Source organism: Morus notabilis, unplaced genomic scaffold, assembly GCF_000414095.1.
Source record: "Morus notabilis unplaced genomic scaffold, ASM41409v2 Scaffold1049, whole genome shotgun sequence".
NCBI lineage: Eukaryota > Viridiplantae > Streptophyta > Magnoliopsida > Rosales > Moraceae > Morus > Morus notabilis.
In genome coordinates, this window is record NW_010357589.1 from 132689 (window position 1) to 203723 (window position 71035).

A 71035-nucleotide genomic window follows, 5' to 3' on the forward strand; every position below is an offset into this window, starting at 1 on the left:
AAATTATTCATCTATTAAATTTTTTATTTATTGTTGTTATTTTTATACATTATGATAATTATTAAAAAAAAATTGAATAAAATTCCGCATAGCATATTTATCAAAGATATTTAATTTTAAAGTAACTATGTTAAAAAATATATATTTTTTAATTTGCATGGAAAAAGTCAAATAAGTAGAATGAGAATTAAGTTTTGTTATTGAGGCTGTCTTAATAAATTTGGACAATAACATCACAAGCTGCTATGTAAAAGTAATCCTTGATATATTTCTCAGATTCTGCTGCTTGACAACATATTTTAGAAGTTGCTAAATAAAAACAGAGAATTTACCAAAGACTCTAAGAGCATCTCCAATGCAATGCCATAATTAATGCGCTAATTGCAAATTTAGCATTTGAGTGTAAAAAATATTCTCTAATACAATGCTATTTGTTGTGTCAAATTTCTCATATGTTATACTTAATAGAAATATGATAAATTTGACATTTGATTATTATTGATTGAAATGTTTACTTTTCGTATAATCATTGTAATTTTTACATTTTCTAATTATTTTAAAAATAAAAGTTTACTTCTGCAACTTTCAAAACTTAAGTGCTTAATATTATGTATTATAGCAAAAATAAAAATAACACACCAGGCCATATCATACTTTTTAATGCTAAATACGCAATTGATATTAACATTCACATTGGAAATGGTCTAACTTATTATTAACTTCTTAAAAAAGGTAAGAAATAGAAGTAGCCTCTGAAGGCAGAAACGGGCAATCTTTGCACGTAAACTAATGAATCAATACCATAACAATGAGAGCAGTACTACAGAAAAGAATTCTCAGTTGACTTTCTTTCACACATATGCCTTATTCCATGTTTATTTATTTTTGAGAAATCGTGAAGAAGTAAAAGAGAGGAGTTTTGATTTAAATTTGCATGCCAACCAATTAGAAGACCCAGTAATATTAATACTAGTACGGCGCACGACTACGCGTATCGATCGAAGACAAAATCATAACATCCATGCTCCGCTATAAATTGATCAGCTCTAACTTTGTTTCTTCATTATCAATCCACATTTTTATCCTTAATTCTCATTTGATCAATTCGTTCCTCAATATTGACGACCGATTTTAAAACTCCCTCTACGAGTACGAAAACTTACTATTTTCACTAGTAATTCTGATAAATATGGCTTTGCCCATCAAAGGCTGTTCTCTAACATGCGCTGTTGCATTATTCTTGATGCTTTTGAGTACAACTACTCATTGCACAACTTCGATTCGAAGAGCTATTTCGGCGGAACGTCGAATGGCGGCTTCTCTCATTCGCCTTCATTTCCATGATTGCTTTGTCCAGGTATTTTAATTTACTTAAACAAAAAAGTCTAAAAAAAAAATGTTGCTGCATGCCGGTTTTATTCTTTAATATATTTGTTTTCACTTTTTTTTTTTTCTTATTTTATCTATGAAACTATATTTGTGTCGTGTACGTTTTTAATTTTTTATTTTTTTTCCCTGTAGGGCTGTGATGCGTCAATTTTACTTGAGGATTCAGCTTCTATCAAAAGCGAAGTGAACGCAGGTCAAAATAAGGATTCCGTCAGAGGTTTTGACGTCATAGAAAATGCAAAGAAAGAGGTGGAGAGCATATGTCCTGGGATTGTATCTTGTGCTGATATTCTTGCAGTAGCATCTCGTGATGCATCAGTCGCTGTAAGTATAACAATATACACACACAATACATGCATGCGCAAACATTTTACGTAAAAATATGTCAACACAACATGACTTGAAACATTAAAGTTAATAAAACAATCTCTAAAGAAAGAGAAGAGAGAGAGAGAGAGAGAGATTTGTTATAAAGTATGAAAAGGATTATTAATGGGATTCAATTTTTAACAGCCAAAATCATTGAATATAAAGTACGATAATTGATGGAATATAATGAAGATCTAATGGAACAGTAACTGGAAAGTACTTTTCATATCCTCCTAAATATTACGAAAGAATGTAATCAAGGATTTAGGCACAGACACACATAAACTAGGAAAAAAAAAATCATACCAAATTACAGTACTGGACACCCGACTCAAAATTCAATGAGTTCCCTCTCTTCTTTATCGTCGAACAGGATGCATCAACTCAACTCTACACAAATTGGTCAAGCTGACATCATTTTAAAGACATGGTAGCCTTATCAGGTTTGTAGCAACTACCTTTGTTACTTGTTACTACCTCATTGTATATTGTAAATTAATTAAAGTAATAGATACTCATGATCATAATACATACTCATGATCATAATAACTGGAATTAAAATAAAATTCATCATGAGCAATAAAACTCGATATAAAGTAGCAAGTTTGATCAGATGGATGAACTATATACACATTGTTGCATGGGGCATATGCCCTCACTTGAATTTTAACAATATTTATTTTTTTAGTCCTAATCTTTTTTTTTTTAAAAGTTTTAGTTATATGTCCAATTCAATTAAGAAAAATTTTAATAGTAATAGAAATATATAACTATGTTGTTGGGTTAAAACTTTCATCTAATACGTAGCATGGCTCTGTTAAATATATTGTAGGTTCACATACAATTGGACAAGCTCGATGTGTGACATTTCGTGGTAGAGTAAACAACAACACAAGTGACATCGATGCTGGTTTTGCCAGCACTCGTAGACGTCGCTGCCCCGCCGATGTTGGCACCACTTGATCTGGTGACACCTAACCAATTGGACAACAACTACTTCAAGAATTTGATTCAGAAAAAAAGTCTTCTTCAATCAGATCAAATCCTCTATAGTGGAGCACCAACAAAGGATATTGTGACCGAGTATAGCAAGAGCCGTTCAACCTTTAGCTCCGATTTTGCATCAGCCATGGTTAAAATGGGGGATATTGAACCTCTGAATGGTTCTGCTGGGGGGATAAGAAAGATTTGTAAAGTTGTGAACTAAAATTTAATTCAATGGTTAAGTTGATTCGTTGATTCAAAATGTACGTATAACTATTTATGATTTTAGTATCTATCGAAGTTCAGTGTGTTTGTAACAAAATTCATGACGCTTAATGTATGTACTCGCTTTAGCAAACAGTGATATATAGCAATTGTAAACATGTTAAAATAATTCATATTTTGAAGTCGGTTAATTCTTTTGATATCATCTTTACTAATTGGGAGAAAATGTGAAAAGGATATGAACATGAAAACCTCCAACATGCAAAAATGAAAAATAAATTAAAAAAAAAGATTAGTGGTACAGAAACAAACTGAAATCATGGAAAATATTTTTTTTTTTTCAAAAAACGAAAAATAAATAGCACTTAAAAATACTTGAAATAACATATTTTGTGCATAAATAATTTATTTACTTTAATAAATAAGTCATTTACTTTTCGTAAAGAAACTATTTACACAGTAAATCTGTGATTTACTTTAAACATTAAAAAACGCTCTATTTACTTGAGAAAATTCAAAAGAAAAATATTGTTTATCTCTTTCTTCTGGAAATAAGTACGTATTTTATATTGACCAAGCTTAAGACTAAATTCCCGTAAAAGAAAAGCTTAAACTAATTTTAATGTAATTAGCTACCATTTGACGTAATAATTTGGTTCTTGACCATTTACTCTTTTTAATTAATTAGTGGCATCTAAGTTGGACCCATCAATCAACGTTTCTCTCATTTAAGGAAAAAAAAAATGACTTTTTGACGTTCATAATGATGTTTTTTTTTTTTCTCCCTTTTGTCTGATTAAACTGTAATTTCATAAAGAATTGTCTCGGTTAATAAAGTTACAACTTTAGTATTTCTGTTAATAAAAAGTCAAGTTTCCTAATGGTTTTAAAAATGTGAGTTACATGACTCATATGCACAAAACAATATGAGGGGACCATGATAATGCGGGGGTTATAAGCTATGGCGATACTTAGGGATAAAACGATGAAATATTTGTGATTTTTTGGATTGAAGTTTTTCGAACTTTTAAAGTCTACTTCATTTAAATTTATTTAATTTCACTTTATTAAGCAATCATGTGAACGGTGCGTGTTTTAAACAATTAAAAACCAACTTTTAATTGAGGGAAGTACCAAAGTAAGAACTAAGAATTTTTGATAAGTTCAGAGCTAGTTTTGTGCCATTTTGAGTCGTAGGAAAAAATAAGACCACTCTAATTATTTTCGGGGTTAAAGTTGAAATTAGTCCGATATTATAAGTACATATCTTATAAAAATATCAAGATCATAAGTAACTAGATGAGCTATCTATTGAATTTCCTAAAAGAGTACTAATTTAATTAATATTTTAAATTAGCCCCGTTTTTTGCCATTTTTATTTGGAGTGTTAAATAATTTCAAAAAGTTAAAGCAGCAAAATAGTGAGTGGGAACGGGCATTTAAAGAAAAGGCCTAATTATGATCTCATTCGTTGATTCAAGAAGAATAATGAGTGATGTTTAACTCGATCTAAAGAGAACAATTCACCAAGCTTTATTAAATTTCCTAAGAGAATAGTTTAATTAATAATTATTGTTAGCGATTGACCTACCCTCCAGCGACAATTTCTAATAATGGTTGTTAATATATGAAACTTTAGCTATACACTCAACATGGACTAATCAATATCGATCAAACCCATACCAAACCTAGTGAAATAATAAGTTTTTGTAGAGATCAATTTCCAAATCTCTGTGTTCAATGAGAAACAAGTTGAAATAGAAGGTGTTGATGATGAAGAAATAAAGTTAGAGCTCGTCAATTCATAGCAGAGTATGGTGATTTTTCTGAGTCTTCGTTAATCGACGCAGCGACCCATACGTAGTACTAATATTACTGGCATGCAAAACAAAACTCTTTTATACGTTCTTGCTTTGAGATTTCTCAAAGAAGAATTTTTGTCTGTAGTGCTGTTGATGGTAATGGAATTATATTTTGATTTTAAGTTCACGGGCTAAGATTTTGTAGTATGATCAAACTCTTATAAAAATAATGTGAAACCTGTAGATCCATTATTGCCTTAATTATCAACTCCTAAGATGGAAAAACAAAAGTCAATTATTCTAGAAATCATTGAGTTAGCTAATTTGACCTGTGACCCAAACCATAACATGTTCATGAATGTTCAGTTTCTTGGTGAAATTTTCGCACACATGTATGTCAATTAACTCCAATGCCCTCCATTTGGTGAAAAATTTTGCATCATAATTTCAATGCTATATTTACTTTTATAATTATCTGGCTTTAAAATTTTATTTGATAACAACATTGACCATGCTGTAACTATTAAATGAAAATGTTAAACACATCGAGCAATAGCTAACACATATCAAAATTTTGGAATATGCTATATATGATAATTGATGTAATATATATATATATATATGTATGTATATATATATATATATCATCGCTAGAGGTCAATCGGAATAATAAATGTCTCTTATTTTAAGAAAAATAGTAAAGCTTGATGAATCGTTCTCCTTAAGGACTTAAACATCAACCATTGCTCTTCTTGAATCTTTTTTAGAAAACGGTATTTTACACATTTGCCCTCTAAACTTGTATAATTGTAACAACTTACCTTCTGCATTTTTAAATTTAACAAATTGTATTCTCAACTCGTGACATTATTATAATATATATATATATATTATATCTCATTTTGATGATAATTGTATTAAAATAGTGTAAAAATAGCACGTAAAAATTCCAACATTCTAATTCAAATGTAGCAGAAATATTTCAATTCCTTAACTCTTAATCCCTTAAATCCAATAAAAACTCATACAGATTTAGTAAAATGGGGCACATTGCAATAATTTTGCAAATTTGGAGGATTTTTTGAAAAAATTAAAAGTTTAGGAGACAATTTGCTAAACCGAAACAAATTTGAGAGGCAATTGTGCTAAAAATCATATAAAAAATTTAATAGATATCTCATCTGGTTACATATGATCTTGATATTTTTACAGGATCTATATTTGTATTATTGGGCTAATTCTTGATATTTTTACAGGATCTTTACTTGTATTATTGGGCTAATTTCAAATTTAACCCTAAAGAGAACAATTAGGCGGTTGTCTTATTTTGTAGTATGACCAAACTCTTATAAAAATAATGTGAAACCTGTAGATCCATTATTGCGGTAATTATCAACTCCTAAAATGGAAAAACCAAGGTCAATTATTCTACAAATCATTGAGTTAGCTAATTGGACCTTTGACCCTAATCATAACATGTTCATGAATGTCCAGTTTCTTGGCGAAATTTGCGCACACACGTATGTCAATTAACTCCAATGCCGTTCATTTGGTGAAAAATTGTGCATCATAATTTCAATGCTATATTTACTTTAATAATTATTGGGCTTTAAAATTTTATTTGATAACAACATTTGCAATGCTGTAACTATTAAATGAAAATGTTAAACACATCGAGTAATAGCTAACACATATCAAAATTTTGGAATATGCTATATATGATACTTGATGTGTGAGTGTGTGTGTGTGTGTGTGTGTGTGTGTGTGTGTATTATATCATAATATATCATCGCTAGAGGGTAGGTCAATTGGAATAATATTTGTCTCTTTTAGGAAATTTAGTAAAGCTTGATCAATCGTTCTCCTTAAGGAGTTAAACATCAATCATTGATCTTCTTGAATCTCTTTTAGAAAACTGTACACATTTACTCTCTAAACTTGTATAATTGAAGCAACTTACCTCCTGAATTTTTAAATTTGACAAATTACGTTCTCAATTGTGACATTATTATAATACATATACCTCATTTTGATCATAATTGTATTAAAATAGTGCCAAATTAACATGTTCAACTAGAAATTCTAACATTCCAATTCAAATGTAGCATAAATATTTCAATTCCTTAACTTTTAATCCCTTAAATCTAATAAAAAATTCATACAGATTTAGTAAAATGGGGCACATTGTAACAATTTTACAAGTTCGGAGGATTGCTTGATAAAATTAAAAGTTTGGGGGACAATTTGCTAAACCGCAACAAGTTCGAGAGACAATTGTGCTAAAAAGCATTTAAAAAATGTAATAGATATCTCATCTAGTTACATATGATGTTGATATTTTTACAGGATCTATACTTGTATTATTGGGCTAATTTCAAATTTAACCCCAAAGAGAACAATTAGATTTAGGGTTGTCCTATTTTCTCTTATAACTCAAAATGGCACAAAACTAACTCTCAATTTATGTTAATTTTTTCAACTGTTTTAAACAGGTCCGGGTTTTTTCAACTGTTTTAAACAGGTCCGGGTCACATAATTGCTTAATTAATACAAGTGAAAGTCAATATATTTAAATGAGGTAGACTTTAAAAGTTTGATTTTTTTTTTTAAAAAAAAAAATCACAAATACGTTATCACTTTAACCCTAGGAATCGTTACCTCATTTGCGCATAATAACCCCCACGTCAGTCCTCCTGTATTGTTTTTGTACGAGTCATGTGACTCATATATTTAAAACCATTAGAAAAGTTGAGTTTTTATTTACGAAACCACTAAATGCAACTAGTACTAAGCTCGAGGTCAGTTTTGTGTCAATGAAATGTATGTGATTAAGTGAGACAACTCCAAAGTCTTCATGAAATTACAGTTTACTCAAAATTAGTTTAATCAAACAAAAAGCAAAAAAAAAAAAAAAAAAAAAAAAAAAGGAAAAAAAAATAAATGAGTGAAATAACATAATTAGTAGAGTGATTAGTAAATTATAGTATATTTTTAAAAAATAATAGATTATAGTATAATTTGATATTTTAAGTCTTAAACAATATTAAAAATCTAAAAATAACCCTAAGCTTCCTTTTAACCTCTTTCTACTTCTCCCTATACTAAAGTCCATCATGGCCGGCTCTGACGATCAGGCGTCGGCTTCAGCGACCGGCTCCAACGACAAGCTCCGGTGGTCAACAACTATTTTCCGGCGGCTGTTGCTGATGATCATTTTTCGGCGACTATTTAACATTGTATTTTCTAGTAAATAATGTATTTACTAGTAAATATTCCATTTATCAGAAAGTCTGACCATCGATTCCGGTGATCATTTAACACTGTATTTACTTGTAAATATCATATTTATTTGAAAATCCGGCCGCTGACTCCAATGACTGTTTAATAATGTATTTACCGGTAAATATTGTATTTACCACATTTAATCAAAAATCCCAGAGCCGCCTTCGGCGACTTGTAAATAAAATATTTACGGTAAATATCATATTTATTGGTAAACACCATATTTATTTGAAAATCCAGCGACTCGTAAATACAGTATTTATTAGCTTGTAGGGAGAGGGTGCCCAAGTGGTTATAAACTCACATGCTAAGTCCATACTTAGCAATGTGGGACTCAACCAAGATCCTAACATACCACCACGCTTCCGACACCGACGTCCACGGCGGCCCACTTTGGATGGCCCACTCTGGCCTTTCAAGGTCGCTCCTCCCCAGGTCGCCCCTTCCGCAATGTGGGCCTGAGGAGGAGCATGCTCTGATACCAATTGTTATAACCCTTGGGTAGAACTCATCTCCAAAAGCTAGCTTGTAAGGAGAGGGTGCCCAAGTGGTTATAAACCCACATGCTAAGCCCATACTTTAGTAATGTGAGACTCAATTAGGATCCTAACATACCACCACGCTTCCGACACCGACGTCCACGGCGGCCCCTCTGGATGGTCCACTCTGGCCTTTCCAAGTCGCCCCTCTCCAGGTACCATATTTATGTAAAAATTCGGCGCTCGGCTCTAGCTATCGGCAAATATTTTATTTACCGGTCAATATAATATTTACTAAATTATCTGAAAATTAGACGAATGGCTCCGGCTACCATTAAATACTGATAAATACAGTATTATCATATTTATATGCAAATTCGGTGACGTGATAAATACTATTTATTGGTAAATACATATTTACTAGATTCCAAACACAAACACAAAGCAAGTACAAAACTAAATGCAAACAAATACTAATCTCAAATTTTTTTTTTTTTCCCTTTAATCTCATATATGAACATCTTTCATGAAAAAACTAACAGAACTCGAAGAACCAAAGAATTACAGTTTTCAGGAAAGGCCAAGGTATGACGTCGAGATTCACTTACGGACTTGGACTGGTTCGTGACAGCGCGATCTCGCCAGATCTGGCTCGCTTTGGACGGTGAGAATTGGTTGGCTACCGCAGGATCTCGTTGTCGCCGTCCGCCGTACGTCTCCTGTCACCACCGTCGTCGTTCAACTCAGTAGCGGCCGCGCATCAAAACCTTGAAATGCCGACTAGGTCGTATTCTCTCGCCGTCCATCACAAATCTCAGAGTGCGAGTTTCGGAGATTGCGACGAGAGAGAGAGAGTCGCGCAATCGGAGTCGCTGAGATCAGAGGCGCGGGTCAGTGATGGCGACGACGGAGAGAGAGAGTTGTGAGATCGGAGGCTCCCTGGAGTCGCAACAGTGGAGAGAGAGAGATGGTTTGTTAATGGCGGTTGAGACTTTGAGAGGTCGAAGATAATGAAACCCTAAAAGAAGGGGCAAAGTTGGAATTAAAGAATTTATTTCAGATTAAAAATTCAAAAGATGCTATATATAATTTATCACCATGTTAAAAATAAACTATTGCCTTCAAATATAGGTGTCAAATATGCTATATGTTACCATTTCTCAAAAACGAACTTCGTTATGAAAGTCAGAAGTCCGTTATATATAGATAAGACAAACGTATTGCTCAGCCCAACTTAGTTGTCATAATTAATAGGACGGTCAAGCACCAATATTAGGTCAAAAGGTAGATAATTATATTAAAACTAGTTAAAGCTTTTCTTTTTTTTTTTTAAAGGAAATTTCGTCAAAGCTTATTCAATATAAATTACGTACTTGTTTCCAGAAGAAAGAGATAAACAATCTTTTTCTTTAGATTCTTTTCAGTAAATATAACGTTTTTTTAATGTTTAACAATTTTTTAGGTAGGAAGTATGTTAAGTATTTTTAAGCGCTATTTATAATTTAAAGTTCTTTAAAAAATGTTATTTACTAAGATTTTAATTTGTTTTATCTCTAATCCTTTTTTATTTCTTTTCCAATTTTACATGTTGGTTGTTTTCATTTTCATATCCTTTTCATATATTTTTTCCCAACTAGTAAAGACGGGATCAAAAGGCTTAAACGGCATTAAAATATGATTAATTTTAACATGTTTACAATTGCTAAACATCACTATTTGCACTACAAACTTTCGATTTTTAGCTACCAAAGAAATGGTAGTAAAAACCCTTAATTTTAATAACAAAAGGTTTTCTTCACTCAAAATTCGGTAGCAAAAAGTTTCTGTTATTAAAAGGATTTAAGTAGCAGAACGAGTCCAGACATTAAGCGTCAGGAATTTTATTACAAACACACTCAACTTTGACAGACTAAAAGCATAAAGAGGTATACACACATTTTGAATCAACGAATCAACTTAACCATTGGATTAAACTTTAGTTCACAGCTTTGCAAATCTTTCTTATCTCCCCAGCAGAACCCGTAAGAGGCTCAATATCCCCCATTTTAATCATGGCTGATGCGAAATCGGAGCTAAAGATTGAAGGGCTCTTGCTATACTCGGTAACAATATCCTTTGTTGGTGCTCCACTATAGAGGATTTGGTCTGACTGAAGAAGACCTTTTTTCTGAATCAAATTCTTGAAGTAGTTGTTGTCCAATTGGTTAGGTGTCACCAGATCAAGAGGTGCCAAAGTTGAGTTCTCCTTGGTCACATCGGCGGGGCAGCGACGTCTCCGAGTGCTGGCAAAACCAGCATCGATGTCACTTGTGTTGCTGTTCACTCTACCACGAAATGTCAGGCATCGAGCTTGTCCAATTGTATGTGAACCTACAATATATTAAACAGAGCCATGCTACGTATCAGATGAAAGTTTTAACCCTAGAACATAGTTATATATTTCTATTACTATTAAAATTTTTCTTCTAAGAATCGGACATAACTAAAACATTTTCTAAAAAAATTAGGCGTAAAAACCCGGGGCAACAATGTGTATATAGTTGATCCATCTGATCAAACTTGCTACTTTATATCAGGTTTTATTGCTCACGATGAATTTTATCTTAATTCCAACTATTATGATATCATGAGTATGTATTACTTTTGCTCGGTTAGTTTTATTTTTACTTTACTATATACAATGACCTAGTAACAAGTAACAATGGTAATTGCTACAAACCTGATAAGGCTACCATGTCTCTGGTGCTGAGACCCTTGCGATTAAATAGATTGATCAGAGTTTGAAGGTCATCTGTAAAATTCGGAAGATCACTCTGGGCTTGAGAGAGGCTTGCTGTAGTAGAATCTCTTCTCCCAAGTTTCACAGTCCAAGATGGACCACCCACCTGATGATCATATAACAATTTTTGAAACTTAGCGCTTTGAGAATCCGGTTGGTATTTGACTGAAAAACAATTGAAAAATAAGAAGAAGAACAAGAAGAAGAAGCTGAAAGTGTGTTTCCGGTGTGGGAGTGTTTATTGAATATTGAATGTTATATAAAAAAATTAACATATAGTAAACATCAGATGATGTCATCTAATTCTGAAAAAAAAAATATGATCCTTTGAAAATGATGTCAGCTTGACCAATTTTTGTAAAATTGAGTTATAAAGTGGTTGATGCATTCGGTTCGGCAAAAAAGAAAATAGGGAACTCGTTGAATTTTGAGTGGGGTATCCAGTACTGTAATTTTGTATGATTTTTTTTTTTTTTCTGGTTTATGTGTGTCATTACATTTTTTAGTAATATTTATATTCCATCAATTTTCGTCCTTTATATTCAATGATTTTGGCGGTTAAAATTTGAACCCCATTAATAGTTCCTTTCCATACTCTATAACAAATCTCTCTCTCTCTCTCTTTTCTTAGAGATTGTTTTACTAACTTTAATGTTTCAAGTCATGTTGTATATATAAAGTTTTACGTAAAATATTTGTTTGCATGTGTTATGTATATATACTACTCACAACAACTGATGCATCACGAGCTGCTACTGCAAGAATATCTGCACAAGAGACAACCCCAGGACATATGCTCTCCACTGCCGATTTCGCTTCTTCTACGACTTCGTAACCTCTTGCAGAATTCCTATTCTGACCTGCGCTCTGTTCGCTAACGATAGAGGCTGAATCCTCTAGTAAAATTGAAGCATCACAACCCTACAGCAAAAAATATACACACATACATAAAATAAATAAATAAATAGATAAAGCAAAAACAAGTAAAAAAAAAAAAAAAAAAAGTAAAAAAAAAAAAAAAAAAAAAAAAAAAAAAAAAAAAAAAAAAAGTAAAACCGGCAGCTTTAACATTTTTGTTTAAGCTGTAAAAATACCTGGACAAAGCAATCATGGAAATGAAGACGGATGAGTGAAGCTGCCATTCGACGTTCCGCCGAAATTGCCGATCGAATCGAAGTACGAATGGTGGAAAGAGCGTTTGGACAAGTGCTATTGTAAAAACTAGAAGAGAGCTGGGCTGAGCATATTCTTGTGCTGAAAAGCAACAATAATATAGCAACAGCACACGTCAAGTTTAAACCCAATAAACCCATTTATAAAACAGTTTCGTTTTTTGTTTTATAACTATGGAATACTATGTATCTTCTACACTTAATGCAAGAACTACTATGAGCACCAAGGAAACGAAATAACCAAATCAATGAGAAGGAATACTTGGAATATTTTGTCGTGAAGAAAATGAGATTAAAACACGGCCATTTATAGTAACATAATGACCCATACAAAATCATGATTTGCATATAGTTTAGTATCGACGCGGAGCTACTATGTTTACCAAGTCTGCTACAGTTGGCATGCACTAAGATTCATAAACGTCAATATTCTATTTATTATATTTTGGGATTGGTAAACCGTGTGTGTGTATATATATATATATATATATAGATATAAAGATATGATTTTTTATGGGTCATTAACGCGTACGTAGCCGCTATGTTTACGAAGTCTGCTTTTGATTGGCATGCATGAACTGACATACGTACTTCTTTTTTCTGTGGGGGGCTAAAAGTAAACAGTTGACAGATTTTTTAAAGCAAAAATTACACCGATGATGGCCCGACGATATAGGGAAGGCATAAAAGTCGTTTTCACTATTGCTTGCTTTGAACTTCTTTTGAATAGATAATTAAATTGAAGAAATGCATAAAAGTCAAAGAAAGGAACTTTCATGATATATATGCATAATAATATTCTAAAGCAGTCAAATAAACTAGACCAGCTGGCTCTCCTGATCATTAGAGGTAATAAAATTATAATTTATAATTACTTGTATGAATTGTTACACGTTGGACTAGTATAGTGTCATGCTATGTTTTGGTAGGAGGATAGAAAAGATAGAAAGGAAATAGAAATAAAATATCGGGAGAATGTAATAAATAATAGATTTATTAAATAGTAAATTTTAAAATTATTTAAAATAAATAATAGTTTACTTAGTAATTGAATCATTTATCGCGTAAAGGGTTCATCTTTTACTATTAAAAATATTTTTTTTAACGTAAGTTTTTTTTTACAACTAGTAAATAGATTTTTTCTTGTAAATAAAGATTTTTAAGATTTTTTAACACGTAAGTTATTTATTACCGGTTGTAAATGAATAATTTACACAGTACCACGTCAATTGCTATTTAACTTCAAATAGTTTTAAAATATGCTATTTACTTATTTTAGTTTTAAAAATCTACTTTTTACTACAATTTCTCCAAAATATGTAGGTTAAGGAAGTAAAGTGGTACAAGAGGGGTTTCCCTTGCTGTTGTTTGGTAAAAGAGAAAGAGAAGTGAAATATAAAAAATGTTGAATCTAGTATAGTTTACAATAATACCCAGATAAAAAATTAATGATGAGTGATTAGGGTAAAAAAAAAAAAAATAGTTATTTTTCATCCCACTTATTTGTTACATTTTTTTTGCCTCATTTTTTCTTTTTAAAGTTTGAAAGATTGGAAAATGTTGGACCAATTTACATTTTCCTTTCTTGCTATTTCTTCTCTATTAATTAACAATCTAAGATTCTCTTTCTCTCTCTAAATTTCTTCCTCTAATTTCTTTCCTCTCTTCTTTTTTTTTTTCCCCCCAATCTGCCAAATATTGGCTTTAGTCTTTTACTTTTGAGATTATTTCGTTCTTTTCCTCCATATTGGTATTTAGAGCGCAGCCCACGTTTTGTAACTATTCTCCTATCCAGCAATACTATGTCTATAATGCACAATTCGATTGCATGTCGCACATAAATTCTGGCGCTTTATACTGGGGTTGAGAAATTTGAACCTTGATTCTCAACATCGATGGTTATAAGTTTTGTTATCAATAGACGAATCTAGCATTGCAAATCTCAATTAAGTTAATACCTTCAGAAAAAATTGCACATCTTAATTAAGTTAATACCTTCAGAAAAAATTGCACATCTCAATTAGGTTAACACTGATCATTAAGTATCTAGATAAAACAATTCTCTAAATAACACATTATCTCATTACTAAAAGTTAATATTTGATGATGTCTATTTAACGCTGTTTTATAGAAAGATCTTCTAATGTACCCAAAAACAAAAGAAAATGCAGTAGAGAAATTTCCGTATTTCAAAAATCTATCTTTTAATGTCAAAAATTTTGAAAATAAAATCTTTTGTTTCAAATTTTCTTTTTCTTTTTATAATTTCGAGCATTCCTTTTCATTTTCCATCTCTCTAATTTACAACCTCGCTCTAACTCCTTCCCCTCCCAAACATAAAAATTTTTCTCCTAAATTCCACTTTCATCTCTTCCAGACTCCCCACTCCCTTAACCCGCTACTGGTGCTGCCTGTATGACAATGCCCACCGTTGCCGCCATGGCCTTGTCACCTGGTAGGATAATGTGCTTTTTAAAACAACTTTTATTTTGACATTAAGACATTATTTTGTAAAGTATTTATATGCAGGTATTTTATTTTAATAAAAGCATGTTTTTATTTATGATTTATTGTGTAGTGATACATCATGTTCCAATGCTTATAAAATAATCCTTTGTTTATGCATTATATTAAGAACAATACACGAGAAGATATAATCTTAAGTATAAAAGCATAAAATTGAGCAGTTCATCAACCGGTAAATAAAGTTAGACACTTTATTCTAATAAGGTTGGCATGTTGTCTATTATTAAATTTGTTGGATGACTAATCCAGGTTGTATATAAAGGTGGTATAGAATAGACAGATTTATGTTTTGAGAATACATATTGAACACGATTACAATAGAATACTATGTTACTTGATATAAATGATCATATCCGAGGAATTACTGTCTGTAATAGAGAGTACTTAAATGTCAAATATATGCGTTGAGATTTGAGATTTCTAAATTAGATTTTATTTCAGACTTTCCTTCAAATACTATTTTCTATTTGTAAAACGCGTCACTTTTAACTTTTTCAAACAAATTCCATTATTTACGAATAGATTTATAAAAATGTCACTCCTTTCTTTACCTGATGCGCGTAGATCTCTGTTTTTGTTTTTGTTTTACCTCCAAAGAAACCACGTTTCCTTGTTAATCTGTTGCCTTGAAACAAAATGTACATTTCTTTTTCTTATAAGATCAAACCGCTCCTCTAAAGCGAAAAAGAAAATTCTTTAAAAAAAAAGTTAGATGCTTTATATATATTCTCAATCTCAACAAAACTGCTTCATGTTCCGGCTGCATCAAAACTCACCCTTTATTTTATTTTATTTTATTTTTAATTGCCGATTAACAGCTAGCAAGATTCTTTGGCATGTAATTATCAGTAGAAAGAATTAAGCAGCAGCAAATTATTATGGATGGCCACAAGATCACAAATAAGGACTAGGGCCTTTCGGCAACGTTTGGTGGGATAAAGGAACCATTAACTGTGAACCCTCCGTCAACACATATGATCTGTCCAGTTATGTAAGTGGCTGCGGGCAGGCAGAGGAATCCAACCAACGAAGAAACATCGTCTGGCTCTGCAATGCGCCCAATAGGTGTTCGAGAAATGGCAGCCTCCACGAACTTCTCATTGCTCAGAAACTGCAAAAAAGACATTGATAACACGCATATACATACGGGATGTTCTCAAAGTGTAATTAGTACACTAAAAAAATAACTGCTAGTATAACTCTTTCTGTCACTTTTTTATCACTTTTTGTATTCGCTTATCGCCAAAGAGTCAACCTCGTGGTTGGAGGGTGCGCCATGCGGCGAGATGGAGGTTTCATTGGAGTGTACTAATGAAACATGTTCATGGTTGAGATTAAATTTCCTTGTGTTTTGAGGTCAATCGTGTCAACATTAGCATGTAATTCATTTGGAATACAATTATACTTAAAAACAAAATAAAGAAATCTAACATCCATTCTATTAACAGGGAATTGCCAAAAGTGATAGAATTGACTTTTTCCCCTTATTAATACATAGTAGTGGCTCACCATTCTATCATTTTTTATTTTGTAAATAAGAAGATTAATAAATTTTCCTTTCTCATTAGTCATTACACATGGGAAAATAGTAAAAAATAGGCCAATATGAAAAGCTTAAGAAAGTATATAGGCCAATTTTTAGTTATAGAAATTAATAGGCCATAACTTGTCAAGTTATGATTCATAACCAGATAAGTTATGGACAAACTTGTCAAGTTATGGTTCATAGCCAGACAAGTTATAGACAATTATGGACAACAACTTGTCAAGTTATGATTCATAACCAGACAAGTTATGGACGAAAATAGTAATTTGACCTATTTATTAATTTATGTAAACTATTGACCTATTAATTTTAATTCATCTCAAATTTTGGCTTATTTCTCTCTTTGTTTTGCCATGGAGAGATATTGGGCATCCGAGGCCCAAGCCCAACTCTTCTCTCCCCAGCTCACAAGTTCCCAACTCATCTATGGCCTATGGATCCACTCGTGAGAGATCTGATCATGCCGAACAACAAGGGAGAAGGAGGGAAAAAGTCAAGATTTAAAGGAAATTAAAATTAAGGAGAAAGAAAAAAATAGGCTAAGACTTGAGATGAATTAAAATTAATAGGCCAATAGTTTACATAAGTTAATAAATAGGTCAAATTACTGTTTTCATCCATAACTAGTCTGATTATGAATCATAACTTGACAAGTTATTATCCATAATTATCTATAACTTGTCTGGCTATGAACCATAACTTGACAAGTTTATTCATAACTTATTTACTTATGAACCATAACTTGACAAGTTATGACCTATTAATTTCTATAACTAAAAATTAGCCTATATACTTTCTTAAGTTTTTCATATTGGCATATTTTCTACTATTTCCCTTAAAATTAATAAGTCAAAATTTTAGAAAAGTCAGTAAATAGAGCAATTTGAGATAAATATGAATTTATAATCACGTGAATTTTTAAAAATCCCCAATCAAAACTTTATTTTCTGTCGTACTCGTCTCTTTTTCTGTCATACTCGTATCTCTCTTCGTGCTCTTTAATGTGGTAAATCTGGAATTTACGTGATAAATTTAGGATTTACCTAGATAACTTAACTTGAAGCCTTATAATGAAAAGGCTGTAAATTGTGATGACAAATTCAGGATTTACGTAGTAAATTCAGAATTTACTAAGATCACTTGAAATCTTATAAGGAAAAGATTTTCAACTTTAATGATAAACTAGATTTACCAATATAACTTCACTTAAAACCTTATAAGGAAAAGGTTATCAACTTTAATGGTAAATTCGGAATTTACATGGTAAATCTAAGATTTACCAAGTTAACTTCACTTGGAACCTTATGATGAAAGGACTGTAAATTGTGATGGTAAATTCAGAATTTACGGAAAATGACAAATTAAGCTGGTAAACTCAGGATTGCCTAATAATTTCTATAAGCTAGTAAATTGACTATGTACTTGTATAACTTTTAAATCTTGACTTATTTTCTACAATTACATTGGCAGAATTGTATTCCAAATCAAGGAAATTGTTGGAACAGCTACTTTGGGTCAACCCCATTAATTAAAAGCAAGAAAATATCCACGCTGCAACATTTTATGACTTTCTTGCTTTTAATTAAATTAATACAAATGGTATTATCCATTACATCATCAAAAAGACAGCTTTCTGATCTTTAACTAACGCAAGTAGGGGTCTCAGTCGGTAATTCCATTTTATTTTCACGTTAGTAGTCATATAATAAATGGTTTTCAAAGGTTGGAAAAAATTAGCGGCCTGGATAAAAGTTGATCCTCGAATAAATAAATAAATAAACTTTAAATGTTCTGAGGAGTAGGGCTGTTAGAAATCACCCCGAACCCGATGAACTCGGTCGAGCCGAGCCGACCCTACTCGAAAATCACGAGTTTCTAATTTTTTATTTAATTTTTAGTTTGAATTATACCTAACCCGCACTGCGCGGGTAGGGGCACGGGGTGGGGTTACATGAACCCGAGGTAACCCTACCCGGCCGAACATGTTCAAAGTAGGTAAAACAATGTTCAACACTTCAAATTCTTACTTTCATAAGTTTATGGACTTTATGCTTTTAAACTGTTAACTTATTTATGTTTTGGATTCACGATTTGTGTAAAAAATGCTTGTATGCCATAGTTGTTGAATTATGACATTCTTTATTTATATTGGAAGTGTTTGATTTCAAAGTGAGTGTTTTAATTGTTCACCTTGCATTTAGACCCCCTATTGAAGGAAAAACATGTTCTGTTTGATAATGATTTCTTATGTAACAAGCACAGATTAATTGACTAAAAAGTGATCATGTGGTCCTTGAGATCACTCTTGCTTTATGCATATTGTGATATGAGTTATTAGTCTTTATATTTTATTATGCCGCAATTTTGTTGTGTAATTATTTACTACAATAGTATTTGCATATATCATTTATTGCTCATTTACTACAATAGTATTTTATCATTTATTTGCATATAAGAGCCTCTTAGATTAAAATTGATGAAGTCATAGATTAAAATTGATTTTCACCAACCCGAGTAACCCGACCCTACCCGAGGTCACCCGAAAGGTTGCGGGTTTGTAGACTTAAGAGAGTGTCGCGGCCCAAAATTTTCTCAATCCGCACTAGTCGGGTAGGCTCAATTTTCCGGCTCAACCCTACTCTACCCGGCCGATTTACACCCCTACTGAGGAGGATAATATGTATATGTGTGAGAGAAATTAGAGAGAGAGAGATTACGAGGGAAGAAATGTTACATGCTCAATTAGAGGGGTTCTGGTAACCCAAGGTACAACGCAATTGCTTCTTATGCTGTCCTTTCCCCATTCGCATGCCAAGTATCTTGTCAATTGGTTGACCGCAGCTGCAAATTATTCAGTAAACGTTTAGTTTATGAATTTAAAATTATTTTCATTTTATGTATATTTTTTATGAAAAAAAAAATACCGTAAAAAATTATAAACGAACACAAAAAATAAACATCTCTTAATTTTTCCGTAAAAAAAATGAAAATCAGAAGTCCAATTTTGTTTCTGGGAACTAGAATTTTTAAAATGGATTGGGCCACGACACAAAAATAATGGGTCATGGTGCTGCTACACGGTATGATGACACGTTTATGACTAAATTAAATGAAGAAAATTTGCTACAGTAACTACTTAATAAAATAAAGTTAACAAAATATATATTTTTTAATTTATGAAAACGACCACTCAATCGTTATTTTTTTTTTTTTTTTTTTTTTAAAAGGGGTGGTTTTTTTTTTTTTTTTTTTTTTTTTAAAAGTGGTTGTTTTTTATCGTTTTGTAGTCATTTTACTAATAATAAATTTATTAATATATAAGTCGTTTTTATCATGATACTTAATTTACCTTTGGCCGCGGCATATATGGATCCGGTATTTAGTGATATCAAACCAGCAATAGAGGAGATAAAAACAATGGAGGCTCCTCCTGAAGCAGCTTTAAGAAGAGGATGAGCAAGTTGGCACATGTTGTAAGCAGATTCGAAATTTGTGTTCATGAGAAATGAGATATCTCCCGCTGTGGACTCCAATGTCGGTTTCCATATGTTGGTTCCCACATTGTTTATCTACAATAAAGACGTATTATAAGTGCAAATAAGTCCAGTTAATGTTTTCAATAGAAAATTGGAGCTTTATTTTCAATAGAATTTTGATGTTAAATTTCAAAATTTTCAACTTTTATAAGATGAGAAGGAAAAATGTTGAAAATGAACTTTGAAATACTAGCATATATTTCAGTACACACAACTTTTAATTAGAACCTAAGTTGAAGCCTCTGCTACCAACCAAAGATTAAAATAAAAAAAAAATAAAAAAACTAGGATGTTCATTAAAAGAACCCAAAAAAAAAAAAAAAAAAAAAAAAAAAAGAAAAAAATGGTTTTTGCGAGATAAACATGAAATTTTAATGCAAATCCCAACAAGTAAAGTAAGGAATTAGAAGAGAAATATTGGAACTAAGAATATTGTACAAGGATGTTAAGTTTGCCATTGAAATGAGAGGAAACTTTAGCTGCTAACTCTTTGCGATCTGCCCCGGACGATGCTAAATCACAAACGGAACCGAACACTTGAAATCCTTTCTTTTCCCACTCTCGTAATCGCTCTTCAAGTTGGGCTTCGTTTCTAGAGCATGTGTACACACTTGCCCCTAATCCTGCCAATTCCTCCACAACAGCGTACCTAATTATATATTAACCACAAGTAATAAATTAACAAACATAAGAAAAAGTTATATCCATCAAGCAATGCAAGCAAATATATATATATATATATATATGGTTTTTGCAAAACAAATAAATAAAAATAGAGATTAAATGAAAGAAATTAGAAAAGAAAGAAAGAAAGAAAGAGAACCCTATTCCTCTAGTTCCACCAGTGACAAGAGCAGTCATCCCCTGGAGGGACCATTTTTGTTCTCTTATTCTAGCCATTCTCTCTCTCTCTCTCTCTCTCTCTGTTATTTTAGTTTTTTTTTTTTTTTTTTTTTTTTTTTTAAAAAAAAATTATTTAATTTCTATTGAGCACAATTAGTTGTCATTGTGATTGTGCTAGTGATCATTCATCTGTATATATAATGGTAGATGTAGGGCTTCAGGTTGGGCGGCAGCCGGCAGGCGGCTAATGGGCAGGAGATCACATAAATGCATGTTTTTGATTATGCCACCGTCTGCCTGACTGTGATCATGAAAGTTTTGTGGTATTTACTGCGTACGTAAGACTAAAGACTAGACCAAAGATAAAAAGACTTCTGCTTCCCCAGTCGTATCATGTTGGCTTAGTGGCAAGTTGGCAACTGAGATGCAGAAAAATAAATGCTCCCCCAAATTATTGTATTCGTAACTTAAGAACTTTATATAATTATATGGTTCTAAATATAGTCTATTCGTAATTTTACAGCTGCCATCATAAGATAAGACGTTAAGTTTTGAATTTCCCACTTTTAAATTTATATATAAAAAAAACATTATATTATTTATTGAGACTTTATCTCTTTTAAGTATTTTATTAAGCACTAAAAACTCAATATCAATATTAACGATACATGCTCCGATTCTGGAGTCAATCGAACCCTATATGGTTCTTCAATTTAACCAACAAATCTGGTCAACGCGGAGAAAGCGGACTACCTAGCTAGGTGGTGCCACATTCAGTCGAATTCTATAGGTCGACAATTCAAATTGTTCAGCAGCCTGCCAATTTGGTGTCAATTTAGGAGAGCAATATTGGATTTGGTTTCAAATCAACGCCAATAAACCCTATAGTTAAATTCATATGGTATTGCCTGATCGATCAAATTTCTTGGTGCCTGTCCATTTTACAGTTAAATTGAGCAACTCTGATATTATCAACTTATGAATTGGGAGTAAAAGTGACAATAAACAATAATATGTGGTTCTTAGTGCGTAACAAAAGAATTCGGGAGGCAAAGTGTCAATTAATAGTATTACAGGGTCCTTAGGGCATAAAATCTAATTCGGGGAGCAAAAAAGGAGTAAATGCCAATTCTTAGTTAGAAAATAAACAAAATGGATTGAAAATATCGTATTTTTGGCTAAAATAATAATTTGATGGAAAATGGATAGCTTTTTGTTAGAGTGTGAACACAAATACTCTAATAATAGGACCAATTTTTCAGCATAAAATGTTCATATTAGTATGATTTGACAATTAAGCACTATACAAATAAATAAATGTTCAATAAATTAATAACCTTGTTTAAATAATAAAATATTCTAGTTTTAAGTTGAGCCAATGTACTAAATTAATAATCTCGCTAAATGCATAAGATAATAATTTTTTTTTTGACTTCCTTTATAGCCCAATGAAAATATAAATTAATGATTAATCAAATACAAGAAATAACATATAGCATTCTTCATATTAACAACTTTTTTTTTCTTCAAGGTATTAAATTTGAAAAATAAGTACATAAATTTTATGTCTATATATGCATTTGTTACCATTCTATGTACAATGTACACACATTAATTTTTGGACTTCTATGTATATGTATATAACATTTATTATATAAAATAACTTTTAAAATTCTATATATAAACATATTAATTTTGACTACATCCACTTTTTTTATAATTTTTTTTATAAATCATACATAAATTTTAGTCAAAAGAATAATACATGTATCAAAATGACACATATTATTAAAATATAAAATTCTTATTAAATTAAGAAATATTTATTTACCGATAAATTATAAATTATTCATTTATCAATAAATTAATAATCTCGCTAAAATAATATTTTTTCTTAGTCCCAATAATATTATGTTATAGAGGTTTTATTGTATTCTACTAATAAGATACTTTTTTACACCATAATCTCAACATTGTATACGTTTTTGGACGAAAAAATGTTAGAGAATAATAATTTTCAATATCTAACTTTAATTGCGGATTCTGTAATATATAGCAGGTTTTATTAACTTGAGGTTGTAAATAGCATACTTATTTCAGTTAGAAAGTAGCAGATTCATAAAAATATTTATTTATGTAGCAAGGGTTTTCATATAATATGACATAAATGTTGATTTTAAAGATCATGTTACCAGATATGTCTTTATGGTTTATTTTTGGACATGTTTCTTATATGGTTAGTTTTTGTTTTATGTAATCTCTTTTTCTGCACATAATATTCCGCATATTTACTTTCTTTTTTGGCTCTAATTGATTGTCTGTAATCAATTATTTTATTTATTTTTATTTAGGCGTTTTCTAATTTGCTGATTTCCCTCCTCTTTTGGTTTTGAATTTAGTCGTGGTCTGTTTTGTTTGATGGACATGGGTGAGCATTACAGACATCATCGTTTGTGGTTGATTTTTTTTTTTTTTTTTGAATTTATTGTTTGACGGAACTGGTTTGCTGATCGATTGTGGTTTGATCATCCTAGGTTGGGATTCATTTGTTATCAATTGTTTGTGTACGCGGCTGCAGAGGTTTGTTTTTCATTGTTCGTCATATTGTTTCTTTCCTCAGCGTTTTTTTTCCAATCATTTTCATTGTTCCTTGTTGCAAATTTCCTTGTTTTGCATTTTTCACGCATACATATGCTCCATACATATGCAAACGTATGTTTTGCAATTTTGTTTCTTATATTCTCGTTTAAAGTAATAGAATTTTTATATCAAGTTCCTGTTATTCCTAGTGAGGTTTTTTGTTTCTTTTTTATTAGAAATTTTCTTTCATTATGGCCTAATCATGTTTTTTCTTTATTAGAATGTTTCTTGATGATGTTTTATAAATGATATTATTTATTGTTTTACAATTTTCTTTCATTATGGTCTTATTATTATTGTAAAAAAAATATTTATTCTTTATGTTCATATTTTCTTGTGAGGTTTTATGTTTCTTCTTTTTTAAAATTTTTCTTTTATTATGGTATGATCATGTCTATTTTTTTATTATAATGGTTTTCGATGATTTTCCGTTTATAATATTACTTATTGTTGTTCTTTTCATTTTTATTATGATATAATCATTATTTTAGTAAAAAATACTTATTTTTTGTTAGGTTTTTTTTTGTCTATATTAAAGCTTTTCTTTCACTATAGTCTATCATGTTTCTTCTTTATTGTAATTAACCCCAACCAAAAAAAAAAGGTCAAAAACCCAAAACCTAAAATCACTGTAGTAGGCGTTAAAATCCCAAAACCCATGAAAATATGTATATGAAGAATAAATATTTTTCCTAAAATAATGATAATACCATAATGAAAAGAAAAAACAAAGTAATAAGTAATATCAGTCACAAAAAATCATCAAAAAGAGAAAAACATTACAGTAAGGATTAATTACAAAAATTTTCTCTGAACTATATCCCTTATAATACTTTATCCCATGATTTTTAAAACGTAATATTCGTTCTCTCTAAATAAAATTTTAAACCATAGTGTTACTAAAATCCTCTAAAACAACTAATTAAATGTCAATTTTCGTTAAAAACCCCAACGGATGAGTTTTTTTTATTAACGTTTCATTGTTCATAAAGAAAGAATGTTATATTTTAAAGATCGAAAACTAAAGTATTACAAATGATATAATTTAAGATGAGTTGTTATAATTAATTCTAATTAAAATAAACACAATTTTTGTGAGACCGATACTTTACTTTATACTTTATTACTCGTTACGATTGCAGTGGCAGTTTTCCACAACACCCATCTTCTGCCAAAAGATTCCTACTGGAGAACCATTACATACAAAACAGAAAACGTTTAGCAACAGACCTCCAAAATGAACATCCAATTCGAAGTGTCAAAAATGCTCGTTTTATTTCCTATTAAAATTTTTATTAAAAAAACACTATAACAAAATAGGAACCTAAAATCAAATTTTAAAGCAAATGTCAAAATAATTAATATGATCAATGAAGCATTCATTGTGTAATCGAATTTTGCTGATTATATGAAATACATCATTTTTCGATAAAATGTCAAATACAATTTTCTTACCCTAAGGTATTATTTTTTATATTCCCAAACGTTCTTCCAGTAGCTTCTCTCCCCACCAAGAGAATGGAAATGCTCACATTTCACTACTTGAATGAAAGTTTTACCTAAAGAGAAAAAAAAAAAATCCCTTTATTACACATGTTAGAATTAATTTCAAAATTAGAGAAATTAAATACCAAAATTTTCATATTCAAAACAAATTAGTAAAAATTTCACTTAAATGGAAAATTCCAAAGGCACCAAAAAGTAACTATAGGATGAAACCCTACTTGTAACTTCATTCCAAACAAAGGGTTTCCTTGAGGGACCTCAAGACAATTCTTGAAGCTATTCTTTCTCTCAGATCCTTCCCTGAAACCATTGACATGCCCTTGAATGTCGATCCATTCGCTTCTACCTCTACTGTAGTTGAATACGCGCCATTTTCGCACTTCTTCGATTGATTCGTAGGGAAGCCCTTTTTGGTGCAAAGCTCACGCAACTCTCTGGTGGGATTTAGCTTTAACGTTTTAGGTGTAACAAAAGGCTCCAACAGAGGCCTTATGCTTTGGAAGACAATATCTTTGTTGTACCCTGAATCAATAAAAATTGCCCCAGCAACACTCTCTATAAAATCTGCAAGAACCTGCAGCACATTGACCAAAACATCGTGATAAGATATCCCTTAAGAAATGTAAACGAAGATTATAAAGCTCTCATAGAAATCATATATGCTTCAAACGAACAAGTTTTGGTGTTTGGGATAGGTCGATCATCATGTCACTTAGTGACTAAATTTGGCGGGGCAACTTTGTTCATATCGCATTAGTCATTCAGGAAGTGTGATAAACATAATCAGGTACATAGATTAGTAATGCAAAAAGAGTTTTCAGGTGAAAGTTAACGGTTGAGACAAACATGGTACGAGAAAACAGGTTGTGTTTAGGATATGATCAAACTGGACAACACCAAGTTCTAGAAAACAAAGATATTTTACTTGTTACGTCCAAAGTCTCAACTCATAAATCAAAACAAGATTTGTATTTAAAAAAAATGAATAATACCTACCTCTATAGAACAGTACTGCCAAAGTAGAAATGAAACTTTAATGAAAAATGGTAGAGGTTGCAAAAGAAAGGAGCCGGGAATAAACTAAAACAAACAGGAAGCAAAGAAAGTGATGTATGTATGATACATGAGTATTACCTCTGTGAAGTACGTCTCGGATTCCCATCCAAATATTGATTCTGAAGACAACTTACCAAAGTTATTAACAGTAGCAACAATATTGTTGTCGAGTTCCCGTGAGTCACGGAGAATGTGCTCATGCAACCCTGCCTTGACTGCACACCGTGCGTAGCATTCATTATTCACAGAAGCTGACCTCATATCAGTTAACAGTCCGGGCAACATCTGATCAGGATGCTCATCATATAAATGTTTAGAAATGAGGTAGTCAAGAACAGCATCCCCAAGAAATTCAAGCCGCTACACAACCAGAAAATTTTTTCTTCGCTATGTTAGAAGAGTTCATTCATCTTAAAAAGTAATGAATAATGCAAGGGATACCAACTCTAATCCCAATTTATTGTACCAATTCACGTGGTCTATGAGTTGTCAGTCTTTTGTTGGTGTATGTCTAAAAGATTACTGTGTCAATTAATAATAAGATATTGCATCTATCAATGTAAAGATGACAATTTACGGCCATGTAAGATGGTGAAAAAAAAAATTGGAATTAGAGTTAGTGTCCCTAAAACTACTATTAATTAACTTTTGAGAACAAAATAAATGACACGTCGAATTTCGACACATGACAGAGAGATGCATGTAAAATCATGATAAGTAAAGGCCTAACACACGTCTTTTTGCACAAGTCTGTGTTGTCCATGTAGTATACATAAAAGCAATACTAGTTTTACCTGGTAACTTCTTGGAATCTCTTGAAGCTTGTAAGAACCATGTTTTAGTGCTTCAACTAACAAAGAAGGATCGTGGAATGAGTAAAGTTTGGACTCCAAGCAGCTAAGATTTTGTCTGATACGAACAAGCTTCTCTGAGTGCATCGATATATGTGTCTCATATGGAACCTGATTAAAGTCAACCTCCATACCAATCAAGCTCATAAATTTTAAGGCAGGTAGTTCACCACCTGTAGTAAGCAAAGCACCAATAAGTGCCTCCACAACATCTGCCACTGTCTTATATCCTACTTCCCTCCTTCCACTGATATACACGGTTGTCATATTAGGTAGAAAATCTTCCTGCAATGCATTCCTGGCAAAACCATCTCCTGGAATACTCCACATTTTAGGATCGAAACGCTCATTGCGGATAAAACCCTACATTATTGTGAGTAAAATGGATATAAGAAGAAACAAATCCTAGCTAGCATGTAAAAAATGGTAGAAAGATCTTAAAAGTAGATTGAGACACAAAAAATCAAAAAGTTGCTTGTACTTTCAGGATTACATAATATTGCCTAATTTTGAGTTTGAGAAGAATCAATTTAACTTGTACCAAATTATACACTGAGCCCATTAATCTACATCTGCAAACCCATTATCTATAGACTTGGCTGCACATTAAAGCTAGAATGCGAAGCCTCAATCCTTTGCATAATTTATAAAGCATACGAGCATCCATATAATTTGCAAGTTTGGGAAAAAAAATCTTTTAATTGTTTCAAGTATTAGTTGTTTTGCAAAGAAAAGGCTATAAGCTCATGGTCCATTGCCCATTTGCATTTTCAGATCTAGCGTCAATCACTACTGAATACACAAAAATATAATGACAAAGTTCATGGACAAATAAATGAGAAGAAAAAATGACTAATAAGAAACACACTACACTTTTCACAAACTGCCATGTACAACTCCCTACGTAGTTATATTTTCATACCAAAAGTTCCATCAGAGAACAAGATATACTTTCTTTTATGAGTTCTCGCAAATGGTCCCCGAACTACATCTTTAATCTCATTTTGATCTCTGACTTTTTAACAAGTCCCAAACTTAACCTCAATCTGTAAGTTTTTATTTAGTTTTAGTCATTTTCATCAGTTCGAAGTTAAAAAGAAGACAAAACATGCACGTGATGCTAACAGAAAGTAGCATTCTGCTGATAGAACACGGAATATGCACGCAATTTTTGACACAGAATCGTAAATAACACTATGCTAACTGAATATTATCGATATGTTATTGTAGTTTAATACCCGGCTGATGAAAAAGACTAAAATTGAAACAAACTAATAGATCAAGGTTGAGTTTTTAATGTTTTAGAATTTAATGTGAGAGTGACAAGAAAAATTTGGGGACCCATTGTAGGATTAACACATTTTTTTTCCCTCTAAAATATGGTAGCATGGTATTCTTTTCTTGCGTTACTTGACTTGGAAATGCATTATTTCCAACTATTAAATTTTCACACATTTTAAATTGTCATCAAAACTATGATGCTGAAAACTCAGTTAAGGCAGAAAAGATGTTACCATTAGTTTATGTTCGCATCCACGCTTACAAAGGCTTTCATTAGAAATTAACTTTTTCCTCTTTCTAGTGAGATCGCCCTCGCGGTGGTTTTGGTAGGTTTTAAAAAGCTGTTGACTAACGGCATATTTGAGAAATGAATCTCCAAGAGTCTCTAAAGTTTCCAAACAGTATTTTTCTTCGCATTTCTTCGTGGTAATAGCTTCCAAGACCTGCAAATAAATACAGGTTGGGACAACTTAAAATAATAATTTGAGAATCAATAAAATCATAAATGGCTTGGACAGGTTTCAGTTAAGATACATGAAAAGCTAAGGGTACAGTGTATGATATAACAATAGAGATTGAAAAGCTGAGGAGTACAGTGTATGATATAACAATGGAAAGTACATAGGCTAACCAATAAACTATAAGTACTTCAATTATTGAAGACATGAGAATTTAGATAGTGTGGAAAATACTGAAAATTTGGCTTAATCATCCTACAGTTTTCCATAAAAAAAAAAAAAAAAAAAAAAAAAAAAAAAAAAAAAAATCACAAAAAAATTTGGTTTAAAAACCCTAACTTTTTCAAAAAAAAAAAAAAAAAAAAAAAAAAAAAAAACAGTAGATAATATCACAAAATGATACCTTTACAATCTCCCTTAGGGATAAGAATTTTTTCTTTTTTTTTCTATAAGGAGATAGAAGACACCTAAGGAGCGTTTTCTTAACATGAAATAAGGAAAGAGAATATCAGTCCTTACATCCTCATGGCATTGCTTCCCTGTTAAAGGAAATAAATGCCAAATTTACTTATAAATACTTGATAAGTTCAATATTTAAAGCCAATGACCATTTGATTATGTAAAAGGGTAATTTAGGGGGCGTTTGGTAACTTGGTTCAGCTATTCTGAACCAAAAAGTTCAGCCGAGCCAGTGTCTGGTGATTTTTTTTTAGGCCCATTGTGAACATTTGATTAGACATTTTGAACCCAAAACAGCACCCTTTTTTGTATTTACCTCCCCCCTTATTTTCAACATTTCGAACCCATTTTGTAAAGTGCTCTTTGGCTCAAAAAATTTGGACCCCCCTCTGTTTTTAGCATTTTGAACCATCTTTTCAATACACAACCAACTATAGTTTCAAATTCATTCCCTTGTCAAACCTATGATCAACCGCATATCCAAACGTCATTTTGCAATACATGTTCAAACCCCATTTTTCAAACTTTCTATTTCAAACCCAAAAAAAATTGACACCACGTGTCAAACCTATTTCCCAAACGGACCCTTGGTAATTATATTGATAGGATTACCATTTCTATGTTTAGAAAACACTAGAAAGGGAATTGAAGTTCTTCCTATTACACCATCTTATAAAGAAGTAAACACTAGAGAGGGAATCAATGTTCCAAATTTTTATTACCTTAATTTCCTTTTCAATTCACTTACCTTTCCCATTACAATTGTTTATAATTCGGTGAATGCACCCACCCTAGAAGTAACAGTTATAGAGTGCAGGAAAAATAAGGTATACAGGGGAATGAGTGAAAATTACTCTGAGTTCTGATTGATAGTATGAAATTAACTAAATGACTTTATGGGAAACAACTTCAGGCCATCAAGGTTATCTACTCACTAAAATAAATTAACAACAAACAACCCAACAAAAAGGTATCTTCATATTGACGAATTTTTCAAGCGTAAATCAGAAATGTGAAAGTAAAATCTGATAGAGAAACCGAATACATTACAAAATATAGTACCTTCGTGGCTGGAATAACTGCATTTTGCATGCAACGATCCAAATATAGCCTCTTCAAGTTAACAGCAATAAGTAGGGACTCTAGGCGATGCATTATGGACGGAAGAAATGAGAATGAATATAAGGTGCTTAGTGATATGGGCGACATGATTATAGAGCACAGTTCAGGTGGCAGTTGAACAATTGTATATCTCGACTTTGGAAGGAGGGAAAAAAAAAAAAAAAAACAAACAGAGAAAGAGAGAGAGAGAAGTTCAATATGAATTATTTTGTTTGCTGGACACAAATGGAAATGCTACAATATAGTTAAATAGCGCTATCAAAACCAAATTATGAGGGAAAGCAACATGGACAGAAACGCTTTGAATACCCTTTTCTAACGAAAATCAAACACTCGGTGCCATATTAACTCCATTCTCTCTTTGCTTCTTTACTCTTAGTCAATACGTTTTACTTGCATTGTAAAAAAAATCAAGAGGATAATGAATATTGGCAAGAAGTATTTGACTTGAAAAAAAAAATCCAGTGAATTGCAATATAATTTTAAAATGAAACTTGTAAAGGAAAAAAAAAAAGATTCTAAACGTTTTTATATGCAAGGATTCTGTAAGAAACAATTTCAAGTAAAATCATTAACAGAGCAACTCAACTTAACATCAATGATCCTATAAACAGCAAAAAGGATAACTAAAAAGTCCTGTAAGTGAAAACACGCACACAAAAATCACCGCAACTGATAAATTAAGCAAATTAGAGATTGTCAAAGAACTAAAACAAGCAACATCACTTTTGGTTTTCTTAATTCAACCAAAAAATAAGAAGAATTTAATATAAGTACTAGACCTTTCTGCTTGGCTTGTCTGTACTCAAGGAGATAATTCTCCACTAAAAAAGGTTCCCTTGCTTCAAGAAGTGGTTGGTCACAAAATTTCAAGTTGATCCCATGCCTGCAAATTGAGAATGAAATACAAAATGTTTACACACACCTGCCAATCCGTACTAAAAGGCATCATGATCATGATGCAGTACATCTTAAGAGAAAAAATTATTATTTCAAAAAATAAATAAATAATAATATTAACATTAATATTAATATTAACAACAACAACAACATGAACGTATCATACTATTATGGAAGTTCCTGAAAATATGAGTTACTATTATGTAAGAGAGAATCACACGTTACATACTTTTGTTCATTGAACTTCTTGTATGTTGTAACTCCACCACCCCAGAGTTTTAGAGCAGAGTTTCCATTCATGTCGCTGAGAATATCAGCGATCCAATAAATATTACCGTTATGAGGGGTGTAAACCAGAGAGTTCTTGAGCTTACAAGTGCATACAATACCATTTTTGGTATGCGTGCGATTGAAATAATTCTTCACTAAACAACGAGTAGTGTGATTCTCATTACATTTTTCAAAGGAAAATAGCGCAGAAATCGTAGATTCCCATTTTACCATCAAATCTCTTGGATTCAAGATGGTGGCGGGAAGAATAAGATAATCTATCTCAATATCTTCTTGCAAATGATGTTGACTCGAAACTTCTCTCACATAATTGAAATTCTGATACACAAGAACTCTGAAAAGAGTGACCTGAAATCTTCTGGACACCAGAACCTAGCATACATATTGTTTGCAAATAAGAGAAATCATTAATCTATCTTCAGCTTCCGGTACGTGCATAAGCATCAAAGGGGATAAGGTCTTACCTCTTCTGAGCTATAACATTTTTTAACTCCAACATATTTCAAGTTCACTATCAAACTACCTGAGCCAACTTTCAAGTCAAAATGCGTATTTCCACCATCAACTTCAAGCTCATTTCTCGTCCCAAGTAAAATATTGTGAACCGGAATGTCATACTCAAACTCTTGCTTTAGCTCAAGTAAGTAGCAATAATACAAGGTATGGGCATCACCATCCGGACAAAAAGATCCGACCATTTCAGAAGGGATATATCTTGGATGTGCATCTTCATACGGCTGGCTCTCTAGATCTGGATATTGAGCAGTTAAAAGAAAATGCACAAATTTTACAGATGTTAATTAGCAGGAATATGTAACTTTCTATAGTAAAACCATGGGAAACTAAAACATATGTAGAGTACTATTGAATTACCACTTTCTTCGTCTTCTCTCACAACGGTGTTTGGGACAAGGTTATCAGTTAAAGCACCCATCTTATGTAGTTTCTTGCACGCTTCAAAACATGCGATCTGCTTTAGAATTTTTGCATTACCTTCTGCATGAACTTCTTGTATCAGATCGTTGGGAAGGTAGAGGGTTTGAGTTTTATCATCCCACCTTGGAGTCGGTTTAGAGTACCTACATATTTATAACCAAAGACTTGTAATAACCGTTTGAAAAAAATAATTATAATGAAGCGTTAACCATATAAAGAGTATAAGACATGCAAATAAACTCACTTATCAGAAGGAAGCCTTGAGCAGTAAAACTCTATCAAACTAATGCTAGAGTTAAGAGTCACAATGGCTCCAGTACTTTCAACACAGTAAAACTTCCCTTCACTGAAATCAGTTTCGAGAGATATGCAAGGAAGGGAAGATTGGCATAAGAACTCCTTTCTCATAATATCTCCACGCTCACAATATTTTTCAAGCCGGGACTGTGTATTCAAATCACCACTGTAAATAAAGGAGTTAAATAAAATAAGCATTAGTGTATTAGATACTAATCTCACAATTTTCTCAAAAAAGATAAACCAACAATCGCAGGGAGGAGTGTACAAACACACACATCTGCGCGTGGCAGCGCGGGAGTGTGTGTGCGCTCCTGTTTGAAAGCAGAAAGTTGTTGCCACCAAGTTAAAAATGACATACATCTAAAAGCTCTACAATTGAAAGAAGAAGAAATATCAAGAGGAAATTTTCACAGCCACATTACACAAATTATGGACGTTTAGTTCATGGATTCAGAACCATGATTCAGAATCATTCTCGGTTTACATGTGTTTTTTGTGAGAGAAAACACTGTAGCGAGTCACGAACCATGATTCGAACCATGACACGAATCTTCATACCAAACAATACATCTCAGAAGTCCTGGACTTATAAATCAAGAATTACCTCTCCACCATTATTATAAAATCTGAATTATGCGTCCTAGCACGACCTCTGCACTGTATAAAACTACAAAAGGTTTTAGGAGGGTCAAAACAGATAACCAAGTTGCAGCTTTGAACATCTAAACCCTCTTCAAGGATCGGTGTTGCAACAATAATATTCACCTGCCACGTACATGTTTTCACTGTGAATGGAAGAAACCGGTAATGAGGAAAATATTCTGATTTTGGGAAGGAAAAGACTGACATACCTTGCCTTCACGAAATTCATCAATGATTGAATTGTGTGTTTTTCTTGTTTGAGAATGAAAAAACTTGTTGCTTCCAGCTATATATTTTGTCTTCCAGCTATTATGTCTTGGAAGCAACTCACTTAATAAAGATTCAATGATAACTGCTGTTACGATCATTTCCGCAAAAACAATACATCTTAAATCCTCTAAGCTCCTGTATTTACATAACAATAGTAAAACTCATTATCATGTATTTATAGTTTAAAAGATTTTTAGTTGTAATTGAATGCAATGTATTAAAAGAAGAAAAGAAATAAAACAATAGACCCCATACCATCCCAATGCATACTAGACACTTTAACGTCAAAAGGCTCAACATCAACCAAAGGATTAACATGAATTTCCATCAACAATTTGAGTAAAAATACACTTTCCAGTTGTCAATGTGTGAAAGCTTTTGCTATCTCCTACACATAATTATAACTTCCAAAATGATCGACTTCGACACTTTTGAAGGCACCGTGTTTTCTTAACTAATATGAAGAGAAATCTTTATAAAAGAAGGAAGAGTATGAAAGAAGAAAACGCGGAAAGAAAACGAATAGTGCTAAATAGAGAACAGTAACTAAAGGAATTTAGATGACATATATTGCCCATTCGTAAGGAAAAAAGAAAAATCCTTGAATTTGTTAGGAAAATCTTCTTCATTTCTTCAGACGTAAATTGGATATGTTATACTAAACATCAAACGATATACTCATAGTGACCATTCCTTTTTTTTTTTTTTTGGGTTATTATTTTTCTGAAAAGTAAACGAATTTTAAATCACAAGATACCTGTATTTTGAATCACAAGTAAGCAACTCAATGAGACACACAACTTTTGCGGTTAGAAGCCCCTCATCCATATCATGTATAGTATTAACTCCAATAGACCACTTCGGATCTAACTGTACAAAGAAAGGAGCAAAGAGAAGTAAGTAATCTACAAAAGAAACAATAATTATCGACCACATTCTTTTCCTCATACTCATTGTAATAACCGAGAAAATCCTAAAATTAAATAATGTAATTTAAATCAAGGATTTTTCTAGAAAATATCATATTTGATTTTGTGAATAAAGAATTTATGGAATTAATATTAATATTCTAAAATTCTATAGTATATTTTAAGTTAAATTCACTTTTCGTGATCAAATAGTTCGGTTGATAATTCTCACCGCGATTTAAGACGGAAAGAATTTTAATCCGAAAATAACTTGAGAATTTTAATTGGAAGAATTTTCAACTATAGTACAGAGTTAACAGTATACTGAGAAACACTCTAACACTCAAGCAGCCCTTAATTGCCAAATTAGTTCAACCCAATTTACGCAAATAGCATTTTCGATAAAAAAAAAAATGCTATCCAAGTTCGGAAATTGACATTGTTACTAATTATGTCATTTCTGAGGTAAAATGTAGAAAAGTCAAGTTAAGATTTTAATTAGTCTAGAAATAATTTTTAGACTTGAAACAATCCGATTGTATTACACGATTTAGATTTGAAATCGACATTAAATTACTCGGAGATTAACATCAGACTATAAGTAAGTAGTAAATTAATTTATGTCAGCTAAGCTAATTACCTCTAATCAGTACAAATTTATCTGTTTGGAGGGAATATTTGAGCATAAAACCAAAGGATGAGATTTGACACTAATTTAACGTGGTTGGTGAGGAAATTATGAGATGCTTCCCATTTCTCTCTCCTACCTCACATTTTCACGTCACACTCTCTCTCTACAACAACCGGCCATGATCTCCGATTAGCATTCCAATATCATTTTTCGACACCTCCTTCACCATCGCGAAGCGCTCGACGAGCTGAGCACAAAGGCATGTAGCACAACCTCCAATTCGGTTGTAAAGAACCACACTCGTCGAAACAAGAGCCGAGAATAACCATTTCTTTCTGACGTGATATCTTCGCCATTTGACATCTAATCAAGGTGATTTCAGTTCCTATAAATTCAAAACGAAATGACGAAGAAAATCCATACTTTTTCACAGCTCAATTTTAGCCATAGCACCGCCGTCTGTGGTGGCCGGAATTGCCGCTGCCGCCATCGTCGTCGTTTCTCTCTCTACGGGCCGCCGTGGACGTCACTGCCCCACCAATTGACTCAGAAGCCGACGCCCAACAGACATCATCACCGTCGCCGTTTCGCCAGAATTCAAAGAGAGCCGCTGCCATCACGTGGTGGAAGTTGTTTCAACCAATTTTGAGGTTCCATCGCCAAAGAATCAAGAACCAAGTTGCCGATTTTTCTCGAAATCTCTAAGTTCGATCTACACTGTTAAAGGCCGAATTGAAAGAAATTGACCCCGCCATTAAACTCATGAGGTCAAAAACTAGTAGGAGCCGAAGTATCATCGTTGCCCAACCACCGGAGCCGCTGCAAGCGCCGCCACGCGCCGCCGCGGATGGCGCCTCCGGTGAGTCTCAGTTTTTTATGTTCCCGACCTCCATTCGCCGATCCGAGACCATATTCTGACTTATTTCGACGTGTTGAATGCAACTATGGCCTCCGTTCGGCCAAATTCAACTATGAAAATAATGGTCTGATACCGGTTGCATGCAGATCGAGACGATTCAGACTGAATGAATAAAGTTCAGAATCGGGTATCCAATACTTTGATGGTCACTAAGGATCATTCATAGTGCTTAAGGTTTCTCCTGGAACCAGTTTCAAGAGAGTACGCAGTGGGACACGACATGTGAGGTACTACTAGAACCGCTTATCTCGGAATTGAGGCAAGTATGAACCTCCCTACAGTATAATTAATGACAAGTAATTTAAAGCGTATGATTTCCATGAGATACGTTAATTATGAAACTCACAAATTATGTTTATGTTCATGTTATAAGCCGTATTAGGTTTTTATAAAACTTAACAATTTTCAAATAAACATTTAAGCGGGTAATCGTAAAAGCCGATACGCTAGACCTTTAATTTTACGACGTTAAATACGGGCCTCAACACTATTATGAGCTCATCAAGTGCAGTAAAGTAAAGTTTATTAAAAGTGTAATTTATGGATAATAATTTAATTAATTATTAAATTAATTAATTAAATTATCTTAGACTTAGAATATGGGTAATGAAGTTAATTAATACAACAACAACAAGCCTTAATCCCAACTTAATTGGGATCGGCTATATGGATTTCACTTTTTCACACGGCTCTGTTTGAAATTAAACTTTCCTAAAGGCCTAGATCTAGAATGTCTTTCCTAACAACTTCGGTCCACGTAATTCTTGATATACTCCTCCCTCTCCTAGTATTAGGTATAAGAATGTCCTCCCAAGCACGAACTGGTGTTTCTAGCAGTCTACGTTAGACATGTTCGTACCACCTCAAGCGGCCTTCGCGCACCTTATCTTCTATTGGTGCTACACCTACTTTACTATGAATAACTTCATTCCTTATGCGATCCATTCTCATATGGCCACTCATCCATCTTAAAATACGCATTTCTGCCACACTCATCTTAGATACATGTTGTCTCTTAATGGCCTAACATTCACTACCATATAACATAGCTGGGCGGATTACAGTCTTATAGAACTTTCCTTTCAACTTAATAGGCATCTTGCCATCACGTAAAACTCCCGTAGCATGCTTCCACTTAACCCACTCTGCCTTAATCCTATGTTGAATATTCTCTTCTATATCTCCTTCGTACTGCACTATAGACCCAAGGTACCTAAACTTCCTAGAAGCCCCAATCTCCACACCATCTGAAAGTTTTTCATCACTCTGATTACTTGAATTACTAAACCTACAATGCATGTATTCAGCTTTCGTCCTACTTAACTTAAATCCCTTCGTCTCGAGAGTCCGTCTCCACAGTTCTAACTTACGGTTAATTCCTTCCCTATGTTCATCAACTAAAACTATATCATCCGCAAAAAGCATACACCAAGGAACTCTATTTTGGATTTCTCTTGTCAGCTCATCCATCACGATGGTGAAAAGATAAGGACTAAGAGCAGATCCTTGATGAAGGCCGATCGGAATGGGGAACTCTACCATGCAGCCTCCAGCAATTCTCACACTCGTGATCACCCCATCTTACATGTCCTTAATTACCTTAATATACCTCACATGCACTCCTCTCTTTTCTAGCACCTACCATAAAACTTCCCTCGGCACCTTATCATATGCCTTTTCTAAATCTATAAAGACCATATGTAGGTACGTCTTGGCTTCTCTATACCTTTCCATCAGCATCCTAAGAAGAATTAAAATTAATTAACTAAATTATGTAGACATAGTATATGAATAAAAGGGTTAATTAATTACTAAAATTAGTTAACTAAACTATTAGACTTATTATATGGATAAGATATTTAATTAATTAATTATCAACTTAGCACGAATTTATAAAGGCAATTAAAGAAGACAGAATTATAAGGATTTAATTAATCCTTACAATAGAAATTATAAATTTTTACGATCCTTAATAAAAAGGATAAATACATTCTAAGAAAGGATATAATTCCTTTATGACTATGTTAAATAAAAATAGCATACTGAAAGTTAATATCACCCTCTGAATGGGTGTTCCTAAGGGGAGGCTCATGTGAGACGAAAAAGTTAAGAGTGTCGTACTAACCTCCCGACCTAAGGGGAGGCTCATGTTCAAGTTAAATCCTCTCGACCTAGGGGGAGGATTCAAGTCCTCTCGACCTACGGGGAGGCACTCATGTTTCAAGATCACGGTGTTGTTGGGACCTTGCAAACCCTAACTTCTTGATGATTGCGCGCATTTGGTATGAACACTCGGGCCCATCAAGTATAATCAGATAAATTCATAAAACATTGCGTTCTGTTATAGTGTGCGATGATATGCCATACTGCATACTCACTAATGAATCTAGTGAAACTTATAAGAACAAAATTGAGTTTCATACCAGCTTTCGCGAGGGAGGTAAGCAAGTTCTCTGCAAGGGAGATATACAGCTTCAGTACAAATTCAGAATCCTCCGTAAGGGAGGTATTTTGATTAGTATGATCACGGTGTTGTTGGGGACCTTCATGAACCCTAACTTCTCAATAATTGTGCGCAATTGGTATGAACACTCGGGCCCATCAGTTTAGTAAGATAATAAGAGTAAGACACGATCATAATTAAGCATAACTGGAACATGCATATTTTATTATATGTATTATCAATAGTTTTACGAAATATAGTTCATACTTGCTGAGCGAAAGCTCATTCAGATATGTTCATGTTGTAGGTAAGAAACCTATCAGTAATTCTTGACAGGTAGTGGCGAACAGCGGACGAATGGTGGAGATGAGAATGAATATCACTCGCAAATAAACCTTCCGCAGTAAAATTAAATAAAATCATGTATTTATAGTTCACGAGATTCAAGTATACATGTATGTATGTAATTGAAGACCAAGGTTGTAATTATACAACCTTAGTTTAGAAAAGTTTTAAAAAGTATTTGAAATACGAATTTATAACTATTTCTTATTTAAAATCGTCTTAGAAGATTTTAATTTAAGTTACGAAATGTTTTGTGAATTGTTATTAATATGTTTTACGAAAAAATCCGCTTATGAGTATTTCAAGTTAAGTTCAAGATTACGTAGTTAAGTAACAGCCACATAAGAAAGATCGTTACACTCATTGCATGACAAGGATGTTGCACCTGTCATTTTTATGCTGTTTTGAAGGACAAAAGGGTAATTAAGAGCATTCTCTGAATGACACCTTCATAGCCAACCAAATACCGAGTTTATCCAAACAATAAATTAGAGCCGACGAACCCTTCAATAAATCTTTGCGAATAGATTCTGTATCATTTTCATCTAGATCCAAATTATTCAGAGATAATTCATACTGAGAAATAGACATGAGCCAGAAGTTAATGCTGTCAAAGAAGTATATACGTGCTTCAACAAATAAGCCAAAAGAGGAGGGTGAACAAAATGTATGCAATACCTGTTCTCTTAAAATTCTCAATTGATCAGCTAAATTGGTAGAGAAGGGATGTTGGCTATCCATCTGCTCGTAAAATTTGAACGTCAAAGTCGGAAATGGAATGAACTCTGCAAGAACAGATTCACTAACACATGTGTACACCTAGAACAGAAGACCAGAGCCACGACAGGAAACACGAAAGTCAGAAACCAAATAACAATATGAAGCAAATAATATAATGATTCAATTAGAAGTAAGGGGAAAAACTCGATCGTCATTGTGCAAAAAGAAAGGAAAGAACCTTGGCATTCATGACTCTCTCCAGTTCACGGATCTCTTTCAAATCAATTTCTAGATTTGAGTTTCCACCTGATTAGAACGTCAACAAAGGTCCAAAATGGTAAGGCTGTATGAAGGAAAAAATAGAATTCGGAGCTTTGAAAATTTGATAGAAAAAAAAAAATTATAAGCAAGGCCTACACCTTTTGATTTTGTAAGGGAAGCAGTCATTCCAAGTATCCTAGGAAGATTGGATTCACCAGATTGTAAATGACGGTAATAGAACTCCTGTAAGTCATCCAAACTCTAAATCTAATAAATACATATTATATAGATAGAGATACATTCTGATAATGTAATATAACTAAGGAGCTCAAGAACCAGCTGAAATTTCATTTCAAGAAGTAGTAATTTCAGATAATTGTTTAGGAAAAAGAAATACAAAAGAAAGAAAATAGCTTAGCAAAATTTAAGCAACAAGAATCCTTTACAGATCTTACAAAACCTTAATCTCATGGCATAGTTTTATGGGTTATATGGATGAGGATGTGTTCCTCTTTTCGCTTGGAACACAAAAGAAGAATCGTCTCAATTGGATTGGAATGAAGAAGCTGCGGCATTTTGAAGCTCGAGTTTTCATGGAGATAAAAAGAGAGAAAAAGTAAAAAGCAACTGGTCCTACTCTAGTATATAGGTTCAAATTGTGGGAATCTAGAGGAGGGTTGAATTCTAAGTTGGGGGATTTGAATAAGATTTTATAATGTGAATTGGACACCTTTTTTAATTCCCAAACACTGATTTGGGTGGAGTTTTTTATTCAAATTGTAGCAAATGGGTTGGAATTAGTGTACCAAAGAGGGGGAAATCTGTTGAGGTACTAATCAGTGAGTAAGAACTTTTCCCCAACAGATTTTTTTTTTTTTTTTGAGAGGTCTCCAACAGAAAATACAAATTCAGAACATAACTAAAAGTGAATGATTGCTTTCTTCCGGATTCATGTTTGATTACCAAAATATACTTTCTTTTTTTGAAGTTAGCTATTAAATTAGCATATGAAGAGGGGGGGTGCTGCCTCTCTTTCTCTTCAATCAGCCACTCTTCATTCTTGGTGACTTTGTCCCAAGATTAGGACTTTAAGCAATGCATGTCCATTGCTCCTGCAATTTCATGTAATACCGTTTTAAGGAATAGGCATACATCCGAGAGAAAAGTTCCGAGCTCACCAGCTCATAGCTTAATGTAAAAAGGGCAAGGCAAATTAATCATGTTTTATGATCTAATTTATTCTTTAACTTGTTACCTCGAAGGTAAAAATATACATTACTTTTAAAGCAATAATTCTCTACCAAGTTACAATGCATTGACGTTTGTTCATGTATTGCACGATTTAAGTGGGTTATCAGCTCTCACTCCACTTAAGCGGCTAACTTTAAAATGATGTTACTCACCCTTAGAAAACAGAAAACTAGAGTAAAAATCAACTGCAAGCTTGTTTTACTAGCACAAATTATATAGCTCATCAATATTTTCAGTCCACGTTTGTGTGACATATGAGAACTAGAGGCATGAAGAATTAGTAATCAGAATACAATTAACAAATCTGAATAGTACTGAAGATCATCCGTATCACATGATTATTAACATGCGATAAACCACTAGTGTATAGTAAATGAAAAAAAAAATGTCATGCAAAATAAGATATATACTACTCACCTTCATTATGAGAGCATATGGATGGTTACCCCTAGCATGATGGCATTCATCAAATACTAAACCCTTTATTACGCTAAATTTGAAAAAGGCATGCCTCAAACTGTTAAGTAATATTTCCGGTGTCATCACAAGCACCTGTAATCACGTAACTGCAAGTCATAGATCTAGCATACCGAATCTTATTATTGTAAAAATAACAGAAAAGTTACTTAAGAATAGAATGCCTTGTAACAAATAAAACATCTACATATAGAAGTGGCAAGATACTCAAATCACAACACATTCAAATAAACTGCATAAACAGTCGATACATTAAAATTCGCCCTAATTTCCAATTTCAAACATCCCACCTCATTTTTTTCAATTGCTTGCTTCCACATGTTACTATTCCAAAAGTCAGTTTGCGTTCCTCCACTATACGTACCAACTTTCAAGCCAGTATCCTTCTCCAGAGCCTTAGCTTGCTACAAAGATACAAGGAAAAACAAAAACAAACATCTTAGTAACATCAAACCTTAATTTCCCAGAAGTCTCAAATTCTCAAAATCTAATCATGTTAGTATCTATATATTTTCAGCCTGAACTGGCATAGAACCACTACAACAAAGACAATGATAGACTACACTGGGTAGCTTTAAGAAAGACTAGGATTTTAGAGCAAACCATGGTCTAAATTTTTTTTTCTTTCTTTCGTTTCAACATTTCAGTTTTTTCAACCCAAAGCTCAGCAAGATCCCCTATATCATATCTGATTCCCAATTACTTGATCTAGAAATATTCCTCAATTTTGAATCCCATAGCTAAAAACTAAATGCTCTTCACTAATACTATGAGCTTAAAGACGACACATTTTCGTTTACACACATTAGGCTGACAACCAAATCTACTTATCCAAAGCTCCAAACATAAGTTTCCAGTCTACAAGTTAAAAATCAGAAGCGCAATTTTTCCTTAAAAAGTAAAAAAAAAAAAAAAAAAAAAAAAAAAAAAAAAAAAAAAAAAAAAAAGAAAGAGAGAAGAAGGTATGATTCTAGATATAGCTTCAACATCGGCATGCAACAAATGCAGGGGGAGAAAAGGATTTTGTACTTAAAAATTACTTAGAAGAACGAACATTGCTGTCAACAAGCTAGAAATTAACATGTCATATTGGTCTTGTTGACTTACAATGCAGCTATTCAACACTGATTCCTTTAAGACCCAAATCGAAATCATAGAACAGGAAAAGCTATCTACCAGCAAACATGAGAAAGAGAGAGTGTGGTTATACTTGAGAGACCAGAACATCTTTGGGAACCAAGAAAACGGCAACAAAAGGCGAAGGCTTGCGAAGGACAGCGGCATAGCTGCGGAGCAGCATCGACGCAATCAAAGTCTTCCCGGAGCCCGTTTCCAAGAACACTATTGTGTTCTGCTTCATCCCTTGCTCCCATGCTTCAACCTGGTAACTGCAAAACCAACATTTTTCCGTTGTTTACGGAGAATTCTGCGCGGGGTACGAATAAAATTCCTACCATTCCAACACAGTTTAACAAAGTTTTAACAGAAAATCACATTAACATAATACCAGATTAACAAAAGTATGACAATTTAATGGAATTAATGAAAATCTGACTGCCATTGTGTCCTAGTAGTAAGTTCGTACCTAACAAAGAATTCTCCTCATAAAGAACAGCATATAAACCATAACCGCAACTGATTAAAAAAAAAAACAAAACAAAACAAAACTTCATTTTTTGTTATCTGTTTACATTGTTTGATAAAAATGCATTATCGAAGAAGTATTGATCACCTTCTTGCAAATGAAAGAGGATCAGAGGATTCTTTCTGGGTTCTTTCGCTCTCCGTGCCAACTGGTTCCAGCACAGCATCTCTCTGCGCCATTGTTGATCACCAGAACAGAAGTACTTCTCAGAAGAATATGAGAGAGAGAGAGAGAGAGAGAGAGAGAGATTAGCTGAAATTGGTCATGGAAAATGATGGTTAGAAATGGTTGTTCAAAAGCTTGAGGAATAAGCTACCACTTCTCTAAGCTGATGGTAAAGGAGAGAGAGTAGAAAAAGATTACGCAGAACTGCAGGTTACTTGCAAAAAGGCTCTCAAGACGTGAGTGGACTTCCGGAATTGGGAAAGTCTTTCGTGGGGTCTCGACGATTAGTAAAAAGGAATTTCAGCCCAAATGATTTTTTTTTTTTTTTGAGGATTTTCTTTTCATAAATGACCTAAATTTTATAAAATTATAAAAATAACCGTTTTTATAAATTTATTAGTTAATTATTAATGATTTAACCACCGATTGATTTAGCGGCCTGCGTTTATAAATTTATCATTTTCTGAATTTATCTTCTTTTTTTTTTCATTTTTTCATTTTTTGTAAATCATGAATTTACTATTATAATTTACCGTCTTTTCTTTATAAGGTTCTAATTGAAATTAACTTGGTAAATCCTCAATTTACCTATAAAATTGGTAACTTTTTCATATAAGGTTCCAAGTGAAGTTATTTTAGTAAATCTTAGATTTAATACGTAAATCCTAAGTTTACCATTAAAGTTGATGACATTTTCTTTATAAGGTTTCAAGTGAAGTTATCTTAGTAAATCTTGTATTTACCACGTAAATCATGAGTTTACCATTAAACTTGATAACCTTTTTATTATAAGGTTTCAAGTGAAGTTATCTTGATAAATCTTTGATTTATCACGTAAATCCTAAGTTTACCATTAAAACTTATAATCTTTTCCTTATAAGGTTCTAAGTGGTTATCTTGGTAAATCTTAGATTTACCACGTAAATCTTGGAATTACTATTAAAGCTAATAAATATTTCCTTATAAGGTTATAAGTGAAGTTATCTTGGTAAATTCTGGATTTATCACGTAAATCTTAAGTATACCATTAAAGTTGAAAACCTTTTTTATAAGGCTCCAAGTGAAATTATTTTGGTAAATTCTAGATTTATCACGTAAATCTTAGATTTATCATTAAAGTTTATGACATTTTCCTTATAAGATTCCAAGTAAAGTTATATTGATAAATCCTTTTATTTACCACGTAAATCTTGAGTTTACCATCACAATTTACAGCCTTTTCATTATAAAGCTTCAAGTGAAGTTATCTTGGTTAATTCTGAATTTACCGTGTAAATCCTGAGTTTACCACGTAAAGAGAGCGAAGGAGGAGAGAGACAAGTATGACAAAGAGTAGGGTTTTGATTGGGCAATTCTCATCTAAGGGTATTTTTTGAAATTCATGTGATTGTAAATCTAGATTTACCTCAAATTGGCCTATTTACTAACTTTTCTAAAACTTTGGCTATTAATTTTTATTCCTCTTAAATATTGGCATATTTCCCTCCTTCTCCCTTAACTTTTCAACTCGAGTTCTTAAGTCGGACCCGCGAAAAAAGTGACTCCTTATTTTGCTCTATATCTCCAAACTTCTTTTCCCCTCTTTGAATTAGAACCTGTTCAATTTGTTAGTTCGAATTACAACTCAAGATTTTTGCTGCATAATTTTCTCTCACAAATTCAAATTCAAATTTTTCTGTTATAGTGTTTTCTTTCATATAAATTCACTTTTTAAGTCAAGTTCTTAATTCGAATGAGCGAAACGAATGGGGCCAACTCCTAAACTCAATGTTACCTTCGCTATCTTTTGCTCATACATCTCTCTAACTCTCCTTCTCTTACTTTGTCGATCTCACTTCCTCTATTTTTCTTCATAGTTTCAATTCAGATTAGAATTTTCAACCTTTAGGGGACATTTGGGAAGTACATTTGAATCATGATTTGGATTTTGATTCAATTCTTTGTAAGAAAACTATTAGCGGAAATTTTTTTTATTTAAATTTTTTGTGAAAAAAAAACACTATAACATAATCATAGTTTGAGTATGTGCCAAGCAACTCCTTACTAATTTGGGGTTTTCACCTCTCGAATCGTCCCCAATTGTTGTATCAAATGTTAAATTATTATGATAAAATATAAATTACAAAAGAATTCAAGAGACACAAAGATATAATATGATTCGACTTTTAAGTTACGTCTGTGAATAGAAAAGTTGATGTGTAAAGTTTTAATGATTGAGTGGGGGACAGCTTAGGGGACAGCCAAGGGGACAACATATCCAGCTCTCGGGTATGAGGGGTTGGCTAATGGAGAGGATTATCTTCTATATTGATTAGTGAGTGCGTATTAATTAACCGGTGATAATTTAAAGTTGGTTACTTTTTATGTTCCTCTTTGGTGCTGCACCTTTTCTTCTCATATTTTCAATGGGCCAGTGGCAATCTCGCGATGGCGCTCATAGTCTTCATGAGGAGAGTTCGTCCAATTAGCCTTGAAATTAGGGTCTCAAATTTTGAACTTGTATGTTATATTTACGCAATCAGATATAAATCAACTTATTTAACAACTCGTAAATTTAACGAATATCGGAATAGATTGAAATTGAAATACATGTGAAAACTCCTATATATACAATCGGATCCGTACAGAAAATCGACATTGCAACAATAGCTAGCTAGTAGCCAGTATAATTTTCTTTTTCCACATCTTATAGGGTATGTGAGCTAATAGCTAGTGTATTTTTTTTTTCACAGGTACAAATTTTAATTTCTAGTGAATTTTATTGTGCATTATTTGATAAAATTTAGGAGAGTATAAGACCAATTTGTAAATTTTTTTTTTTTTTTAGATTATGCCCAAATTTATGACTCAAATTATCTGTCTAATTTTAGTGTCATAATTATTGTCTAATAAATTATATTATGTCATGTGTAAAAAATTTAAACTGTTTTTAACAAAATCTTTTATACTTTATCATGAGATGATGTCGTATAATTTAATTAATTAAATGTTGTTTAGAATACTAAAAATTAAATAGAAAATCTGGATCTCAAAATTTCATATCAAACGACATAATATATTTATAAAAGAGAGAATTTGTATGCTTACTAAAAGAAAGGCTAAAAGGAACAACACAAGATCATTATTCATGACAAGGCAAACCACATCACATGAAACATAAAAGAGGAACACAAAAAACAGAGAGTCTGCTCATTTATTGAAGTGCAAATAAGCCTCTATGAGAGTGATCAAAGCAAGGAATGATCTTCTCCCACCACGCACAAATAGATAGAGCTATTTGTCATATATCCTCATAAATTTAGCAATGTTTGGTGCAGAAGCATCGGCGGCGGAAGCCCTGGCAATTGCCGCCTTGAAAGCCCTCAGTTCGGCAAATGTTAGCACAGTTGCTATTCCTCACGCACGTTCCCTTGAACCGATGGCTCGCAGATTGACAGGTCCTTGCGTCAGCAACCTTTGGCCCCATCTCTGTTAGAATATACTAAGATCAGTAATTTAATATGGGTATATTTGACGGTGATTTTTAGGCATCGTTCATTTCACTGATTTGAGTTTTCAGTTTTAAATTTCTATAGTAAAAAGCTCTCAGAAAATATCACATCTAATTTTTTTTGTTACAGTGAAAAGTTCTAAAAAAATGACACATCTGTGAAGTGAATGAGGCCTTAGAGTTTAAGATCAATTTTTTAACTATCCACAGTTAAAATTTGTACTTAATAAAAAATGTAATTCTTAAAGAATTTTTGAAGAATTTATAATCAAAATCAGAATCAGTCTAAAAATAATTTTGACTTTTAATCACTTTAAAGTATAATTAATAAAATTTTTATAATACTTATAATACTTTTAAAATTAATACCTATATAATTATAATTTATTAAACACTCAACTATTTTTTATAAAAATTATTTTTTTCAGTACAGTGAAATTTTTCTAAAATCTACAAATCTACAGCACTGTCAAAGACTATGTATAACGAGTAAATATACATATAGATAGGAATAGGAAACTCCTTTTTTCTATGTTAAGCTAGAAAATGTGCTTTGGTACTTTATTTCAACTTGTCTTATAAGATTTTTCTATTCTCTTTACTTGGAAAAATCCCCATTAGGTGATTTGTGTGTGTGTGTGGGTAGTGACCATTTGAGCTATTTGCTTGTGACAATCCTCATAGCTTGAGTTGGGTGTTCGTATTTGCAATACGTAACCCAAGTCATATTTCCTTGTAATCATCCTCTTTCTAAAAAAATAAATAAATAAATAAATAAATAAAAAACATAACCAAAACAAAATAAATAATAAAAAAAAGCCAATAAAAAAAAAGATGGATCTACTATGATGATGACTGCGATATATAGCCGCTATGGACTAAAACGGATTTTAGTTTCTTGTTGAGATGTATATAAAGAGCGTTTAATTTAGGAAGAGTTTTGATAAAAAAAAAATGTACAAAAACAAATCCAAATTAAAGAAAAACGTCAGAGAAAAATGATTCATACCAGCAGCCACCAGCAGCAGGAGAAGGAAAACCATGGAAAGCAAAGGCATAGAGCGCCCCATATTGAGAACAACGCAGAGAGATGGAGAGAGAGAGAGAGAGAGAGAGAGTGATTTGTTGAATGTTGATGGAAATGCAAGGAAGAAAAACATGGAAAAGGGCGTTATATAGAGTTACAAATGGAGCAAACCAGAGGAGTAATGCATGTTAACTACGTGTCATTCATTTCACTTATTTGAGTTTTCAGTTTTATATTTTTACATTAAAAAGTTTTTAAAAAATGTCATATTTAATTTTTTTTATTACAGTAAAAAATTCTCAAAAAATATCACATTTTAACTCAAATTAAAAACTTAAATTCGCGAAGTGAACAAGACTTACGTGTAAAACTTCACTAGAGAATTTCACTCAAAAAGGTGCAAGAGGACCGGTAAATGAATTACAAGTTTTAATCGTTAAATATGTATTTTTAATTTAATGTGATTTAAGTTTTAATTATTATCGTTTAGTTCATCGATTCAAATTTTTAATTTAAATTGAAATGTGATTTTATGTGAGTTTTTTAGTGTAGTAAAAAAGTTAGATATGACTGTTTCTAAGAGCTTTTTACTGTAGTAAAACTTAAATTCTAAACTCGAATCGGTGAAATGAACGGTAAAAAACTGTTTCTGATATCTATATAAAAAATTATCTATTTTTTAATCTAATATGATTTTAATTAAATTTAACAGTAAAAAACTTAGGAGATGTTTGGTTCATGGATTAGAATCATGTGATTAGAACCATTTTCGATTTACGTGTATTTTTTGTGGGAGAAAACATTGTAGTGACCATGAACTATGATTCAAATCATGGTTTGAATCCTCCAACCAAACATCCCCTTAGAGTTCATTTGATATAAAAGTTTAAATCAGTGTAATTCTAGTTTTGATTTTAAAACTATAACTATGATTTATAATTTTATGTCCAAATCATAGTTTTGAAACTAGAATCAAAATCAAAGTTTTGAACCACTTAGAGTCCGTTTGGTTCATAGATTAGAACCATGTGATTAGAACTATTTTCGATTTACGTGTATTTTTATGAGAGAAAATACTATAGCGAACCACGAATCATGATTCGAATCAGGGAACGAATCTCTCTACCAAACATCACCTTAAAATCAAAATGGATGGTTTTAAAATCAAAAGTAATTATTAATTTAAAACATCATATTAAAATTTAAATCTTAAATTAAAATTATCTAAACTAAATACTAATTTTAAATGAATCAAATTAAAATTATTTTTGTATTATTTATTAATAAATACTGCTTTAAATTATAATTATAATTTTAAATTCAGTGCCTTTATACTAAACAATGTCTTATACTATCAATCGGTAAGGAAGTTTGCGAAGATTAGTGCGCTTAGTTCAAAAAGGGGAAAAAAGCGGGTTGGTACGTGATGTGATCTTCAGGCATCACCTGGCGCACTATCGGAGCAGCAGAGTGCTTTTGATGGAGCTTCTGACGCTGCAATATCTTTGAAGATCGTTGGATTTCCGTCTGTCTTTTTGCGTTTGTGTTCACATGCCATGTACGAAATTCCGCTGCCCCACAAAATTCGTAAATTAATTTTCTTTTTTGTTTTTTTTGGTTCGGAAAATAATGTTTGACGCTTTAGTGTATCTCATTTTTAGCCGTCGGATGAAATATTTTAACGGCCTATATCGTTTGTGCGCTTTAAGTTGAATAATTTAAAACATAAAAGAAGTGATAATAGTAGTTCTCAGATTCAGACCAAAAAAAGAAAAAAAAACACTTTTGTAGAAATTTTTATAGAAATATGAAAAACAAAATGGGGACACTTTTTTTCTGTTTCTTTTCTAGTGAGTTCTACAAAAATGTTGAAAGAAAAAGATGACACGTCATTGTTGCTAAATGCTAATCCGCGTCGGATTACTGTCGTTGTGGGGCCACTGTTGCTGAAACACTGGGCAGCTCACCACTTCCAGATTATGTTATCTTTGAAATCTCCGTAACAATAATTGACCCCCTCTGGTTCGCAGTTCAAACAATTATTGTAGGTATTATTTATTTTATTAATTTAAATTTTTAATTTTAATTTAATTACAGTTAAAAAAATTTTAAAAAGTTTTATTTAATTTTTTTATTATAGTTAAAAATTTTAAAAAAAAATTTTATTTAATTTTTTTATTATAATTAAAAATTTTTATATAAAATTATATTTTAATTTAAATCGACAAACTGAACGATATCGTAATTCTCATTTATAAAAATTTAAATTTTAATTTAAATTTATCAGCCAAACATTACAAATTTAGGACTAAATGAAGGTTATGTTACATCATTAACCTCTAACATGAAATGTTGCAAATGATGACCTTATTCATTAATGAATTAACAGTGAAAATGACCTATTTAGCCCCCAAAATTTTAATAAATGAATAAAGCTTTTTAAAATTAGATAAATGGTCAGTCATCACTCTTTCTCATTAGTTCCAAACAATAGCAGCATCTTCATCACATTTCCCTTCTCACTCGTTACCACCTCTCTGTCTTTTTTTCTCTACGGCATTGTTTGTTTCACGGCTTCGTTTGTTTTACATATTTAATTTTTTAATTTGAATTGAAATGTGATATTTTTTAAAAAATTTTAACTGTAAAAATTTAAAATTAAAAATTTAAATCGGTGAAATGAACTAATTTTACGTTTTCACATCCCTTTCTTCCCCTCTCCCTCACATCAGACTCCTTCCGTCTCTTCGCGTCCCTCTCACTCCCACTCTCGACATTTCTCTCTCATAGTTCTCTGCATTTCTCGACCACTCATCACTTTGTAGGTGTTTAATTTTTGTAAGGATCGGCCATATGCCTAATTTTCAGAAAGTGAGGCCAAATTTAAGTCATGTGGGAAACCGTTAACGAGCACATGCAAAACTTGAAAAAATTGAAAAATGATGAGGATAAAACTTGAAAAATGTTGGATGCCATTTTAGTACTAGGAATTCAAAATTCCCACAATTCCCCCAAAAGGTAACCAGGGCAAGTTTTGATTTAATTAGTTTTTATACATTTTGGTTGGATCCATTAATTCTTGCTAATGCCTTCAATGAGGAGAGTTTAGCATTGCAATGGTTGGAGCACAAATTGAATGAAGTTTTTGGTAAATAAATGATCCTCTGCTAGGCTGCTAGCTAGTCCTTGATTTCGTTTTAATTTTATGATCGTGTTTTGAACTTGTTGCGACTGTTTGACTTTGGTTTTCAACAAAGTATTGGTGATGTATATGTGCAGAAACCATATATGGGAAACTCTAAGTTTATTCTATGGAACGTGTTATAGATTATATTGTGTTTTCAGTTTACAGGTCTTGCCTTTTTAGAGCTTTATTTTGAGGTCTTCAGAGTACAGAGTGAGCCAATTAAGTAGTGAATTTGAAATTGAGGATTTTTTTTTTTTTTTTGGGTCTTGCTTTTGAAGTACTACAACTGTATACAAGAATTAAATGATCTATGAATTGGATATAAGTTGAATGTGAGTCTTTTGAGTGGTTATTGATCGTCGATCAATTAGTGAGATAACATTAAAAAAAACAAACAAACAAACATGAGAGATAAAATGGAGTTTTAGGAAAGTTCGGGATTGGTTTCAGCTCCTTTTTTTTTTTTTTTTTTTGGGGGGGGGGGGGGGTAAATTATTGAATTTATAAATTTATTATAATATATCTCATTTTGACGATAATTGTGTTAAATTAGTGTCAAAAAAGAACGTTCAGTAAAAAATTTCAACATGAAATATTAATATTTCAATATCTCAATTTTTAATCTCTTAAATCTAATAAAAAAAATTTTGAGCAAATTTAATTAAATTGGATACATTGTAACAAATTTACAAGTTCATAAGGTAACTTGTCAAAATTAAAAGTTTAGGAGATAATTTATTAAAACACGACAAGTTCAGGGGTAATTGTTCCAAAAAACCCTATGAACTTTTGGTGAGTGTCTTTTATTGGAGAAGGAAGTAACAAATTTATTATGAATGATTGAAGTAAATAGCATATTTTAAAGTTATTTAAAATAAATAACAGTAAATTAAAAATTACATGGTAACAAATTCTTTTATGAGTCGTAAATAAAAAATTCACGAAAAAATCCTTTTAGGATAAATTTACGTGATAAAATTTGTTTTTACTGCTATTTACTCAACATATTTTAAAATCTACTATTTATTTAATTTTATTTTATAAAAATACTTTTTTTTACTCAAAATAATTTGTAAAAATACTATTTACTACAATTTTTGAATCTTTGTATAATTTTGTAAAAATACTTTTTCTTTTTGCTCCGAATAGTTCGTAAAAATACTATTTACTACAATTTTTGAATCTTCGTATCTTTGTATGTTGTAGTGAAACAGGGCTCCGCCTGTCCAATGGCTTCTGCTGTCTAAGACGAAACTCATTTTATCAGTTTGGGGGCATTTTTTAAATTAGTCAATTAAACAGAATCAACTTTCATATAATGGATATGGAAAAAATAAATATCAAGCATGTGATGTGAGCAACAAGATTGAAGATAGTTTTTTGTACTACAATTGACAGGAAACGCTTTGGTAAAGAGAGACGCAACAAATAAACGTAAAATAACTGTGTATAATTAAGTAGTCGCCAGAGTAGTATGTACATAATCAACAATATAAATAAAGAGCGACTTTGAAGTGCCGAAGAGATGGTAAAAAGAAGCGACAATACAAAAAACCTTGTCGAAACCCAAATAGAAAAAGTTACAGTTCAATATTAAATGCCGCTTCACTCCCATGTAACCGAAATCATAGAGTTGGCAAGGCCAGACTCTTCAAAAGTCAACTGACTATCATAATCCAACGACTTTGAAGCTCCTGGTATAGCTTCTGTCAAGCGAAATGGCCTCGTCTCGCCTTCCGTTAGTTGAGAACAGCAGAATGACCATAGCAGCTGCAGAAACAAAGAATTTAAGGAATGACTTTCGTCAATTGCTATGTAAATGTCACTAGCAGCCTTGCAAATGGAGAATCCATTATGCAATTCCTTGTTACAAATATAAATGTCACTAGCAGCCTTGCAAATGGAGAATCCATTATGCAATTCCTTGTTACAAATACACGTAAACGCAGTTTTGCTCAATTCCATGAAGACAAAGCGTGGGAGAGGAAATCGAGAAAAGAAAAGATAACAGTGGCAGCGTGGTCATAGAACAGGAAAAAAATAAAAATAAAAGAAAATTACATTTTTTCTGTCAATATATACAGAAAAAAAATAATGAAATCCATAAACGTATACCCCAGAATGCACTTATAAGTTATAATGAGATGGTTCATGGAATGAGATATTGCTTCATCATTGAGATATTCCCGTGGACACTTTTCTCATCTTCTTGTATTGTTAAACATGCAAGTCATTATAATGCACCCAAAACGACCTCATAAGCCAAGTGGTAATTAATGACTATAAGACAATTTGTGAGCACTGAAGCATTCAGGGTTATTGGACACAGACCAATAGAAGCCCCCATAGTTGATAACAAAGAATGAGATGATAACAATTCTCCATAATCGATTTTTACCTGAATCGGATCAGTTCGCAAGAAATTCCTCTGCACCCTGCGGCCACCTGGAAGACGGATTCCAACCCTGCATAGAAGGGTCTTGTCACCCTTGGGTTCTTCAGGCAAAGGTGGATAACTAGGCTTCTTATCTTGGCATGTTATCTCCTCCTGGTTTGTAAGATTTTCATCCTCATCATCGGACCCCCATCCACTTGTGCCTTTTATACCTTCCATAGAGGCTGCAATTGCTTGCAACACTTCCTCGTCTTCTTCGCTAGTCTTATCTGCAACTACTGGGGCATCTGAAATCAAATCAGCAATTAAATTTTGGAAACAAGGAAAAAAGAAATAAAGTGAAAAGAAAACCTTTTTTTTTCCAGTTTAAGTCAAAAGTTGAGTTTCTAATGATCAAAGGGCAAGTGAGAGGGAATATATGGATGTTTATATGCAGGAACTAGAAACTATCACAGTCAAACGATCACTCTAGTAAAAAACCATAGGAAAGAAGCGGAATACATGGAAGAGCTTCACAATCACTAATGAGAAAAGCAAATTATCCAAAGGAAACAAGAAAATCACCAAACCACATCATGGGAACCAAGCATATTAACTGAAAACCCTATAAAATATCAACCAAATTTGAACTTTTTCTAATCTTACACAAACAAAAAGAACAACTTGCGTACACAGGGCATAAATGCTATCTGCATATGCAGTTATACAGTAATAGACTGATAATCATTTCAAATTAAGCCACTCTAACGCATGAAGGAGAGAGGTTTTCTTTATCAGTCTTGTATACAAGCAAGAAACTCAGCAGAAGAACCGAGAATAATTTCTATACCTTTAGTTTTCTGTGGCCGAGCGAAAGAACTTTCTCGGGGGCGTTTGTGCGACAATGTCACATGATGATCCCTTGGCCCACCCTCCATGAAAGGTAAGAGATCCTAAATTTCAATTGATGTATTGTCAGGTGAGTAAGGTAATACCAAGATCACAAGCTAAAACTTTTTTATGTAACATGTTATTCGGCCCACAAAAGGAAAGTTGTGATAAACTAAACATACACAAATCCACCTACCTCTAGCAAGCGTTCAGGTTCAACCATTCCATTCCATGAACGCATTTTTTGCCCAGTGATGGGATCAATGACAAGAACTACAGGAATAGAGTCCAACTTGTAATATGTGCATACTTTCTGGCCTTCAGTTGTATCATCATATACCTGTGTTCACAGGCCAATGCCAAATTGAGTTAGAAAGCATAAAATTAACTATTTTATTAGAAACCAAAAAACAATCGACCCTAAAATTCAATGGGAGCATCAGATGTCATCCAAATGACCCATAAAAAGCAGTAATGTATCTCTACAATTCCAGGCTACACATGATTCTTGAATGCAAATAAATGAATTAAAGTTTCTACATGTTCTTTCTTAATTGAAACTTATTTTCTGACATAAATAACCACAGAATGGCCATGCCTGGTATTGCCCTACTTATGAGCTACGAACCAGCTAAACATTAATGTTTCTAGATTCAATTATGCTTCATATGGGCCATAGTCAGATCAGGATATTGAAGCATATCAACAAATCTAAACATGTATGGTGTTTATTACATCCTCTAATTTTATAGCTCAAACTTTTAAACCGGACACTTTAATCAGGCATGGATCCCTAACTAACAAAAGAATGATACTAAAGCTACCATCAGAGAACACAGTATGCTGCTGGAAAAGATTAATATTTTGGGAAAAGCAAATCATACTGAAAATCGTACTGAAGTGGGCTGCCTACCTGCCAGAAGATAAAATTGGTACCGATTGTTTGAGAAACAGCTTCATTTGCCCATGTATCTCGATTAAGCTTCAGAAGATGATAAACGGAAAAAAAAAAAAAAAAATATATATATATATATATACATATATTACTCTCTGTCTAAAATAATAACTATGGAGCTATCACAAAACAGTGAAGACAAACATCCTACCATATGTGAGCTGAACTCCTTTGTAGACTGCAAGTTTATCAGGAGCCATTTGTCCTGAGCAGAGGCAGTATCCTTAGCCTGCAACACACATAGAGTTTCATGTAAATAGACCTAAGTAATTACTTACATAATTATTTTATACAATAAACAGCCTCATCAGTAATAGCAAGATTTAACTAATGTGCGGTAAGAAATTAAAATATGTTATGAAAATTGGAAGTACAAAGTGCAAACTCAAGTGAGAGGTATCTCACCATTCTAGCCATAGAAAAGGTATATGAGCACCTTCTCAGTCACAATTACAGGCTATTAAGCAAAGCCCCATAAATGATATATATTTATCTACTAGTCCATGTTCATTTGTCCTCTTAAATTATGCAGCAACCCAAAAGAAGATTCACACTAACTTAACTGAATAACAAGCATACCAACAATAACACATACACATACACAGAGTTTACGCATTATGCAGCAACAAACAAAACAATAATAACTCTGTTACCTTTTCAAATGGTCCGTGAAACATGAGATGAAAGGGAGGACGATATAATGAAGCAAGATTATCTCGCGAATTATCTGCTGTCGATGCAGCACCTTGATCTGATTCCCAGACCCCAGGACGTCTGATTTCCTCACCAAAATTACGAAAAGCAATTACTGAATTTGATTCATGTGATGGATATCCAAGCATCCTTGATGCCCTACATGAAAATAACACAGGATCATTTTAATTTAATAGGTACTGATAAATAGATTGCAAAACTGAATAAACGATAACAAAAAAGGTCATTAACATGCAAATTTCAAGATAAAGCGACCCAAGTTACGTAAGAAACACGACTAGAGTACAGGAATAACTAATGTGGAGCTCCCTAACAGCATAACTGAAGAAAGTAGCAGGCATATAATTTAGCAAACTGACTAAAAAAATCATCTTGTGCATCTAAGATACAAGACGGAAATATGACAAATAATGAACACTCCAATCGTATTAGAGCTAGATTCCAATGTTTGATTCGTTAAAAATCCAATAATACCTCACATAACAAAGAATAAACACTAGAGCAAAAAAACAATGAAATTATATAACCACTAGAGCAAAAAAAACAATGAAATTATCTTAAACAATAACAAGAAAAGACTATTCCAAAAGTGGGTAGAAACTCATACGCTTGAATCGATGGATCATCATAAAGAGCCTCCCTTATAACAGGCAAAGGAGCGCGAACTTCATCAACATCATCCAGTCCCAAATTCTCATTCCTATTCTCCCTTTCGGCTTCTTCACTGCATACAAACAAATCGAAAACAATAATGCATCTAAAAAAAAAAAAAAAACCAAAAATTTCACAAAAAATCAACAAAATTCGACACATACCGAGCAGCATTTTCAGCAAAAGCATCGAGATTTTCTCTCGGCGGAGAATGCGACGACGGTTCAACCACAGCCCCACCCTCACCCCCTACATAGAACAGCTGAATCGCATCCTCGAGCTTCCAACTCGTTGCCTGTTGCCACAATTTCAAGCCAAAATTCTCGTCAAAAGCAAGCAACCAAATTTCACGTCGCCGAGACCGATAAACGAAATCGCATCAATCGGAGAGACCAAAAAGAGGGAATCAATTAGGGAAATTCCACAGAAAGAGAAACGAGAACCTGCAAGAACTGCCTGGCGGTCTCGGCGGTTTGTCCGACGGCAATCTCCAGGAAGGAGGAGACCATGCTCTGCTGATCACTCGCGGACAACATTCCCTCCATAAGCGCCTTCTTCTTCTTATTGTTCTTCTGCTTCTCTCTTTCGAGTCTTCTTCTACCAGCTTTGCTCATTAACTTCAAATCTAGGGTTGGGTTTCCAGAGTCACTGTTGGGTACGGATTAGGAAAACCTTTTCTAGATTTTTTCAGGTAAAAAAAACAAAAAAGGAAAATTGTTTTTAGTTTTTTTTTAAAAAATTTTATATTGTTAGATTAAAAAAAAAAAAAAAAAAGGGGATAGAGACTGTGTGAATCTGAATTTGTGAAATAAATTTAAAAAGGTTTTGACTTCTAATTTACTCATTATTACCTCGTTTTGATTTTTCTCAAGTTTGGGCAACGTCTTTGATTTCTTTTGATTGAAAAACACAAGATGCCTACCTCGTTTTCCTTCCGTTAAAATTTGATTACTAATATTGAAAGTCACAACTTATTTATAGCCTTCTCTATTCGATTCCGACTAAAGTTATAATTTTGAACTCAATTGGGTGTCAATTGTAGTTAACTAGAGTTTAGAACCCGAACTTGTAGGAGTAAATTAGGTTACATATGCATCCATACTTTTTATCTAATTTTTACGGTATTTATTTAGTGTTTAACTAATCACGCTACATCATTTCATTATAAATATTAAAAGGTTAGTTAAAATAATTTAAATTTTTTACACGACATATAATATGATATGATTAATTAAATACTAATTAAAATGCTAAACTTAGACAAAAAATATGAGTCGCTACATAACATTTATCGCAGCATGTTTTAGCACTTTTTTTAAAAGCATCCGAGACCTATCAAAGAAGTGTAAAGTCTATTTTGCCATTAAGTACATCATATTTACAATAAACAATTGTGTGATGGGAGATTGAGAGAAATAAGTCTGATTAAAGGGCAATAAAAATAAATAAGCGAAAGTTTATAATTAGTTAGTAAATAGGTCTAATCGGTGTAAATTCATATTTACACTAAATTAACAATAAAAAAATGTCCCTGAGTAAAAAAGAAAAGAAAATCTTAAAATTTACTCCGGCTTGCTTTGGCTCTCTTTCTTCTGGACTCCAACTCTAGCGCTTTCTCTCTCTTTCACCGCGTCCAAAAATCTTGTGCCATTGGGCGAATCTCATGGTGATTTCATAGGGGTTGTTCTTTTGCCGTTTTTGAGTTAAATGATTTGAGTGTAGATTTTGAGTTGAGTTTGAGTTATAACTTGAGTTGAAGTTGTAACTTAAGTTTGTGTTTGGTTGTGTACATTTGAGTTATGGTTTGAGATAAAAATCTTTTTGAATTTGTGTTTGAGTTAGTCAAAACTTGAATTTATATTTAGATAGTATTTTAATAAAAACTCAATGATGATGGAAAATTTTAATAGGGTATATGGGTGGGGTTTTATTCGACTTTTCGTTGTCAACGTATAAAAAAAAATTATCTCAATCAGAATTAAAACGAAAACGTTATAGCATTTTTAAGAATAGAAAAAAATTGTTCATTAATTTGAGTTCGAATTTCTGAACTCGAGTTAAAGGAGAAACTTGAACTCAAGTTTTGGTCTCAAACTCGAGTTCAAACTTAAAAGAATATGAAATAAAATTGTAACTCGAGTTACTTTTTTGAGTTTTTGACTCAAGTTTTGGGTTGCCGAACAACCCCTTAGTATCACAGCGTGATTTTGGTACCCATATATTTCTATTCATTATAGAAAATCATAACTGAAATCATATTCTCTCTTCGCTTTATCTTACCTTTTTTTTTCTTTCTTACTTATCTTTTTATTCTTCTTCTAATTTCTTTAAAAAAAAAGGACACATACTCTTTTTTTTCCTTTCAGCATTTAGCTTTATTGATTGTGATTAGTCAATATTTATAGAACTAAAAAACTAATTATTATATCGACCACATACATTCAAAATCAATAATTCACCAACATAAGATATATAGTGTTTCTTCGGTAAATTTAGTATTTACAATGTAAGTTTAAAATTTACAAACAAACACAATCTGTATTATCATAGTAAATTATTGATTTATCGTATAAATTCAGAATTTACGAAAGAATATAAATCGTGTTTTGATAATAAATCTTGGTAAATTTAAGATTTACAAAAGAAACACAATCTGTGTTCTGATGGTAAATTATAGATTTATACGATAAATCTTATATTAACGAGCAAAATTAAAAAAAAATTATATTAATAAAGTGAATATAATCCGGTAACAAATTGAACCACATTGCATGACTTAAAAAAAATAAAGATAATAATCATACCTACATCGCTTACACGTTAAAAAAATTTTAATTCGCGGTCTCCGATGACAACGATCAATAGAAAAAATTGTCAACGCTGAGAGAGAGAATAACAATCCCACCGACAACAAATAAAGAGAAAAGAGAAAAGGAGATCGAAAGAGAAATATTAAAAAAGAATAAAAGAAAAAGAATAAAATTGGAAAATAAAAAAATGATAAGCATATGAAAGAAGGAAATAGCATAATTTAAATAGCAATAAAATTAATAGCATAATTTAAATAGCAATAAAATTAATAGAGAAGTTTTAAAGAGAGTTAGTAAATATGATTTTTTAGATAAATTATATTTATATAGTAATAAAATATCTAAAATGCCTTTGTTTGAATACCTAGCTTATCATTCTTTATATTTTAAGTCTCATTCACTTTGTGGATTTAAGTTTTTAATTTGAGTTGAGATGTGATAAAAAAAATTAAATGTGATATTTTTTAAAAAAATTTTACTATAAAAATCTAAAATTGAAAACTCGAATCGAAAATCTAAAATTAAAAACTCAAATCGGTAAAATGAACGAAACCTTTATCTTTCTCTCTTAAACTCCCCTTTCTCTTCTCTCTTCTCTATCCTCCCACGCTGGCACTAACGGAAAGAAAAAAAGTTAAATGTGATATTTTTTAAAAAAATTTATTGTAAAAATTTAAAATTAAAAATTTAAATTTAAAATTTAAAATTAAAAATTTAAATCGGTAAAATGAAGAAACTTTTTATCTTTCTCTCTTAAACTCTCCTTCCTCTCTCTCTCTCCTCAATCCTCCCACGCTGGCACTAACGGAAAGAAAAAAAAAAGTTGCAGAGAAGACTCTCTCTCTCTCCTCCCTGCTCTCTCACTCTCTCTCCTCAGGAAAAACCGAATAGCCTTCACCTTCACCATCCCTGTCATGAGCTCTTCGATGTCGATGTCTATAGAAACCGGCACACGCAGCCACACCAACGAGTTTCACCACCGGCGAAGTAGTTTTGCGCGTTGCGAGCTCCAGTCGACAATGAGAGAGCAAGAGAGCGAGAGAGAGGGAGAGAGGCACACAAGGAGAGGAGAGAGAAAAGCGTGCGAGAAGGGGAGAGAGAAAAGTGAAGGAGAAAAAAGGGAACACGTGGGAGAGAGAGAGGGGAACTTTTTCTATTTTTTAGGATTGGCTTTAAAATTTGATTTTTTTAGGATTTCAGAAATGAACTCAATTTAATTGTAATTATAAATAAGGCAAAACAAGAAAGATAAATACACTTTTTTAAGAATACGCTTACTAATTATTTTTTAAGGGTGTATTTGGTAATAGGGATGAATTGATGGAGGGATAAGTACGAAGAGATTGAGGTGTGAAAATTGAAGCCTAACCTTGGCTTAGTTTAATAGAGATTTTAAGAAGTTAAAATCATTTTTTTTAAAATTTAAAAATTATTTTTAAGTTGAAATTAAAAATTCTTAAATTTCATCAATTAAAATTTAATTATTCCCAAAATAACCCTGAACCTATCTTTCTGAAACTCTCTTCGTGCTCTCTTAAAACTCTCAACTTCAGCCTCTTCTCCTGAAACTCTCAGCCTCCTCTCGTGCTCTCTCGCCTCAGCCTTCGCTCTCTCAGTCAAAGCTCTCTCCCTCCGTTTATCTTTCTTCTCTCTCTCGGACTCCCTCTCTCCGTTTATCTCCTGCGATTGTCGGCGGCGGAGTCCCCAAAATCTATGTTCTCTCGGCGTTAGTGGTTTTGCTCGTGTTAGCTGTCGAAGAGGCATTTACCCGGCCAAGGAAGAAGAAAACCTCACTCAATCCTCTCTTTCCACCAAATTTCCAAATTTCCCCATGCATTCTTAGGTTCGTGGAAGGAAGATCGATACCTGATTTTGTGAAGACTGGGTAGTGGAAGGAAGATCAAAGGCACGTGAAGCGCTCTTCCTACGCCAAGCTCGCTTACCGAAAGAGGTTCGCATTTCTCTATTTCTGTCTGTTTTTCATTTATGAACACTTTTTCCCCAAATCTAATGGTGCCCGCTCGTTCATTTTGTCCCCTCTTGTGGTTTTTGGTCAGTTTATACTAAGCTTTCTAATTCCCATACGAACAAGGCACAAAAAAAGCCCTAAATTCCCTTCTGTCGAAGAGCCTTTTGTTTTTTCTCTTTTCTTGGATGGGTTTTTTTGTTCCTTAATGAGCCTCCTCAGCCCCTATGACACCTCTGCGCCGCTCAACCCTAATTGCCTTTCCAACACCACCTCGTCGCTGCCTCAAGAGCAGCGCCTTCTTTGGCCTCCCTTGGCGTCTGCAATCAAGTCCAGCATCGTCTGGGACAGCGTCTACTTCGTTCGAATCACGTAGTGCGGCTACGAGTACGAGCAGTCCTATGCCTTCTTGCCTCTGCTTCCCCTTTGCATCTCCTTCTTCTCGCGAACAGGTTCGCCCCCAAAGATTCGGACTTTCGATTTGTACCTAATTAGAAATTTCGTAATCTCTTCGTTTCATTCGACGTTGTGTTTTAATGGCGGATTTATGTTTCAGTTTTTGCTCCATTAGTTCCAGTTATAGGGAAAAAACAAAAAACATTATGAGGATTACGTTTGGAGACCCATTTTCTAAAAAATAAAATTAAGACACCCATTTTCGGAGGATGAGAGGGCGTTTGATTTTGAAGCATGGAGCACCAGGGACCTGAAGGCGTTTGACATTAAGCTAGCGTTTCTGAAGGAGCTAGGATCCATATCCGCCGAGCTCTTGACCGGTTTCAAGCCTCCAATGCCAAAGGTAACTGTCAGATTATGTGTGTGTGTGTGTGCGCGCGCGTGTTTTTTTGTTTTGTTTTTGGTTGCGGAGAAAACTGAAGAGAAAAGAAAGGAAAGGAAAATAATTGATTTTTGAGAAGAATCCCAAATGTTTATATTTTCATGTTATTTGCGATTGAGAAAGGCTCTTGCTTTGATTTGTATTTGGACTTGGCTTTGACGGCGAAACAATACAACTGCGTTTGTATAGTTTCAAATGTAAATTAGTTTTATAGGTTTTTATTTCTTACTTTTTTTATATTTTTTTAATTTTTCATATTGTGAAGAGTCTCGAGATTATCTTCCATGGAAAATGACAGCGTAATTAATTTGAGTACCTGAGAAAATACACCACTGGAACGTTTCTCTTTGATTGGTTTTGTCTTGAAGTTTTATTATTCCTTGTGTTTTTCTTGTTATGGTACTTGCATTTTCTTTGAAAATACCATTATTGTAGATGTTAGTAGGAATTTAACGAAAAAAATAGTGTTTGTGGGTATTTGGGAACAATTAGGATTTTGAAATGCTATCTGCTTACTATGGTTTGTCATTTATTTACTTGAAGAGGGTTTTCTTTACGTGTGTGTATGGATATATATGTTTGTATTTACGTGTGTGTGTATAGATATATATGTTTGTATTTATGTGTGTGTGTATTTACGTATGTGTGTGTGTAAGTTTTAGCTTTTCTATAAAATACTTTTTTGTTTCCTTTCTCTGCCTTCGAAAAAAAATTCCACGCCTTCAAATAATTATACTAGGTTGCTAACAATATACATTTGTTTACGTGTTTTGTTTGATTCTTCTGATCCATACATACAGAATCGAAAGAACTAATAAGAAGGCCAGAGTCCTATGGAATAGTATGGTGCTCTCATTGTTATGGTCTCTGTGGATAGAACGAAATGGCATAATTTTTTAAGAAAAGACGATGGGGCCAATTGATATTTTTGAGAAGGTAAAGTTCTATGCATTGCTATGGGATGCTTCAGGTTCCCGTTTACTTTGGTCATTTTGAATTGGAAAGATGTAATAGGGAATTGATTTGAGATACCGTTTATGTGTTTATCTTGCTCTTTTTATATGTTAGTCAGTTTTTCACACCTGGCCATTTTTGTTTCTTTTTGGTTTGAGGATACCTTTATCATCTGCCCTTGTTATTGAATTTTATCAATAAAGTTTTTATTATAAAAAAAAATAAGCACGTAAAAAAAATAGCAAAATGTGTCATAAAACAATACTTCATATATTTATTTCTTTTTGCTTAAACAATCAAATGCAGGTAAATAAATAAATGGCATAGCTTCACTCTAGCATGCTTCATTAATAATCCTATTATACCAATGGTATTTTGATTAGGAAATGATAATCCTAATCGAAGCTAGGCGGCTCCACCTAGCCTGATCCGAGGGCCTCACCCATCAATGTGTGAATTTGTTCATTTACGTAAGTGTGTGTGTGTGTATGGATATGAATATGTTTGAAATGTTCTTTATTTGTGGTCTTATAATTAATTAATATTTGGCTTAGCTCGTTTCTTTGCATGAAATTTCTCAACAAATTTATTATATTTTCTTGTAAATTTTTTAGAAGAACCTCACCAAAATTGATAATTATGGTATTTTGTTGCGTTATCAAGACTGCAACTGTCCCTGCCAAGCTTTGTAAGAGAGAGAGCACAAAACAATTCAACAACTCGAAGACTGCAATTGTCCCTGAGTAATTGTCACTAATACTTCTTTTAGTTGTAATTATATTGTGAATGAAGAAATAAAAAAAAAGGAGAATTAATTATCATAAATTTATTGTTAAAAAATTTAAAATCATATCCGGATGTTTTTTTTTTAAGTTAAACAAGTATTTCTAAATACTAAAAATAATTATATATATTTAAGTTTCATATCATGTCTATTTTGTTTATTTTACATACTCACAGCAATTCAATCTCAAAATTTATCAAACGCTATTACACTGATTTTAGAATCAGTACAGCTATTATAATTACAATTTATCAAGCATTCAGCTGTTTTTTGTAACAGCTGCTTCTTTCTTCAGTATAGTTAAAAGTAATTTTTTTAAAATTCACAGCACTACCAAACTAATCCCTTGTTTGGTTGGGTGAAAAGGTGGGGAGAGGGGGAAAGGGAGGGATTATAAATCCCCACCAAAATCAATGCTCCCATTGTAGGATCGATTTTGTTGAATAGAAGGGGAAAAAAGGGCTGAATTTCCTATAATGACCTTTATCAACTTACTAATTTTCCATAAAGTCCTTAGACATTTTAAACATCATTTATATATCTTTTTTCTTCTTTTGCTTATTTTTATCTTCTATTTTAAGGAAATGTTTACTTATCTGTAATCGGAGTGGACATCAATCAGAGTGGATAAGATTCAGAATGGGTAAGAATCGGAGTCAGAAATCAAAGTCAAAATAAACTGTTTACTTACGTTTCAGGAATCGGAATCAGAATCAATCCCAATCTTATTCATGCTTTTACTTACACTCAAAATCAGAATAAACTGTTATAAATTTATTTACCTACCATTTTAGTAGATTTTTGTGTGTTGAACTTTAAAAAAAATTGTATATTATGCTAACTATCTTAATATTAGAATAATTAACTAGTAATTATATTTTTTTAATCACACCTAATTAATCATCTAAGTTATTTTTCTCAATAAATTTTAACTCAATTTCAAGAAAAGAATATGATGATGAAATAAAAAAAGAACAAAATAACTAAGGGCATGTTCTTTTGTCTAAAAAACTCAAAAAAAGACAACTCAAGTTTCAACTTTATTCAAGTTCACGTTCTTTTAAGTTTCGACTTTATTTAATTTTACTCAACTTTATTCAAGTTCTAACTTTAACTCAAGTTATAACTCAAATTTAACTCAAAAACTACACTCAAGTTACACTAAAAAAAAACAACCCCTAAGTTTTAAGTCATAAACTTTCAAAAAGAAGTTCCAAGTCATAAATCGAAAAATATATCCTAAGCATAATTCAAAGTATCAACATAATTTAAGTAAATTGATAATTGACTAATCTAACACTTAAACCCCATGACTAAGAATTTTGAGGATGTATCCCTTCTTGAGTTGATCCGGAATGTTGTAGAATATATGTAGCAAATCATGCTTTGTTGCTAAAATATTGGTGGCATCATATACTTGATCATCATCTAAGTCATCAATTTTCAGCATTTCTTGATACAAGTTGGCTTGTAATCCAGCTAAATCCTTGTCAGCAGTGGAAAGCACATCAATGAAACCATCTAATTTGAGTACCATTGCTGCCACAGATTTAGCCATCAACCCAATGTTGGAGCACATATTCTCAAATATCTTGTCTTTATTTTTACCTTTGGTCTTTTTCTTGCGAGTGGAAACGCTTGGAGAGCTTTCAGATGGTTGGCCCTGTTGAACACTTGGTTGCTGATTGTAGTACATATCATTTTTCATGAAATTCTCTTCAAAGGCATTCATATTTGAGTCAACACCCAAATTTACATTCATGGTATCTTGTTGGCGAACCTCTTCCTCATCATCATCATCTGCATTTTCAATACCAATGCATGTAGCTCGATCACGTCCATAAATTTCACCCAAAGTGTAATAATGAGGAAAAGATTTTCCATATAAACCAGCTGTTAAACAAGTTAAATAACATTTGTTAATTCACAAAATAATAACCAAATAACAACCATAGTATAATCTCCTTTCTCACATAGAAACTCGCATAATCTTCTAAACGTTTCTCTATCCATTCTTAATTGTGTCACACACTTGATATCACTCTCGTAAACCAAATCATACAAGTGACCTAATTGTTGATAAACCCTTATAACCATCTTTGGACTTCGTATCCTTCGTTCATAATAAATAGAAACATAGGTACACATAGCAGCATACACAACCATAATCATTTGTAACATCATAACTATCTCTTTTATCACTACAACCACTCTCTTCTTTCGTACTAAAAGTCTAGATATGATTATTTTATATTATTAACATATAAAATTAGATTTAGTATTACATTGTATATTATAAAAATGAACAACAATAGGCATAACATAAGAATCAAATTATAAGAAAAAAAGAAAAAAAACTAGAGTACTAGAATCACGTGAAATAAAGAGGGATAAAAATTATTGATAGTTTCAGTTTTCTAATCTTATAGTAAAAATTCTTAAAATAAAACAGATATAAGAGTTTAAAGAAATAAAGAGGGATAAAAAATTAAATTAAAATAAGGAAAAAAGCTGAAAAGCTAGAAGAGGACACACGCACCCGCACATGGAAAGGAATAGAAAAACCTTAACAGCAAAACTAGATAAACTAAAGCATTATCAACGTGTTCAACACAAAAAAAAAAAAGCAAAATGAAAATAAAAATAAAGGATGATTTATGGCCTAACCGACAGAAGAGGGGAAGAGGGGATGGTAAATGGCTGAGAGAGAAAGGGGGAAATAAACCCTAGAGAGTTAAATAAAGGAGAGAAATTAAGGGTAAATTTACATTTAATATCAGGATTGGGAGTGACAATCTGGTATGGGTGAGGGAGTGTCAATCCCATTTCTCCACCTCAAATTAGTGTGGGACCCACACATTCTCACTCCCATTTTATGATATAAATGGGTAAGTAAACATAAATTGATTCTGAATCTTAATTCCTATTCCTTACTCCTGATAAGTAAACATGCTATAAGTGTAGTGCATATAGATATGTATGTATTTTTAATATAAATATTTTTTATTTACTTTTTTCATGAATTGAATATATAGTAATCTAGTTCTTTTGGCATAAGTATTCAATCATAACAGTGTTTAATATGATATATAAATATATATTGAAAACAATATATAAATATATCTTTTATATATAAAACCAAAATTTGTATAATAGTATACTAAAAGAGCACATAATATGAATACAAATTTAACAAAAGGTTAGTATTGTAATTTTATCAATAAAAGAAATCATTTTCTTCTCATTCCATCTAATACCAAACCTTTCATTAATCCATGATTATTAGGAGTTAAACCTTTCATTAATATTGTAAACAGAACTAGATAGGAAGAGTACTTTCATCAATTATACAGTACAATTAAGAGGGTTCAATAAACCATTTGAAACAATTATTAAGTGTAAATTGACACAAGAGTAAAATTTTAGGGTTATTTATGAAACTAGTCCGAATAAATATACATTGTGTGAGACGTACGTTTTGCTTTTATCAAATACCTCTCATGTTTCTATTTGAAACGTCTCATAAGAACAATGAACTGTTAATCGCGGCACCTTAACTTATTAAATTGCCTTTAAAAGGAAGATAAAAAATATGCATAAATATAATTTTTTTTAATGAAACTTAGGCCACGTTTGCGGATTCGAGTTTTTAATTTGAGCTGAGATGTAATATTTTTTAAGAGCTTTTTATTGTAGCAGAAAAAGTTAGATGTGACATTTTTTGAGAGCTTTTTACTGTAGAAATCTAAAACTGAAAACTCAAATCGGTGAAATGAACGAGGCCTTATTAACTTGTTAAATTTTAGTGAGCAATTTTTGGTGATTGCTTATATTTTATTTTTGATTAGCAAGATAAAAAATATGCATAACATAATCAAATGACCTTTACCAATTGCAGTATAACAAGCTATAACTCGACCGTTTTGCCATCAAAGTTTCTCAATGTACTAATTGTTATGTATCAAAATTATACTTAACAGTTTATATATACGTATTTGAATTATATAATCGAAAGTTGTTAACTTCTTGTCGTTCTCGTCAACAGGCCTTTGTTGTCATATGTGGAAACGACAACGAAAATCTCATCGTTCGAGGGGATGTTAAGACGACAATGGCAACCTCGTCGTCGTGCGAAAGGATGCGGGGGTGACAGATCTGGCCCTATGAGGTGGCTTTTACAAGGTCTTAAACGACATTAAATGCTGACCGTCGGATAATGACCTCATCATCTTGGACGCTTCTTTTATGGACTAGGGGCTAGGGCTAATCTAATATTCTTTCTTCTCGCGTCTTCTTCTAATTTCTCTGTTCTGCTAATTATCCAGAAGCTAAACCCTAGCCAAGGTAAGACCTTTGAAGCTCCTCTTCTATTCTTTTTTTCTTACTGCTTGTTTTTGATGGCATAATTCTAGGGTTTATTGCCGCTTTTGAAGGATTCAATTAATTCATTTATTCTCTGGATTTTCCTGCGTTTATATGTATTCATATGTCTGTATACGATTTATATAATTTGGTTTTTTTATTTTGGTAAAATTTCATGAATTTTAGTTTAAAATTAGTATATTTTGTATTATCTTTATGTTGTAAAGAGGTTGTCCTAAGAGAGTTGACTGTAAACTTTGGTTATCTTATAAGAAAAAAAAAAAAAAAACTTGGGTCGAAAAAACAAAGCTAATAGATTATCCGTGATAGATTGTTAATGACTTCTTCTCAAAACTCAATTTTTTTCTCTTTTGCAGAGCGCCCTATTTAATTAAGGCTTATTGTTTGTTCCATTTGTGGTATGCACATAATAACTGAAGGATTTGAGCAAAATAACTTTGTGAGGCATGACAGAAAATTAGGAAAATTTTCTTTTATTAGGAATTTGTTTTATTCGGATGTTTGGTTTATAGATTTAGAATCATGATTCAAAATCATTCTCAATTTACGTGTATTTTTGTGAGAAAAAATACTGTAATAAACTACGAATCATGATTCGAATCAGTGTACGAATCCACCAACCAAACAACCCAAGGTTTACTTTGACCTAGGATCCAATTTTTTCACATATTGTTTAATTTTTAACAGTGTTTAGAGTTGTTTTTGTTTTTCACATTTTTTGAGAAAAAAAATAAAAACGAGAGAGAAACGGCATTTGGCACAAATAATGATAAAAAAACAGAAATGAAAACGATTTTTTGGTTTATTGTAAAATGAGAGATAAATGAAAAACGACTTTTAGAGTCCGTTTAGTTCGCTGATTCGAGTTTTTAATTTGAATTGAGATGTGATTTTATATGAGAACTTTTCACTATAGTAAAAAAGTTAGATGTGACTATTTTTGAGAATTTTTTACAGTAGCAAAACTCGATCGGTGAAATGAATAGGGCCTTGGTCATTTTTTATTTTTTGTTTCTATTTTCTCCTCTCTCGAGTAGAAAGAGAGAGATGGACATTAATGAATTTTTTTATATTAAAAATAATCTCTTAATAAAATTATTAAACGCATTTTTAAAAATAATTTCTGTCTGAGATTGAAAACATTTTTATTTTTATTTTCATACAAAAAAATAAAATTATTTTAAAACGAATTCTAAACGTACCTTTTGTTTCATTTTAGTTCAGTTATTTGTGTGTGCGCGCGCGTACGAGAAGAGCTGAAGAGTGATCGCACGGTCTTTTAGGTTCACGGTGAAAAGCGTGGTACTTAAAAGGTATGGCTGTACTCTTTATTGCTCATTTATCAATCTTATTTTTTCTTAACATGTCTGTTTATTTCAAACATTATTGCTTGGAAAGTTGTCCAATAAAATATGAAAGTTTGCTAGTAGCTTTGCAGCTTCTGATTCAATTACAACTCAACCTAATCTGTCTTATTGTGTATACAGCCGAGATTCACCATGGATTAAAACCTGTGTTATTGTGAATTAAAGGAAAAATAGAGAACGATAAAAACGTAATTGTTTTTCCTGTTACTGCACTGTCCTTACTTTATCATGGTTCCAGTGCTTGTTTAATGGAATTAACTCTAATTAAAAGTATATGAAACTGGCTTCTTTTTTTTTTTTGGCAATTTACCTCGTCGAAGAATTTTAATGTGGTATTAATTATGAATGTATTGGCCGCTACAGAAATGAAGAGATAGAAGAAATAGTCTTGAGGGTGCCTCCCAAGTCTCTAAAATATGTCGTCATGAAATCCACCGCCGCCGCCCTTTGTCTCTGTTTATCTTGCCGTTTTCAGTCCCCATTTCAATGGGTTTAAATTTTGTAAGGTTTTTTTTATAATTATTGTATTTTTTAGTTTAAAATTTATGAGTTTTTTATTATTTGAATTGTATATAATTATAGATTATAAATCTTGAAGTTTGATTTATAAATTTTTTATTAGTCCTACTAGAGAAACTCCATTTACATAAAATAGGTTTTTTTTTTTAAAATAGCCATTTTATTTTAAACCCCCCAAAACATTCACGTATCCCTTGAAGAAAAAAAGCAACAAATTTCTGTTCTGATCAGTATATTTAATACTTCTGTTCATGGGCAAAAATAAATAAATGAATAAAAAAAATAAAAAAAAATAGAACTTTTCGTTGTTATCGTCGTTTTAAGATCTATTCGTCGTTTTTCCGAATTACTTCTATTTACTCTCCCTTTTTTTTTTTTTTTCTGAGAAGAACTCTTAGGAGCAAATAAAACAACTCGAAATACTAAAATCCAAACCCTCGAAACTGAATCAGAGAGAGAGAGAGAGAGAATGTTGAAGTTCCTGTCGAGAGTGAAGATCGAGTTCAACGCATTGGATCCACGCACAGCGTCGTGCATGGAGTTCTTGGCACAGTGCAACGCTCGCAAGGCGAAGGAGTCGAACCCGGCCTGTCAGGTCCTCGTCAAGCGCCGGACCGATGACGAGCCGCCCAAGATCGCCGTCACCTTCGTCAACGGAGTCGAGGAAGTCTTCGACGCCACGTCCACGCCTGCGCAGAGCATAAGGACCATGATTC

At 32.4% G+C, this 71035-nt stretch overlaps 7 protein-coding genes and 1 long non-coding RNA gene across 15 annotated transcripts in view; 3 read left to right on the forward strand and 5 right to left on the reverse strand.

Annotated features, from left to right (window-relative positions):
• Window positions 1-1189: 1189 nt before the first annotated feature.
• Window positions 1190-2965, forward strand: LOC21393316 (lignin-forming anionic peroxidase). The gene is given in 5 exon segments (XM_024171983.1): window positions 1190-1357; window positions 1522-1717; window positions 2184-2201; window positions 2591-2714; window positions 2716-2965. Coding segments are annotated over 5 exon segments (756 nt in total).
• Window positions 2966-10358: 7393 nt separating this feature from the next.
• LOC21393317 (lignin-forming anionic peroxidase) lies at window positions 10359-12658 on the reverse strand. The gene is made up of 4 exons (XM_010090219.2): window positions 12404-12658; window positions 12039-12230; window positions 11250-11415; window positions 10359-10900 (listed from the first exon to the last, which is right to left on the reverse strand). Exons 1-4 carry the CDS (start codon window positions 12620-12622, stop codon window positions 10506-10508), a joined length of 972 nt encoding a protein of 323 aa, XP_010088521.1. The 5' UTR covers window positions 12623-12658; the 3' UTR covers window positions 10359-10505.
• Window positions 12659-15765: 3107 nt separating this feature from the next.
• LOC21393318 (tropinone reductase homolog At5g06060) lies at window positions 15766-21005 on the reverse strand. The gene is made up of 5 exons (XM_010090220.2): window positions 20913-21005; window positions 20528-20738; window positions 19903-20122; window positions 19288-19394; window positions 15766-16118 (listed from the first exon to the last, which is right to left on the reverse strand). Exons 1-5 carry the CDS (start codon window positions 20987-20989, stop codon window positions 15915-15917), a joined length of 819 nt encoding a protein of 272 aa, XP_010088522.1. The 5' UTR covers window positions 20990-21005; the 3' UTR covers window positions 15766-15914.
• A 4045-nt stretch (window positions 21006-25050) lies between these two features.
• LOC21393319 (endoribonuclease Dicer homolog 2) lies at window positions 25051-43569 on the reverse strand. 3 transcript variants are annotated; one of them, XM_024172040.1, is made up of 21 exons: window positions 43332-43569; window positions 42810-42987; window positions 41890-42003; window positions 41540-41674; window positions 40030-40114; window positions 39849-39916; window positions 39569-39709; window positions 34402-34514; window positions 33584-33779; window positions 33337-33497; window positions 32677-32895; window positions 32370-32575; window positions 31961-32247; window positions 31435-31868; window positions 31088-31191; window positions 30246-30262; window positions 28500-28709; window positions 26929-27348; window positions 26213-26494; window positions 25297-25652; window positions 25051-25131 (listed from the first exon to the last, which is right to left on the reverse strand). In XM_024172040.1, exons 1-20 carry the CDS (start codon window positions 43421-43423, stop codon window positions 25305-25307), a joined length of 3810 nt encoding a protein of 1269 aa, XP_024027808.1. In that variant the 5' UTR covers window positions 43424-43569; the 3' UTR covers window positions 25051-25131; window positions 25297-25304. The 3 variants fall into 3 exon arrangements, with proteins under 3 accessions (XP_024027808.1, XP_024027815.1, XP_024027820.1); XM_024172047.1 differs by lacking the exon at window positions 43332-43569 and adding an exon at window positions 43185-43213; XM_024172052.1 differs by lacking the exon at window positions 25051-25131 and having other exon boundaries at window positions 25537-25652; window positions 26269-26494.
• Window positions 43570-46508: 2939 nt separating this feature from the next.
• Window positions 46509-48051, reverse strand: LOC21393321 (defensin Ec-AMP-D2). The gene is made up of 2 exons (XM_010090223.2): window positions 47909-48051; window positions 46509-46877 (listed from the first exon to the last, which is right to left on the reverse strand). Exons 1-2 carry the CDS (start codon window positions 47967-47969, stop codon window positions 46708-46710), a joined length of 231 nt encoding a protein of 76 aa, XP_010088525.1. The 5' UTR covers window positions 47970-48051; the 3' UTR covers window positions 46509-46707.
• Window positions 48052-52542: 4491 nt separating this feature from the next.
• Window positions 52543-57362, reverse strand: LOC21393322 (plant UBX domain-containing protein 7). The gene is made up of 10 exons (XM_010090224.2): window positions 57142-57362; window positions 56863-56993; window positions 56655-56771; window positions 55987-56185; window positions 55485-55562; window positions 55292-55360; window positions 54575-54718; window positions 54338-54440; window positions 53512-53795; window positions 52543-52883 (listed from the first exon to the last, which is right to left on the reverse strand). The coding sequence occupies exons 1-10, from the start codon at window positions 57310-57312 to the stop codon at window positions 52719-52721; spliced, it is 1461 nt and encodes a 486-aa protein (XP_010088526.1). The 5' UTR covers window positions 57313-57362; the 3' UTR covers window positions 52543-52718.
• A 3759-nt stretch (window positions 57363-61121) lies between these two features.
• Window positions 61122-63462, forward strand: LOC21393323. Of its 2 annotated transcripts, none has more exons than XR_002903087.1 (3): window positions 61122-61926; window positions 62031-62273; window positions 63113-63462. It is a non-coding gene; the product is annotated as an uncharacterized LOC21393323 (long non-coding RNA). The 2 variants fall into 2 exon arrangements; XR_002903086.1 differs by having other exon boundaries at window positions 61122-61459; window positions 61566-62273; window positions 63113-63461.
• A 4864-nt stretch (window positions 63463-68326) lies between these two features.
• Window positions 68327-71035, forward strand: part of LOC21393324 — a 3846-nt gene continuing 1137 nt past the window's right edge. The window contains exons 1-4 of one of the 5 annotated variants that reach the window (XM_024172108.1): window positions 68327-68394; window positions 69653-69746; window positions 70164-70301; window positions 70772-71035. The exon at window positions 70772-71035 is cut by the window's right edge and continues 110 nt beyond it. In XM_024172108.1, coding sequence (XP_024027876.1) covers window positions 70789-71035 — 247 coding nt within the window. In that variant the 5' untranslated portion in view covers window positions 68327-68394; window positions 69653-69746; window positions 70164-70301; window positions 70772-70788. Of the gene's footprint in view, window positions 68395-69652; window positions 69747-70163; window positions 70302-70708 lie in introns of all 5 variants that reach the window. The other 4 variants (XM_024172102.1, XM_024172113.1, XM_024172120.1 and 1 more) reach the window with 4 other exon arrangements.

Excerpts from the sequence above, each read along its gene's own strand:
- LOC21393321 (XM_010090223.2), bottom strand. The coding sequence starts at position 47,969 with ATGGGGCGCTCTATGCCTTTGCTTTCCATGGTTTTCCTTCTCCTGCTG. Across the intron at positions 46,878-47,908 it reads CCTGCTGCTGGTGGCTGCTG|AGATGGGGCCAAAGGTTGCT; the intron begins GTATGAATCATT and ends ATATTCTAACAG.
- LOC21393319 (XM_024172040.1), bottom strand. The coding sequence starts at position 43,423 with ATGGCGCAGAGAGATGCTGTGCTGGAACCAGTTGGCACGGAGAGCGAA. Across the intron at positions 42,988-43,331 it reads CCTCTTTCATTTGCAAGAAG|TTACCAGGTTGAAGCATGGG; the intron begins GTGATCAATACT and ends TTGGTTTTGCAG. Across the intron at positions 40,115-41,539 it reads CATATGCTCTCATAATGAAG|GAGTTCTATTACCGTCATTT; the intron begins GTGAGTAGTATA and ends GATGACTTACAG.
- LOC21393317 (XM_010090219.2), bottom strand. The coding sequence starts at position 12,622 with ATGGGTTTATTGGGTTTAAACTTGACGTGTGCTGTTGCTATATTATTG. Across the intron at positions 12,231-12,403 it reads TCCATGATTGCTTTGTCCAG|GGTTGTGATGCTTCAATTTT; the intron begins GTATTTTTACAG and ends TTTTTGCTGTAG. Across the intron at positions 11,416-12,038 it reads CTCGTGATGCATCAGTTGTT|GTGGGTGGTCCATCTTGGAC; the intron begins GTGAGTAGTATA and ends TATGATCATCAG.
- LOC21393322 (XM_010090224.2), bottom strand. The coding sequence starts at position 57,312 with ATGAGCAAAGCTGGTAGAAGAAGACTCGAAAGAGAGAAGCAGAAGAAC. Across the intron at positions 56,772-56,862 it reads TTTGCTGAAAATGCTGCTCG|TGAAGAAGCCGAAAGGGAGA; the intron begins GTATGTGTCGAA and ends GTTTGTATGCAG. Across the intron at positions 54,441-54,574 it reads AACCTGAACGCTTGCTAGAG|GATCTCTTACCTTTCATGGA; the intron begins GTAGGTGGATTT and ends ATTGAAATTTAG.
- LOC21393318 (XM_010090220.2), bottom strand. The coding sequence starts at position 20,989 with ATGGCTAGAATAAGAGAACAAAAATGGTCCCTCCAGGGGATGACTGCT. Across the intron at positions 20,123-20,527 it reads ATGGCAAACTTAACATCCTT|ATAAACAATGTGGGAACCAA; the intron begins GTACAATATTCT and ends TCTTTATTGTAG. Across the intron at positions 16,119-19,287 it reads GAACCCCTCTAATTGAGCAT|TTTCTGAGCAATGAGAAGTT; the intron begins GTAACATTTCTT and ends TCTTTTTTGCAG.